The sequence below is a fragment of the Poecilia mexicana genome, unplaced genomic scaffold (genome assembly GCF_051168715.1).
Source record: "Poecilia mexicana isolate PSO_F unplaced genomic scaffold, ASM5116871v1 scaffold_8, whole genome shotgun sequence".
Taxonomy (NCBI): domain Eukaryota; kingdom Metazoa; phylum Chordata; class Actinopteri; order Cyprinodontiformes; family Poeciliidae; genus Poecilia; species Poecilia mexicana.
Window position 1 is genome coordinate 11,043,779 of NW_028263377.1, and position 63,299 is coordinate 11,107,077.

A 63,299-nucleotide genomic window follows, 5' to 3' on the forward strand; every position below is an offset into this window, starting at 1 on the left:
TGAGGAAGTTTATGTATTTCGAGTGTTGCAAGGTTGGTGAAACCTTAACAAGGTCTGTTGTAACCTTGCTTCCATGGAGTTTGCCTGACTACCCCTGACTAATGAGGCCACACACACAAACAAGCACAGGAGCTGATCTTTAAAAGTCTCAGAACAAGCATGGTGTATCACAGTTTCCTTCAAGCTGCCTCGGAACAACCTTGCTCATTAATACATTTCCTGAGATCAAGTATGTGGGGAAAAGTGCATGCGTGAGGCCAAAAGGGCCGTGCACCCGCAGTGTTTTTCCTCAGCAAATCCTCCCAGTTGCCTCATTCCCCCTCTTAAAATCACTTTTATTATAGATTTTAGGAAAGTAACCTATAAACATTAACCCAACATGTTGTTTTCCATTGGACAATTTCCATCCTTTGTAAATTGTTGGTGTGAATATGTGCTTCGGGGAGCGATTAAAACATACGTTTGTCCAAGATGTATTACAGTCACCCATGCATACTGTGATCCAATCTCAACACAGCCCTTGTAGCAACCTGCTGATTTAAATCTCTCTCTCACACACACACACACACACACACACACACACACACACACACATTCCTGATCTACAGATGTTGTGCGGTTGGAAGATGCAGAACAAGAAAACATTTGCATCAGTTGGCGATAATCACAGTTTCATCTTGGCAACCAATCAGAAAGCCGCTTACAGGAACTGATGACAGATGGACTCGTAAGCTGGCGGTACGTTTTTACCTCGGGGCATCGTCGTTCTGTCGTTCTTCAGGAAGATTTGTTAAAAACTATTAGCTCTTGACGTGACCTATAGCTGATCGTGTATGCAATCAAATCAGCTGTAATGACAATAGCAACGCCTTTTTTTTTTTCTCATGTTATTGCTTACTAAAGCCGATTTTTCTACGGCTGCTTCTGGTATCTCCACAGTTTTAGGCGTTTTCTTAGGCAAATTGCTCAGTAAAATTCTGTGGTTTGTAAAACTAAAAATGCAACAGTTAAAGTCTGCAGTGGTCAAAGATGGAGTCTGCTGGAAAAATAATAGCTATGGGGGCTTGCGTCATTATCTCAGCAAGTCAGTAAGATTTGCAAGTAAAACTAAATTGAGATTTGTGAATATAGACATTTTTTAAGTTGATTATGTAATTTAAGACTGTTTAGTTGACAGCAATAGCAGCGTTGAGGGAAAGTCGAGTAAAGTATGAGTGAGACTTTTTTTTTTCCACTTCTTCCATCCATGTAGTTCTTAATGAAATACACAACCATGACAGTAAAGGAAAACACCGTCAACTGACTGTCTGATGCGAAATGTTTCAAATAAAACGAGGATCTGTTATGAAATTGTAGACTGTGAATGTCCAAGTGTTGTATCCCATTCCGAATTGAATTAAACAGCAAGTCAGTTTAAGTAGCTGAGGTTAGCATGCGGCTGAGAAGATGGACCAAATACCTTGCAGATGACGGCTCCTCCATTTTAAAGATGACGGTTTTGTTTTTGAAAAGACAAAACCAAGAAAATCACCAAAACAACAAACCCATTTCCAAGTGCCTTATTGGTCAAGAAAAGAAAAAAAAACAGTGTGAAGGAACTAAAACTACAACACAAAAAAACTGTTAAATTAAGTGACATATTATTATTAAAAAAAGAAGAAACAGAGTTTGCTCAGTGTCTTTTTTTATAACTTTTTCTAGCTTTCTTCATTTTGCGTTGTACACAATTAACTTGTGATTGACCAACTGGCTGCTTCTGCTAAAGCCCAACACATTCCTTTCAACTACTTTGCCCAAGGTATGTGTGTGTGTGTGTATGGTATGAACATGCACACACATACCTCATGTGTGTGTGTGTGTGTGTGTGTTCGTATCATAAACTCTATGGTTTATTTAGGATGGTGTGGAAAACTACACATTGCAGCTGTCTCACCTCAGATCAAGAAAGAGTCCCAGACAGACTAAATAGAGACAAGAGGAATGGCATAGGACAAGAGACTGATGCATTGAGGAGGGTTATGTTATACTATGTTAACCCTTTCATGCATGAATTATGATCCTTTGTGTCAGGATTTAAAAAAATATATTTTCTTAAGGCATAAAAAGGTAGGGAAAAGAAAATTGCAAAAAAAAAGTATTTTTTTGGTGATAAATTGTGATTTTCTCCACATACAAAGTTGTTATTTGAAAAATAGATCAGTAGTGTTGTTCTTTAGTGGTTATCTGATGTCACAATATTTTTTATTTTTTTACCTGCAAGAGTCGTCTACAGTAGAAGGAGGGACCGGGTCGGTCGGCATGCTTTTTTGTCTGTCGGCCATATTGGATTTAACAAAAATAATTCCTTGCATTTGCAGCTGATGGCCAGTAGTTGATAGTGTATTTTATGATGCATTAGTGTCCACTTCAGTGGTCTGTGTGCATTTATAATATAAAAATCCACAAGAAGCACAAGAAAATGGCTTTTAGACAGCTGTCCACTGTAGTGAGCACTATGCATGAAAAAGGTTAATATTAAATAAATAAATAAATACATTGGATTATGTAAAACTGCGTTGACAAGGAAAAAGTTAGATTTTAGATCAGACATATTTGCAACCATTACTTCCTACAGCTCAAAATGAATCCAACACAAAAAGCATCGAGGGGCAAGAAATAAAACCATTTTGCCACTATTTTTCCCTCCAGAGGCATTAGTGCAGCTTTATAAGTTTGAGTTGTTGTCACTCTCAAGTCCTAATTGATCTACCTTATGTACATTTGTGACGAACCTAAAGAACGTACCTTTTTTCCAAGTTTGTGCATTGCATTTATTTTGTTGCTAAGATTGTAAGTGATTTCAAACTGTATGCATGCGTACAGCTCATTGCTTATTTAATACACACCACAGATAATTAAGAGGTAACACTGCCAGCATCTAAACCTCAAAGCTTATTGACTGTGGCGAAATATTGCTCGAGTTCATTCCAAAAATCTAACAGCTTTTGGTTTTCTTTCATGAACTTGTGTAAATAGCACTTGCTTTGTAGTATAAAGTTATTTTATTTCAGAATGTTACGATAACACGGTTTCTCTCCTACAGCTAGCAACTCATATATACTAGAATTTTTTTTTAAAGAAATTATCTTAAAACTGAGTTCTTAAAAGCTAAAAATGAAACATAAAAAAATCAAACGTGACGAAATGTTGGTGTGTCAGGAGAGTTCTTATTTTCACACCATATTCATCTTGTGAGCATGAGGAAGGAAAAGTTTGTTTTCTTCAAATAGTGTCATTACCTCCATAAAATCTCAATCAATTTGTTTTCTCGAGACACTGCAATGGTCATTTCTATTTTATGCTGCTGGATGAAATTTACTAAGGATGCAACAAATTCAGCATGGTTAAATGACATTTTATTTCCAGTTGTATTCACCATAAAGCGTAGCTTAAAGCTTTTAAAAAACTTATATGAGGTCTAGTTCATGTCGACCCCAACTGGTTACTGGCACTCACACAGGTGTTGTTTTTATGAGCCGTATTAAACCTCCGTTAAAATTAGGCACAGCAACGCCGAATGTTATGAGCTCAAAACCTACAAAAAAAAAAAAAAAAACTTTCTGTGGGTGAAGCTTTATGTGAAAAGCAGTTTTCATCCAGATCTACTTCACCCTATATTACAGAGGCTATTATGGTTTTTAGTGTTCCTAATAAATCTCAATCGGTGTCATTTTTTTTAAGCAACTTAAAGTCAACTAAAACTTGACTTGCAGTGGTGAGAGAGCATGATGGTTCAGGAAGTAGATCTTTGTCTTTCTTGCTGCAGGAATCTGGTTTATATTAATACAATTTAAAACAACGATTTTTGAATGATGTTTTTTTTTTTTTTTTTTTTTTTTTTTACATTCGAAAGATATGCCAGTGCCATAAAAAAGTTTAACCGGGTTATAAAGTAGCACAAAAGCACAGCTTAACTACTAATAATCCATATTCATAGCAAACAGGGAGAAATGAATAAAACAAGGTACAAAGAAAGAAAACATGGGCAGGGGGGCAAGCGTCAGGACAACTGTCAAGACAGATATGGGAGTGTGGAACAACTTGCAGTCAGTGAAAAGAAGATGAGTCAGATGAACGGGTTCCCGTTGGTTCAGTGGGCGCACAAAAACGGGGTTTACTGACAAGCCCGGGAGATAATGATGACAAAACGCTCATTAAATCAATTAGGATAAACTTACTGCTATTGCAACATTGATTCAATTAGAACGAAACTAGAGGCCGATACGAGACAGGAAACAAAATAGGGAAGCAGAGAATTGACAGAAAGAAAAATAGAAGGAAGACAACTGATGGTCAGGTCCAATTACCGAGAAAAATGTCCCCTTTGGCACATGACACGGTGTGCAAACACAGGCCTCTGACAGGTGTGTGTGTGTGTGTCTCTGTGTGTGTGTGCTGCTGTTCTGCAAGACAGAGAGCTAACTTGTGCATGCGGTGGTTAGTGCCAGCCGAAAACGTGCTGTCATCGTGTTTATCGCTTTCGGTTTTAACACATCGCCTTTGTTTCTTCAATCTGACACGAAACGCTTAGCATAATTTCCTCCGACATATTCAATGTACTCTGTTAAATGAGGGGTCTGTGATTCAGAGCACAGCGCGTTAAGTGTTTGACTCCAAGTGGAAGAAAAAGGAGCGCAGCTTCTGCCGAGTTACATCCATTTGTTCTTTTTTTCTCACGTGAACTGCCCGGGTTCAGATCAATTTATAATGCAGTAATGGATGTTTAAAGTGTTGCCTGAGGTTTCGTATGCTTTAACAGAAAGCAGCTTTCCAAGGGAAAAACATTGTTTGTTCTATTGCCAGTATTCTCTGGTTAATTGCCAGCCTGTTGATGCTTTATTTTGGAGAAGATTGTTGCCCCTTTCATGTATCAAAGGATGTAATAACCATGTTGTGCCAAAGCACAAAATTGCTTCCTACCACCAAAAACTTCTGATGAACAGATTTTTTTTTTTAGTGGAGAATTACATATGGTTTTTGCATACAGTCATGGAAAAAAAATAAAATAAAGCACACTTTGTCAATTCAGGGGGTTTTATACTTCAAAGTTCCGGCCCTTACCAGGAACTTTTCTAATCTCGACGCCACAAAAGTACAGTTTTGATTTCAAAATATCCACATACACTCACAAAACAACTTGATTGGATACACCCAGTCAACTGACTCTGAATCAGCCAATCACACGGCAGCAAACCAGAGTATTTAGGTGACTCAGTGTGGTGAAGGTGGGCTGCTGTTGTTCAAAGTGAGCACCAGAATTAGAAAGAATGTGCATCTAAGATATTATGATGTGAAATATTTCCTCGGTAATTTGCAGACTTTTCTTTTAGAGAACGTGATTAAGTAAAAAAAAATATATTAACCTTAACAGTAACCTTCTGCTTTGCCAAATTCTGCCTTTCCTCTTTGTGACTTTTCTGCTTCCGGAGACAGTCGCTCCGCAAGACTATAATCCTTGTGCACCTACACTCCCAGTTGAGTACACGAAAACAGACATCTAGGTTTGAAAGTGGATGGTGAGCCTTTTAGCATTACAGTCAGTTCTGATATTTGTCCAGTGCTTAAATGGCTGGTGAAAAAAGAAGATACAGTACAACCAATTCCGACAAAAGCCTCAAAACAAACATTAAAAATGTGCTCAAGAAACCGAGCCGGCCTTCAAGCTGTGTCGCGCAAAGAGTGAGCGCATTAGCGGCAGCTTTAGAATAAGAAGGATTTATCTATCCCCTGGAGAAGTCCTTGCTCTGCCGCAGCACAATACCACTGGAAATGCATATAAGGAACACCTGCACGCATGATGCAACGCTCACGTGTAACCGACTCATGCAGACGCATCCTCTGTCCGGGAATTCTTCCCTTCACCTAATGGAGCATTTGTGCATGTAGGTCATTATGCAGTCAAACTGTATTCAGTGTGAGCGCCCGCCTCATCGCTGTGTAAGCGACTGAGTAAAAAGCAACACATCAGTGCACAGGGCTGCAACTGGAAACAAAGCTCTGTCATTCACGCGGCCCGCTAGTGGTCCATCACTTGCCTTTTGACACGACGAGCCTCGCTGAGCAGAACTGACAAGGAGAAACGTGTAGCTCAGCGGGCTGAATGTCCAGCGAGCTCCAGAGGGCCGCCGGGAAGCAGCGAACGCGTCTATGCCTCCTGCACCGCTTTAAATCAAGCAGACTTCCGTCGTGAAAGCAAGTTACCCAAGTTTTACTGATGTTATTATTACAATGACATTTCAAAACCAGTTGCATTTTTATCACAATGGCAGTGTCGTTTTTTTTGTTTGTTTTTTTTTTACTCTTGTGTACTCGTTCTGCCTGTTTTTTAAGAAATAAAAGTGTCACAACCCGCCTTGTAAGCCTGCCGATGGAGCCAGAAACATCCAATACCATTTGTCGGGCAACTCTCCTCAGCCTTTCGGAGCCTGGCGAGATCAAATCAATCAAGTCTGTGATCTCGTAACAATCTTGCAGATTACAAAACTGGCCCAATTGTTGGATTTTCTGTGATTTTCGAAAGCTCTCTCCACTCTTACCCGTCTGTCTTCTGAGGCACAGCCTCGTCCTACACTCAGAGAGCAGCAATCCCTCTGAAGATGGAGCTTAAGATACTCTTCAAAAAATTTCTTTAGGGGCCCTGCAGGTTGCACAATTTTTCTGTGGTTAAAAGAAAAAAAAAATCTTCATACAGGAGAAATCTGCAATATCTGCCACGTGCTTCTGGAATATACAACTATAAAACTTAAGCATCATCTATTTGCTGTTGCACACATGATCTGAACTCCATCTATGCCATGGTGACACATTTTTTAATATATATTTAAAAATTCTTGAGCATAGCAGCACAATGATACTGTTTGCTGCATATACTGTATGCCACTGCAACAGGATCTGTGTAAATGTGACACAAAGATCATGTAATCGTTTGAAACACTATGCAGATGTTCTATCTGTGCTGATGAAGAATGACTCATGTCATAATGCCAGAGGCTTTCAGTGACTGATGCATGTAAAAAGTGCTTTCAGAAGTGAACACTGAAAATCCATGACTGTAGAGTCGTTGTCTCCTTTTTGTCTGGAAAACTTTATCTTAGTCTCAAAGTTTTCATTAGATAGTTTTTTTTTCCCTAACATACCTCCCATGAAAATTTATATTTTTGCAAGGAATTTTTATTTTTTGCTTTCATATCAAAAGTGGCAAGCTACAGGCACCACAATGACTCGTCTTTAGGCTTCTTTTAACATGCTGAGGTCTGTTTTCAGGGTGAACTCGGGTGGACGGCCAGACTTGTTGACAGTTGTTTTGAAAGTTCTGCGCTTGTTGGCTGCACTCCGCTAGGTGGAACGGTTGATTTCTTGCTGCAAAACTCCTCACCAGACAGTTGCTTCTAAAACCGTCTTACTGAGATGCTCGGACAGCTTCTCGCTTTATCCTCGCTGTGGTTTGCACTCTAACTTCCAACAGTCAGGAACAAACTAATCTCAAGTTTCGAGGGCGAGGTGACTTCTTAGTTGTCGTCTCACGGACCCGACGCGATACACCTGCTTGATTTTTAACCACGTGTCTGAATTGTCCAAATTTATTTTTGACAAGAAACTGTTTTGTTTTTTTGCATGACAGAAGTGTAAAAAAAGTATATTGTTTCGTTTTTATTGTTTATTTCAATAATGTTAAATTTTCGCTATTGTTTACATTTGTATGGATCTTTTGAAGTTTGCCATCTTAAGGCTGGAGAAATGAAGTGAGATGGTACACGCGTTCATAAAGGGAAGTTTGAAAACCCGGCTTGAGTCTCTGCGCTTCGGAGATTTAAAAGCTTGACAGTGAAGTCGCCAGAGTTAGGGAGACGTGGTCTGACAGCTCTCCCTGCCTCCAGTCGCTTTATTTATGTTCTTATACTCTGTGTCAAATAGAATCAATCACCCGCTTATTTGCTCTCTCCTCGTCCACACATATGCACCCATAAATGCAAAGTAATACTCGCCCATGAAGTTGAACACAGACACGCACACACACACAGAGTGCAAATTGAATCAGAAGAGATGGGTGTTATTGAACCTGTGGGCTCCTATTTACGGAAGAAGGAAAAAAAATATGATTATTCAGCTGTCAATAACTACTAAACTGTAAGTAATGGTGTGCAGAGACTTTATATTTTCTTAAACACACAACAGCGTATTGAATGTGTATTGAATGTGAAATGTTTATGAGCAGTGCAGCCTTGACGTAATTAACGCTAGAGGTATATGACTTTTGTGTAGAATAGCTCATAAGCACACAAATATCTCTATTTCAACCTCTCTCTCTCTCTCTCTCTCTCTCTCTCTCTGTGGGAACAAACAAGTAAGTCTCAAGCTATAAAACTATGTACACATTTTAACTGTTTTCAGTCTTAATTAAAAACTTGTATTTATTCAGACTTACCCAGATTTTCTGGTAAAGAAAAAAAAAATCCACATCATTTTATCAGATCATTTTATCTTAAAATGATAAAAATGTAAAACACTTTCACTTGACACTTAAGGTTTCACCTGACACACATTGAGCAACAATGCGCCTGCAGTTGCTGCTCGCGCCTCTGCCGCGTCGCAGTGCAACTTCTGCGCAGACAAGCTCACACTGCACATCAATCAGTTTGCATTTTGTCTTTCACAATTGTGGTTTACCTTGTGTACGGTCACATTGACTGACCGCTGGACAACTGTTAAATGAGCAGTCTTTTCCCTGATTGATTATTTAAGGCTCAAAAAATAAACACTGACATCAAATTTAGCTACATGCATAAAATAACATGAAATCACACAAGTCCAAGCAGGTCTTGCATGATTTCATGTCATTTCATGTGATATTTTTTAAACTGCATTTTGGAGTTTTTGCTAGGTGTAGGCCGTAATCGTCAAAAATAACAGAAAAACTGACATTTGCAGCATTTTTAGCAGCTGAAACAAAGGAACTTTTCCACTCAAATTTACGGTAGACATACAATAATGTTAGGGAAAAAATATTCCAGCACCAAGAAAAATTTTAATTAACCAACACATTTAAAATTCATGTCTAGACTTTTAATTCAGGCAAGCATTGATTTACAGCTAAGCCCTGCAAGATCATAGCCAGCAGGAGCAATAAAATGTGTGTTCATATAAAACAAGGTTTACGCAGAGCGAGTGTTTTAAAACAGCACACCTGATCCACGGAGAAACGTAATTCTACGTGGCGTTCAGATTTCTTCTGATTTCTCTGTATTCCAGTGGTTGATCTGTCATTATCGCATTAATCCTCCACATTTAACCATCATGAGCCAGATTAGGATCAAACAAAGGAGCCCAGGAAATCTGCTTTTTGTTCTTCCTGCTCTCTGTGACAGCGATTACATAAGCCTGCCCTTACTTACGTAAGCGTCGTTAGTCAGCAGTAAAATTCAACCTGTTAAAATGCATTAGAGAAATATTTGTTTGAACAAGATTTGAAATATTTCATTGGGTGACTTGGAATATGTGTGTAAAAATGCATGGGTGAGTAACAGGCAACAGTTACATTTTGATTTGGTTTTTGCTTCTGCCTAACACCCTTTCAAAGCTTCAATAAACCGTACCTTATTAGCAAAAAAAATAAATAAATAAATGTTTTTTTTTTCTGCTTCTGATTGATGTAAAACTATAATTTACAACCCTAGCAAAGCTCTTAGACGAAATGAAATTGTGTGTGTCATTGTGAGTCAGTCGCCACTACTAGGCAACCATGCCAAGGCTGCGAAACGACCAGCTGGTGCAAAGAACATTACATCCAAAAAATGTGTTGCCAAGGAATTTTTGCATTTACATGTGAAATTATTTAATTTTTCTCCCGAGTATGCACTCTGTTAGCCAGTATCAGTTGCAAACGGACAGAGATGCGACTCCGTGCCTGGCGGGTACTGCACGACGGACAGAATACATGAGAATTTCTCTCTGTAATTTCCTTTGCATATGAATTTTATTTATTTATTTTTTCAATGAGAAGGATTGCGGAGGCAAATAAAGGAAATAAATGTGCTTTTTTTTTTTTTATCAACCTCAGTTGATGTGTACCCAGTTCAAGGTGAAAACATCAAACCTTAACTCTGCAATAAATCCTTTTCCAAAACTGCTGGAACTGCTTTCAGTTTCTCAAAAGGAGGAAATGGCAAATATCTGCAGTGGAAGAAGACTTAGAAATCTTAGGACGACACTCATTTTGTTCAGGCTTCAGAGTCCTCATGCTACATATCAGTCTTCCATGAGATTTATTTCTTCTGTGGGTTTCGTAAAAGATAATAACCATTGCTTCATGTCAACATCTGCAAACCAACAAGCTGCCATCTTTGCCAGACGCTTCAGATGAAAGATACAGTGATGTGCAGTAATGGGCACATCACGTTTAATACACCTAAGCCCCAAATCATTTATACTCCTGGCAAATTTAGAATATTAAAATCAGATTCAAAGTGAAATGATACCAAAAAAACAACATTCTTCATTGAAGGCACTGTCTTGTTTTAAAGTGACGGTTTACAGAGTTCAAGTATGAGGATATTTTTCATTTGCCGTGTTACAGTGTTATTATGATTCACAGCAAGCAGAGATATTTCATTAATAACCTTTAAATGTGTGATAAACGGCAAATTAAGGAGTTGCATTGTTGAAATATGATCCTCCTTTGGAGTTTGACCTTCACCAAATCTTTAAAGTCGGTTTGTTGATCAAGGCCTACGTACTTAAAGAGGTCCCCGACTCTCTGGTCATCAGGTCTCACTGTTCTGCTGTTGCACACCTGGCTTAAATGAATGAGAGACTTCTGTAGTAAATGAAGGCATGTTATGAAGTAATGCAGTCATTTGAATCAAGTGTACTGAAGCAGCGACTCATCTAAAACATGCAGGACAGTGAGCCCTTAGGACCACAGTTGGGCACCAATTAATATTGTAAAATGTAATAATTTATGAATAACATAAGTGTATTTACACCTATGATCAATTTAATGAAAAAAAAAACAAAAACAAAACATTATTCATATGTATGTACTCTGGGGATTAAGAATTTTTTTTTTTTACTTTGTATTCTGGTGCTTTTCCAGGTGCAGCTCCTGTCTGCTGCTTGCCTCTTTCTGCACCTGTTCCCTCTTCTGCTTCCTGAACAGCCCATCTGCTTCCACTTATCAATTAACTCAGGTGTATTTATAAAGCCACGTTACCACTCATGTCACAGTCAGAACACATTCTCATAGGCTGATGCATAGTCTCACCATGCGGGGGCTTGAAAGAGCGCTTACGTTTGAAATTTGCCATTTTATTTGGTTCCCCTTTTCAGCCTGGGGTCTGGCAGACGTTTACGGGTGTTCACTTGGTACTATGTGCATTTTGAAAACTGAAATGATCTTCAGGTGACCAACTAAAAATACACCAACAGTCAACAAAAAAAGAATATATAAATAAAATAATCATACAAAAGTGGGGGGAAAAAAAGAAATCAATTTTAATACAAAGAATACACCCCAAACAATTTCACACACACACACACACACACGCACAGATGCAGATTTGAATTTTGAGGAAACAAAGGACTCAAGACACTTGGTGTGGTGAGGAAGTTGGACTTAAATTGACTTGGCAGATTGTGAAGGGTCGTCTCTGTAAGCTAAAATTCTGCTGTAATTTGAGTCCCGGTGGACTGCGACAGAGCCGACTCACTCACAAGAGTGGCCAGGAATCTTGCTATTTACCACACAGTAAAAGGCACAGGGAGTGACAAAGTGTAGGAGACGGAGAACCACTTTGAGATGAAAGGAAAAACAGAGATGGAGACAAAACAGCAGGACCGCACAACTCGCCCTGCCCTGCCTGATTCCCAATAGTGCTGTTTAGGTTTTTTCTTTTTTGAAACCACAGATGCTTAAACCTTTTTGACAGTTTACTTCATCAGATTTAAACAGATTCACCTTAATGTGGTTGTATGTCATCTTAGGGTGTTTGTTTGATTTGTAATTATGTTGTTAGGACATGGAACTACAATCAAATATCAGTGGAGCGCTTTATAACTATTGATTTTTGCTTCCCCGAAGGAGAAATCTTGCTTTGTTCTCCTGTATCTTAGAAAGATAGCTTCAGCATTTAAACCCTTCAGCATTTAAACCCTTTAAACCCACTTTCTAAACACACTTTTTGTGTTTAGAAAGTAATGGCAGTATAATAATAATAAAATGTAGAACATTTCTGAAGAAATTTAAGCGGGGCCTGCCAAAGTGTGCCCGTCAGATGGAACCCAGCGTTTTGATGCTAAGAATTAGCATCCATGCTAAAGTTAGCTAAAATGTACCCAATAGCATGTGCTAAATATACTATAAAACATACATTCAACACAAAAGTAAAACTCTGATTTATATTGCGTGACAGTTCGTTACCAGAAAAAAACAAAAACGCTGATCTAACACCAAATTAATAACAAGTAATATTGTTAATAAAACATAAGCTCCTTCGAAATACTGCTTATGTGCTTCACAAGGCATTTCATTGCTCTCCTATGCATTGCCATAGCAGGCCCCAATAGTACCTTTCAATCTATTAATTGTTTTTCATTGGATGTCTTTGAAAGTAAAACTCTTAAGGAGTAATGATTCATGAAAAGGCCAGAAAATGTGTTTTTACAGACACTCTTACTCCAGTCTGACTACAATTTCCATTTCTGGATGTGTAAAGATGGTGGAGACATACAATAAATTTGCAGCTGTATTTTCAGAAAAAACAAATTCTATAAAGTCATTTAAGAGCAGTGGATAAAAAATCAACAAAAAGAATGGCACATTTTTAATGGCCCGTCCAGAACACAAAACATTTGGCCATGTGTTGTGTTTGTTTATTAATAGTCCAAATAAAACACATTGAAATCATTGGTTTGGAACATTGCAAAATATTACGTTTGTGCATGACTTTCACTCTATGTGGATTGATTATTTTCCCAGGCAACACATTCTGGAACAATATAGTTTCTATTCAGGACCCAATAAAACACCCTTTTGTTCGGTTTCCAGGAGAGAATGGGCCTGGGATCATAATCATAACAAATGATTATTTTGTTACCTCATTTGAACAGCAGTATTTCTGGGCTCTTATCAAAGCACGTCGGCTTGGAGAACTTGTCTTTGTACAGGGGGAATGTCCCTGGCAGCATTAGCACCCCCACTTCCCCGCTCACCCCCCAGTCCCGCTTTGTTTTGCCTTCCTCTGGCAGGATTTAAGTTTTTTTTTCCGTTTTTTTTTTTTAAATTATTATTACTAATGTTTGGATTACTGGGTCATAACAACCTCTCTCAGCTGGCTGCGCGGCGAGATACCACATTACAGTCGCGTGTATCCAAATCCAATCGTCTCGCATTGTCAAAACGCACAAAACGCGGCTCGTACCCGGAAGCCGCCGACGCGGGGCGCTGCCTGCCTCACTCTGCTTACATTAAACCAGCGCGAGCAGCCAGACGCACGCGGTGACACATCTGCGAGCACAGAATTACAGCGCAGACGTGAGCCTAATCTGGAGCTAAAATGAAGGGGGTCCGGGGGAGAACGGGGTGATGTAGCTGTTTTTGAACTGTGTCATGATTACTGTTCAATATGGAGATGATGCCTGCAGGCTACTTGTGCAACGCGCACCAACAAATCAGCACGTCGTCTAACCTCTTCATGGCGACAAAGGCGAGAGTGCGACAATCGGGAGGTTGTCACAGCAGTCGAGTGGGTAATGAAATTCAGCTCCGCCGCGTCTGTTGGTACAGTGAATTATCCGGCGCACTTGTGCATCTGCAGCGGTAAATGAAGGAGTTATGCATATTTCCCTAACTAGGCCACAGGGGAAGAAGGGAGGGGGCACGATGCGGTTGAAGGAGGTAATGTGATTGTCAAGGCACGCAGAATTCCCACTTTAGCTGTGGCTGTGTGTATTGGAGAGACGGGAGGGAAAAGATGGATGAAAAAAAAAGAAACTGACACTAGAAGATGAAAAAGAAACCCAAATGATAAGAATACTTTAAAGCCTTGGCGGATTATTAGTGGGAAAGTGTTATTATTCAAATGTGTGATGAAGCTTAACTTATTTTTGTGTTTTTTTGTTTTTTTTCAAACTGCCCATACCACAGCAGAAACACAACTTCTTCCTCCTCTTTCCTTCCTTCCTTCCTTCCTTCCTTCCTTCCTTCCTTCCTTCCTTCCTTCCTTCCTGCGTACGGGCTTCTCGACTCTGAAACCGCACAAACACAACCGTGCGCATGCGCCATGTTGTTTCGCAAGCAAGGAAGGTGGCACACTCTGAGATGAGTGCGCAAAAGATGCATGGATGTTTTCAGGTTACGCTGCAGTTCAGACGCTCACACGGAGGAGAGGCGAAAGAAAAGGAAGAGGTGGGGGGGGAGGGGCAGACTGGAGGGATGGGGTACTTTTGTTGCTATGCGACCAAGCTGCGCTGTTTCAGAGCATAAGAATCCACTCAGATATGACTTACTGCATGTGTGCTCACACACACTCATGCACACGCAAACATGAATGCACCCACGCACATGCGGGAAATGCTTTAATCTGACAGACACAAACAGGGGTTCAGAGGTATCTTTGATTGCTTTTTAAAAATTCCTCTTAACTACTCAGATGTTAGTCTCGTTATTGGCAGTTTTTTTCTTTTTTTCAGTAGTTTTGAGAGGGGGAAAAAATCAGTTCTCTTTGTTATTTATATGCAAGAAAAATCTCGAAAATCAGAAACTCTTCCCAGGAAGTTATATTCTGACTGACCAGACAAGCCTGTCCAATGCATTAACCACTCTGTGGGTAAATCTATTGATCCTTTGCATGTGTTGTCACACTCTTCAGAAAGCAGCCCACTTTGCCATGACGAACATCAAAACAACCTGTGCTCATTCCTGTAAAACTTTTCAAAACAAACAGGTGCTAGCCTAATATCGCTTTTATTTAATAAAATTTCATAGTAAAAACGGTCGTAGGGTGCTACGCGGCTGGCTGGACAAGCAGACAGGGATGCAAACCAAACTTGTCATTTTATTGTAAACCAGTCGATGGTAAGGACCGGCAGCCCTTTTTACAAAGTAAAATCCATCCATGTACTTCATATACACGGTTAGTAAGATACAAGATACATTATGGAGAAAGTTTGCATCTAATCATTAGTAACCAGAGAAAAGACGCCCCATCATGTAGCCTCTTACAAAAGAAACAACTGGTAAACACCTAGACTTTTGTGTGCTTTTAAGTCTTCTCCAGGGTTAGAGAGAATTCTGCATTAGACATATTGGTATAAATCATGTGGCATGAATTAAGACAAAGTTGGTGATTTGTTCAAATTAAACATGTCCAGAGGGATGAGTTATGGATCGGTTTCTTAGCTATTTCCAACTCCTGTAAATACCCCTGTCTTTGAGCCCCAATTAGGTGTGCTCAACATGAACAATCGCCATCTCTCTAACACTCCTGTCCGTCACTTCCAACGTCTGTCAAATCGCCTCGCGATTATTAAGTGACATAGACGCAAAGGATCAATAGCTAACCTTTAGCAAACCTGCATTCCAAGTGCATCATTTGTCGTATTTGGTCTGAAGTACACGTACCTGGGGACCAAAACAAGCTTTTGATCGGATGAGAGTTTGACAGTTCAAGAAACGACATGTTGCAAAGTACAAAGACGGCATTGTTTCTTCTTTGTTTCTTAAGTTCAGGCTGAGAAGACAAGAGAAGAAAGTCCCTCAAGTGACTTGAATGCTGATATTGGCCTAACAATGTTATGATTCCACGACTGCCTATAAGGATCAGGTAGAGTCAACACTGGTTTCCAGACTGTCCATCAACGATACCAATACTTTGGCCAAGAGAGTGTTTACTTTAGATTCCTTACATCTGATCTTGACGCCAGGAGTGGAAATTGCTTTCCTGGTTGGCTCACTCCAGCATATTATTATTAGGGCAACTTGCCCGATGAATGAGACGCTAAGACAGAGCAGACAGAAGGTATAAATGTTGGACAACATTGTTGAGGTAATGCAGTGCCAAGTGGGCGGAGGAGGGCTTTCAGTAAAATGTCAATGTCTGCTAATTAATTAATTAATTTGCTGAACAGCACTGTCCGAGACCAGCCATCGTTTGGAGTGTGATTTTGTTTTGGGTTTTTTTTTTTTAAACATTGAATCTGGGATTGTTGTTTCGCCACAACTTAATGCATGATGATTAGTTCAGTTTCCTACTGTCTTTCCCTTCCTGCTCTGTTCGTTGCGGCGTTTCAGCAGTCCATCTCTCTTCCTGCAGTCGTTGGCCTCTATTTCTAACATCAGCTCTTTCACTCTCCAACACCACCACGCTAGCCCTTTCTAGTCTCCCCACCGCTCCCCCCACCCATCTTGGTCTTCAAAGCAGCAGGCAGAACTCTACAGAAGCTCTGCAGCTCTTGAAATATAGATTTTATCACCGGTGGGACGCTGCCTGCTGCACTGATACACTTCAAGACGAAAACACACTCGGCTTTACGTCTCTTGGCTTGTTGGCTTAGGAAAACGAGGCTAATTTGTCAACGAATGCAACTGCGAAACAAAGAAAAATATTATCCAGTGTTTTTTTTTGTTTGTTTTGTTTTTCTTAGTTTTATGATATCAGCTCATCAGTATGGACTGAACTGCAGCCTTTACTAGAAAGAGCATACGCACGACACAACTGACTAAAAACGGTATCTAGATCTTTCTTTTGTTGGTAAATATTTTTGTTGCAAGAAACACGGATGATCACTGGCTAAAAATGTAAGAACGGCCACTCAAAATCACTCAAACTCATGTGACACTAACATCTGATCGAGTAATCTTGGAATCATGCAATCTTGGACTATTTTCCCAGATGTTTGCGTTTCATTTTATTCTTATTGTGCTATTATCCCATTTAAGAATGCGCTTTCTTAGGGTCAATACACATAAAAGTTTGCTTTGTTGAGATACCTTCACTCCCTTTTCCTCCCTTTTCCATTAGTAGTGAGCAGGTTTACGGCAGAGTAATTGAAAGTTGCACGTCAGCTATCGAAAGCACTTGGATAACTGCCCTCGTATGAACCGATGGCTAACCATCAGTTCATAAGAGGGCAGTTATGAACCTCTTATGAAGGTTCATAACTGCTATCCATCGGTTCATAAGAACCGATGGATATCCATCGGTTCATAAGAGGGCAGATAAGTTTTCCTCTAAGATGCATTTTGGGAGAGTAGGCCTGTAAGGGTTTCACTGTAACAACGCTTCCTTGTAAATAACTCCCACGGGACGCCTCCTCCATTTCCACCATCTCTCTCGGTTTCATCGTTGCCATTTCCCTCCAGTGAATCTCGTCCGACCGCACGTTGGAGCGCTTGCTTGTTTTTGTTTCCTCTCCTCGCTTTGCTCGTTATTGATTCGGTTTAAAAAAAAAAAAAAACCCTCTCACATGCCACGGCGTCGCCCCGCTCGGGCACGCCGCGTTTGCGGCGCAGGACTTTGGCAGTAAATTTTCTTGATTGACAACAGCAGTTGCGGTGTGCGTCCACAACGACGGTGACCCTGTTGTCCGGGTGACGGCCATTATGTTGTCAAAGAAGCACTCAAGCTAATGGAGAAGTCGCCTTGATGATGATGATGATGATGATGGTGTGCCCCTTCCTCCCTCTTTGGTTGTTATTTTTTCCCCCTCTACACACATCCAGATATGCATGCATAGCATCAATGATCAATGACACCTTCGTTTCTCTGACTCCAATAAACTGACATTTGCTCTTGACCTCTGTTCTTTTACTCATTTGTCGATGCATGCATAGACACAATTGCACTGATGGGAACTCCAGGAGAGCCTTCTACCCTATTGATTAAAGTTTTATGGAGGACACATAGTTAATATGTGTAAGCAAAGAGAAACAGCAGACACCTGCCAGTTTGATGGGCATGACCTGCTTTTGTGTGTCTTGCGCACTCACTCCACACAAACGCAGACATAAATCGGTCGAATAATGAAAGGCGAATTTGTCAGATGAGGGTTAACACAGAGGCGTGTGGTGAAGGAAAAGCAGGAGGATAAGTATGTTTCCATGTCCAAAAAGCCTTTTAACTTTAGTGAAAGAGTTGCGTCTGAGTATTTCTGCCTCTCCGTATCAGATCTTACCAAAGCCCTGCCAGATTGATCTGTGCAATAAGTGACGTCAGAGATCAAATGCGCCGGTCTGAGGAAATATCACCGAGAGTCAGAAAGGAACGTGATAGATGGCTGATGAAGAGATGGATTTAGCTGGTAAGTAAAGAGTGCATGTATGTGTGTGCATTTTAATTCAGCTAAGACATTTCTCGAGATTTATGTCACATTTTTAAACATCCATCCCGGCTGAGGTTTTTTTTTTTTTTTTCCCCGCCTCCCCCTTCTGATTCAAACACATAAACACACAGAGAACCGTGTATAGTTATATTAAAATATACGCTACTATTGCAACGCCTCAAATCCATTTCACTGATTAATATCATTGCCATTCATGCCAACATATATTTTTTTTAAACCTCCAAACATCTGGTCCTATTCATGAAGGTATTTAGAAGGAAAACGACTGATATGTCACAGCCCAGAAAAAAAAGAGCTTTTAATGTTCCAGTTATTGCATACCAATGAGAGATTTAGAATATATTCAACGGTATGTATTGGTTTCATAAATATCATTCATGTATTTAAATTCAAAGATCGGTTTCAGGAATGTAGGAATTGGATGGAAAGCCTAAGTTTTACTTTGAACCCGTCACGTTTGTGGTTTAAAGGAGCCAAGTGCAAAGAGCAAAACTACAGTGAAGATGTACAACTGTCTTGGAGTAATGCACAAGTTGGAACAAAGAAGTGAAGAGACGCTGCAACAGAGGATCCTGGAGTTCAAATGCAGACAACGGAGCCAGACAAACCAATCAGAGGCGAAAAAGGAAACAGCTGAGGCCGAGGGCAGGCGAAGAAAAACCAGGAGACGGAGAACAGCTGTGCAAGGAAACAAACTGGCTGAGGGAATGTGACCAGACACCGGACGAGAACTGGGATGCAAGGGAACTTACAGATGAAGGAGAAAAGAGAAAACTCTAAGCAAAGAAAACAAAATCCAAAAGCAGTGTACATATACAGCAAGACATTTTCAGCAACACTAATGAAACTAAATATGGCAAAAAGAGCTTATACTGGACTTTCAAAGGTGAGCTCCACTCAGTACAGTCACTCACTATTAAAGGGACCATTCTGGAGAGAACAGGCGGCCGCAGGTCTGTGGATCTCAGACGATCTCAGACGGAAAGAGAACACCACGACATTCGTGACAAGAGCCCAGCAGAGACGCCACTTCATTAGAGTGCTGAAGGCATTTGGACTTGGACATCAGCCTTGCAGAAAGTCTCGTCGAAAGCTTCATCACAAACGGGCATCGCAGTATGATTGAAGAAGCAGAAATGATCACTGGGTCCAAGCCTCCCCTTCCTGAAAGAGAGCCACACAGAGCGAAAGCGTAGCGGGTTCTCAGGGGACAGACGCCACCCTGCTCACTCTGCCTTGTTCCAGTGGATTCTGGCCACAACTCCAGACATCGGAGGCCTGTGAGCGTGAGTGCACACCTGACTCACCTACACAGGAGTTATTTATTTATTTATTTATTTATTTATTCATTCATTCATTCATTCATTTATTCATTTATTTATTTTCCCTCCAGCCACTGGTAGTGGCACAGGACATTAAAGAGGGCAAGAAGTGACCATTGCTGCAACACAAAATGTGATCAGTGTGCAGTATTTGAACTGATCATTTCAAAGTGCAACATCAATGATTATTTATTCATACACAGAAGTTTTATGTATTTCTTTGAAGCATGTTTTAAGTGTCCTTTTTGCCTCATGTTGATTCTTTAGTTTATGTTTTTTTTTTAAACTTTTACTATTCTTGAGTTGTAGAAATGCACAAGAATTCCAATGTGCTTAAATGGATCTGTGCAAATGTTAAGTAAATCAGATTTTATCCTGTTCCACCACATGGAACAGGATAAAAGCAATGATTAGGAACACAAATAATGACTTCAGTGATTTGAAACCCAAACTTTAAATAGGGTTGCAGTAGAATCACAGTAGATGAAGCCTAACCTTGCCTTCATAAGGCAGTTCTGCTTGATTCTCATCTTCTTTCAGTGGGGAGTCTGAGATTTCTCCCATTGAGCTTGATTTCTCTGGTCGAACGTCATCCGGTTGCCCCTAAGAAGTTTGTGTGACATCGACTACATTAATTAAAAAAAACAAAAACAACAACAAACAAAAAACATGCAAAACCTGAACGTTGCTTTGATGATTCATGTAAATAACAAAAGCATTTAACAATAAAATCAAAATGTAAGATTGCAGCAAATTCCGAGGTTCAGATTTCTTGTGGACGGGACCCGGCGTTAAAGAGTAAGAATAATGAAAGGTGACCAACATGATTTTTGCGACTGCTCTGAAATCCCCTGCATCCACTTTATTTCATCTTGCGGGCACTCAGCCAACGCTTTTCATGCAGCCAGCTCTGAGAACAACAAATAAAAGGGATGAGCCTAATTCCAGTAATCCACATTACAAGAAATCAATAGCGCATCACGGAGCACTGAAAGCATGATGGATGCACAGAATAAACACTGAAACGAACGAGAAGCCGAGCCGGTCAACAAATCGCAGACGAGATCGAGTTAATGAGTGGCTGTACTGAAAACGTTTTTTGTACAAACCTTTTGACGCTCTGCCTGTTAAGAGTGAAAAGCACCACGGCTTTTTACTTCACCCACTGGGAGATCTGTAAACCAGGCTGACCGTAACAAATGATTCCAATTCCAATTATCCTACTTAACTGTTTTATTGTTTTTATTCCATCCTCTCTGTATGCTTCGTCATAAAGCTAGCATGCATCTGTCCCTTTCAGCCGGTACCTTTTTCAAAGTTGTCCCCTTATTTTTTACTCTCGTGTCACCTTGCTCTCTCCCTTCCCTGCTTTCATCTCTGGTTGTCTTTTTACTCTGTGAAGGACAGTAGAGGTTACAACATTCGGTGTCAGCCTGCAGGCGAAACCGGCTCTGAAAAATCGAGGACAAGGCTAATGCTTCTTTATGGGGGACCTCTCTCTCACCAGCCCTGCACCTTCAATAATTGACAGAGTTTTGGTTGATGCGGTGCAGGAGGGCAGTGCCAGAGAGACTGTGATTGAAATGCACAGAGTACCCCCAAAAAAAAAAAAATGTTTATGTGGGAACGGGTAATAAGTGGGCCAGTGTTCACGACGGGCTTCGTGCACGGAACCCAATTTTTCAGCCAAACCAGTTGGTCGCCTTCTTTGGGCCTTACTTAAGCCTCAAATTTGCATTGAAAGACAAGACAAGTATGGCTCCCATGTTTTATATTGATTGACGTTGCATGTGACCCATACAGGAAACTAATTTCAGACCATCACATAAGCTACAGACGGTCCCATTCGGGTCCCGACTCTCGTCCAATTCTCTGTCTACGTGAGCCTCCGATGTAAAACCCTTGCACAAACAAGCTAAGGAAGACTTTCTCAAGAAAAGAGAAAGTCTTTAACCATACAAGGTGAGATTTGGGAAAGGAGTCAGGACTAAAGAGGACATGGTTTAAACAGATCCAGTAATGTTCAGTAAACTGGCAAAGTAAAGCAAAGATGTGATGAGGTTCTGCCTGAGAGCAGAAATGAAAAAAAAAAAAAAAAAGGCGGTAACACTTTATTTGAAGGGGGGTGAATAAGACTGACATGACACTGTCATAAACATGACATAACACCTGTCATGAACATGAATAAGCCTTCATGAATATTTATGACTGTTGTCATAAAGAGTCATTCGGTAAATTATGACACTTTTAATACAAAGTTGACATTATTCAAAATGTCTTTGTTATGACAACTTGACATTAACCAAGAAATCATTACTGATATAAATTTGTTATAAAAGTATTACTGGTTGCACTTTAAAAATTAGGTAACTTTATGTTATTAAAGGTAAAGTTTAAACAGTAATGATTTCTTGGTTAATGTCAAGTTGTCATAACAAAGACATTTTGAATAATGTCAACTTTGTATTAAAAGTGTCATAATTTACCGAATGACTCTTTATGACAACAGTCATAAATATTCATGAAGGCTTATTCATGTTCATGACAGGTGTTATGTCATGTTTATGAAGCCCCTTCAAATAAAGTGTTACCAAAAAAGCTTTTTGAAATTTGGCTGTACTGATCATTTTAACTCTTCAGTCAAAGATTAACCAAAACATTTTGACGTTTTCCAGGCACATCAAGCTGACGGAGACATGGTGGTTGCATGTCAGCATCACTTTCTGGGAAATGATGCATTTCAGATAAAACTGGTGGATGAAATTTTCAGCAGTTCCAAATGACAATCACTCTTGCATTTGCTGTTGTTTCCAATGAAACCTCCAAGAGTTTCCACGTCGTAGCTGTTAAATGTAAGATGACATGTTAACCGTGCTGCGTACATGCATAAACAAAAAGTGACTTGAGTGAATCTGCTGATTTTTAGATAATGATGTAATATTTATCCCAGGGATCAACATTACACCCAAAAAGAATGTGTAGTGTCAAATAAATGCATTTCTACGCCAAAACAGTGCTGATTAGTGAATCTAGTCACAGCTATTGAAGTTTTTATGACATTATCCAGGATCTGAGAAAAAAAAAAAGGTCCAATTATGGACAGATAAGCCCTTGAGAGACTTCAAATCTGAACCGGAGACATTTGGATTTGGAGCGAGGCAAAGACAGTGAGGGCTGCAGGAGAGTGGGGGAGTAGTTTAAAAATACGAAGTGGAGTTTTGGTGCCTGTCCCAGAGGGAAAACAAGACTCAAACTGGGCCAAAGATGGACCACACACACACACACACACACACACACGCACACACACACACACACACACACACACACACACACACGCACCCTTACTCCAATCAACCCCATCCACTGGCAAGACACTGGGCACAGGAAAACTGTAAAAGTCACAAATGCTGGATGCCGTGCATTCCAGGTAAGGCGATGAAAAAGAAGAAGAAGCAAAAAAAGACTCAGACAACAAAAGTTGCATCGACAGTTTAACCAGAAACAAAGATGGAAGCAGCAACAGGAGTGAACTCGTTAATTTGGGTTTGAAGGTCGACGAGAAACAGCTAGGATTTCTGTTTTCTCAAAAACAGCTGCAGGTGTCTCGACTTCAGTGGTCGACTTTGAAAGTCACAAGGCGACGACGCAGAATCCCACAGATCTGCTCTGCACAGATACACCCTACCCATCTCTTAACTTTCTGCCTCTCGTGCAGCAAATCTGGTGACTACTTTCGCCACCTGCTCATGCCGTTTAAAATTTTACCCAACGGTCAAAAAATACAAAAGTTGTCCTGCACAACCTCGATTATTGCGCAGTCATCCTCCACCACAAAGGAGGAGGAGATGGTACAGATGTCGTTCGTGAGCAAATTGGTTTGTGTGAATGTCAGATCGAAGTGCCACGCTGGAAACTGCATGATATCGCCGAGGAGGACCGATTTGAAATGCGGTGGGCCTTTCGAGCAAAAGAACAACTTCAAATGCCACAAAGGCAAAGATCACATTTGCAAGTTAATGCGTGAGAACCACTTAAGTGATCATGTTTTCTGGGTTTGTAATAGCAGGTTGAAGCACAGGTATGACTCAGAATACGTGAGCTAACCCAGGAGCTGTACTTAGAGGTTCATCTAATATCCTGTCATCAGTATGAATGTGTGGCGTTTGGCTTTTTTCATCTGGGCAGGTCAGGTTTCTGTTGAGCTTAAAGATGTCAATTTATGACCGGCCGCTGCTTTCGTCAGTCCATTTTAATGGCAGTCGCTCATGTTCTGGCGTCTTCCAGGTTGGACTTGAGATTATGTTGTTCCAGGTCATTCTTGAGCAGTTTAATGTAACCTAAGTGTGAAAAATTTGGTCAAATTTGGTTATATATATATATATATATATATATATATATATATATATATATATATATATATATATATATATATATATAATAACTGATTAATGTTCCAGTTATGAATCAAAGACAACTCTAAGCTTACTTAAATACTTATTTCACTCAGTGAAATACATTTTTTATTAACCATTTGATCAGACTGTGCTTTTGTTTTTAAGTGAGTAAAACAACTGGAATTATCAGATGAAAAAAGAAGAAAAAAAATGAAATATTAATTAAATATTAAGCAGATTTTAATGAGGAAAATCAGTGGTGAGTGGCTTCAAATGTGGGAAAATTTTTGAATTTTTGTAGTGTGGTGAGGAGTAAAACGAACAGTTCAGATTTTTTTTTTTTTTTTTAAATGCTAATACCTAGCATTTTTATGTCAATATTTAAAAGATTATTGGAACGCGAAAAATACATCTGGAACACAAATTAATGGGCTCCTGGTCCTTGGGTTAGTCAAATCTTATACTGAGGATTGAATATGCAAACCTTATGAAGATGAATGAAGATTTAATGAACTATAAACTCTCATCTCACTCAAGCTCACTCCATTTCTCCCTAAGTTGGAAAATAAAGTTGTTTCAGTTCATTTAAAGAGCTACTGTAGCATAAAATGACCAAACTGTAAAAGAATTCAAGATTCAAAGATTTTGTGATAGTTTGATGCCACTTTTGAAAGCTTCTTCACAGAATACATCCTCCATGAAATCACTGAAAGCAGAGAACAAAATGTCACTTGGAATCACTATCAGCCAGCGAGACACACCAGCTAACACTGTAGGCTTTCATGTTCACTGCTCTAATGCGATGCTTTCGGCTTAAAAATGTCACTGACTTAGTGAAAAAGTCCAAAGAAGTCAAATCCCCGCTTTATCCAAAAGTGACACCAGAGCGACTTTTATTGGGCCGCTATCCATGAAGCTGTACGAATCTAAATCAGACGTTTGGCTGAAACAACTTCTGCTGCAGAGATAGAGAAAAGTAGGGGGGTGGGGTAAAATAAAAAGGGGGTCAGAGAGATGAAGGCAATGAAGAATGATGAGCGGAGAAAAGATGAGAGGAAACACAAACAGGCTAAACGGGTGAGGAAGAGATGGGCGCATGAGGCATCGAAGCGCTCAGGATGAAAGAGAAGACTCAAATGAAATTCAGCAAAGAAACAATAGGAAGGCGCCGGGAAAGTCACAAAAATTGATGGAGATGGCGTTGCAGGTCAGGGAGTAAGAGAATTGCATGCCAAATATGTACCGACACTAGAGGAGGAGTCAGAGGGGGGCAAACGAGTGCCCTCGGGGGAAGACGCATCGCAAACCGATGCCGGTGCACACAGAGCTGGAGGCGCAAAACTGATACAGCGTGGGTGAAAAGGGAGCGAACCTGAAGGTGGGTGAAAAGAGAGCTGCTGTTTGGGGAGCAGCAAAGGTCAGAGGCTCAGGGTGGGCCTCTGAGTCGGCTGGACTCCTACCAGACAGGCAGGAGAAAAAAGGACGACAGCACAGACACACTAGATGGGCGGGAGGGGCTACTGCTCTGTGTGAAACAGCTGAACTGGCCACGCCCGAGAAAAACAACAAATGATATGAAAAATACTCTGATGTTTGAATACGCTCGACTTAGACTAATTTATCTTAGATCTGGTTGTATCTTTACTGGTCTGCTGGAAGGTGACGTTTTGTTTGTAAACTCTGACAAATTTTCTCTAAGGACTGTGCTGCATTTTGGGTTTGGTTATCTTTCCTCCCTACTGAGGAAAAGCATCTATCAAATCGTTCAACTTGATACAAGAAAGACATGCGCGGAGGAGCTTCCGCAGCATTTGGGCGATCAATACCACATGTTTGAGCAGCTTATTATTTTTATTATTTCATTTTACATATATTTATTACAGGTCACTTGCAAGAGAGACCTGTTAGAGAGAGAGACACCTGTTAGGTGCGTTGCTGAAATTTAGGATTACATAGCTGGCCACATTCCTCTTGATTTAATTTATTGATTGAATTCAACTGAAGGTAATTTATCGAGTAGCCTTAGAAAAAATAAAATAAAAGAAGGCTGTATATTAGGTCATTAAACTAGACCAGGGCACCTGCTGCACACCTGTCAGTGCGGCGCAGAAAGTTGCGGCGATACCCGCTGTGTAGTCGAGCGCAACACTCTGTGGGAGTTTACATAGAAGCTTTTCGTGTCACTCATAACACACTTAAACACCTGTGTTTCCCGTGTGTCACAGAAAACACAGGCAGTGGGGCGGGGGGGGGGGGGTCATCAGGGTCACTATTAGTGTCACTATTCATCTTTCTAATGTCCTGTATGTTCTTCAGAAACAGTTTTAAACATTTCAAATGAACTGTGCTTCTGGTTTTTTTTTTTGTTTGTATGTTTTTCACTTTTACGTGGACAACCATCTTCCTCTTTTGCATAGTTCAGTTTTGTGCCAAACATATGCACAATATTAGCCCTATTTTTTTTTATTCATTAATTTTGAATTTTTGACAATAACTGCATCCTTTCAGCTCAGAACATCTTTGCACTTGCTTTGCAGACCTCGCATTCATTAACTATGCAAAGTCTGTGCAAGAGGTTTTTGGGTGGAGCTTTTATGGGCTTCTGGTTGTTTGTGTCTCTGTGGTCGGATGCAACCTAAATGAGAACCACCACTTACCAGAGTGGAGAATGAAGCTCAGAAAGAAGTGCATATATGAGATGAAACATGAGCTTTATCACTCTAACTGGGTTTATTAGCTGTATACATAAAAGTCTTGGAGTAAGATGTGCAATATTGAGTCTTTGGGGATTTTTTTCTCTGTCTCATTCTGATCCTGCTAATGTAATAGTTCTTTTTAGTGCTTTGAATGGGTTCTATATATTTTATGCTGTGTCTTGTGGTCTTGACTTGATTCGTTAATGCACGTTCATTCCTGCATTTCTGGCCGGCACTGCGTCCTCAAGAGCAAGTCGGGACACAAGCCAATTAGAGCAAGTGACAATAAAAAAAAAAATAAATAAATAAAAATGGCATTTTAAATATGGGATGACATGACACATGTCCAAGCTGGTTGACAAGCAAATGAAAAAAAATTGTTGGATGGTTTAAAAAGGAGGATTTGCACACTCCTACTTGTACTGCGCAAAAATATTTATAAATTATTCAAAGAGCTGAACTTTCAGAGCCTAAAGAGCAAGGGTATTCACGTAAGCCGTGCTGCCCTCAGAAGACTGCTTAAAAATTTAGGCTTCACACAAATGTAACCATACTAACGAGCAACTGAAAATATTAGCAAGCTTTGTTCAATCATGCTTTTATTATTAAAAAAAGCATGATTTTTTTTTCTATATTTATATTTGTCCTTTTCCACTATAGTACTGATATCCTCGCGTTTTAATTGCCGCAATGCACTTTTTTTCTGTTACTGATTTATGTTGGAAATACCGTCTTTAAGTTAAAACTGTCCCCAGGACGACTACTGTAGTTTTATTTGATTTATTTTTGGGACAACACCGCCCTCTTGTGGATAGTTTGATCATTTTAGTAAAAATCGTTGTGCCCTCGTTCAGTTTGCTCCAACCTTGTAGCCGTAGGGAAACACAAACGTTGCCTTAGCAACGAGCTAGGGCACGTCAGGAGCTATGGTTATCAACAGGTTTAATTTCAACATCAGTTAAAGAAAACTGAACTAAAATACACGATGGAAACAACAAGCAATTCTTCTGTGTTTCTTCTTACGGTGAACGGACAAATTGAGGGAGCGAACGTGAGTGGTTGTTTTATTGCTTTAGCTTAGCAGCTAGTATTAGCTTTAGCGTCACCAGTGTATTTAAGCGGTGATTCTTCGCTTTATTTCTCTTTCCGTCGTTCACCTTGAACGTTTTTCCTGTTCTTAAAATTAAGTTATTCTCCTTCCTTTTTATTCCAGTTTCCAGACTATGACCATTTATACTGTAAATATTGTTACGTCTACGGCCATGACTGGGCTCCCACCACAGTAAGTAGTCATTTGTAACATTTTAAGCATTTTCTTGTCTGATATCTTTTCAGTGTTGCTCATTAGAAAAAAACAGTCAAAAAAACACTAAAAACACTGCACATCGAATAGGACAGAGTAGTTTGTAAAAGTCTTGTGTTAACAAATGGGTTTTGTGCGTGTGTATGTGTGTGTTTTTTTCTTTTAAGGGTTTGGAGGAAGGCATCACTCAGATCACCTCTAAAAGCTCCCAGTCTCACAAGTTAATATGGAACTTCCCTTTGGAGACAACATTCAAGAGTACAAATCCTTCTGGATGTAAGTCTTTCACACTTTCTGATTTTTAGAAAGCATCCGCAACATTTCTGCACTATATTGTTAGGCCAGCTGGATTACAGATTATATATATATATATTTTTTTTAACAGTCATCTTACTGAATCCAAAACCCAAATAAACTATAAAGGTGTAGTTAAAACCATATAATTACATACACTGAGTAAAAATACATTTTAAGCCACTAATTTGCCAGCATGCTTAGGGCCTCTACGCCCTAAGGGTGTAAATGGGGGAAGTGGGTAGCCAGTAGTCTATTGACTGAAAAGGTCGCTGACAGGAACGTACCAGCTACTACAGGTGTACAACTTCCTGTAAATGTTCCAGGGCCTCAGCTTGTGGTGAGCGTGTACGGACCGGACGTTTTTGGCAACGATGTGGTCAGGGGTTATGGAGCAACGCACATTCCATTCACACCTGGACAGTGAGTACTGTCATCTACCCTACTGCTGCTTAAAGCATGGTGAACGTTGCCTCAGTGATTCTTGAGAATAGGGACAAAACAGGTCCTATGGATAAAGCATGAAATTTGAATAAAATATACACAAAATATATTTTTTTCAAATATCTAACTAAACTAACCTGGGTCATGTGAGCACAACAATGTATATTTTTCTTTTTTTTGCTGAATATTTTTTTATTTTAAACATTGTAGTCGGTGGATGATGCCTGTAAAAGCCCTTGTCCAGGAGCAGAACTCAATACATTCTTATAGTTTAAAACAATTAAAGAAATACTAAAATTATATATTATGACAATTAAGTATAAGTAGTCATATAAATAATTATAAAAGTATCGATAAATTGAATTAAAAATAATTTTTAGATATTTTCCAACTCCGTTGAAATTTGTCCTTAGTTTTTGTCAACACCGTCAGAAATGAAAAGAATGTAAAAAAATCAGGCATTATTGGGGGGCACCAGAACTTCTGAGGACCCCATGACGTTGTCTTTTCTCTTCCTTTGCTAGGAGGGCTAGTTAGCTCCGGTTAGCTTAAGTTATTCTTTAGTTTTTTCTTCTGTTTTATTCCTAAGTTGTTTGTCACAACCATGATGTGTCAACTCCATAACTGACAATTTACAAAACTTTGATGAAATGTTGCGAAATAAAAGCTTAATTTTGGTATAATGTAAAGATTTCATGGACCTGACGAGCTACAATATGGCCTCCTTCAGAGTAACATCATATAAATTGAGGTAGTTTGGCATTTCGTCAACTCCGTCAGATGTCAACTCCGTCAGAGTTTTTCTGACTCTTTCAGTGAAATTGTTGTCAAATCTCACTTAATTGTGCAACTAATTCATTTTAATGTATTTTACATGAATTGCATTACTTCACATGTACCAAGTTTTTCATTTTACTCACTAGTTTGTCACCACCTTCAGTTCTGTGTCAACTCCGTCATGCACTGTCAACTCCATCAGATGGACTTTTTCTTGTTTTTTGTTTTAAATATTTATTTTATTTCTTGAGAAGCATTTGTCTGTAAATTGAGTAAAAATATCACTAATGGGGTATTTTAAAAATCATTTTAGATTTATTTTTGTCAGATGGTGATGACAAAGTTTTGGGTCAGGTCGATTAAAAATGTAATTTTTTTTTAAAAATTCGCAACTGGGAGCCTGTACCTTAGCATCTTTATATTTTCTAAACATTATTTGTCATATTTGCATACATAAGGTTGAGAAATAATAAAAAAAAAATATGGGAAAATTAAAACCCATTTTGTCCCTATTCTCAAGAATCACTGGCCTATGTTATTTAAGGAATCTGAGATATAAACTTTGTAGTTGCTTATTTGAAATAAAATATAATAATCAGTTCTGTTTCTTCAGACACATAAGAACCATCCCGATGTTTGTTCCCGAGCCCACATGGAGACTTCAGAAGTTCACAGGGTGAGTTGTGAGTTAGGTGGGGGGTGGAGGGGATTATTTCCCTCGCATTAACAAAATGTGAAAAAGTTCAAAGGGTTTAAATGGTTTTGGAGAATACTTTGATAAACTACATGAAAGCATCACAGCTGTTACGTTTGTGGTACTACAAGCCAAGTTTCTTTTTCCTGAAACTTAAGCACTTCTTTTTTCCCCTCCCCTGCTCAGCTGGTTGCTAGGACGACGACCCGAATACACCGACCCCAAAGTGGTGGCACATGGGGAAGGCCGAGAAGGTCCGTCACGCTTACTGTTCTTTAATGAGCCGAACTGCTGTAGTTTCCACAGCTTCAGCTGAGTAGTGAAAACGAGAGGAAGCATTAGTATCCGCCTGACGTTTGAATCTTCTTTTCTGTTTTAGTGACGAGGGTTCGATCTCAGGGCTTCGTCACCATCTCCTTCCACATAATGACCAAAGACATGAAGAGGATGGGCTACGACACGGGACCGACGAACTCGTCAACCGTCCAGTCCGCCACTTCCAGTCAGTCAAGAGATGCGCAGTGATACGCGAAGTAACATGAAAGCTAACTGGAGTCGCTACATATCAGTTGTCAATGTGTCTGAACTCCAGCTCAGATTGGACTGCAAACACTGGAAACTCGGGGAGTCTGGTTTTGAGACCCCAGCTCAAAACCAGAGCAGTGCATTCTGATTGCTTCTCAAAGTTGCCTACAGAGTGATACCTGTGGAGTGGAGGGGCTTGGTAAAAAGCCTCAGACTCTGCTGATGTTGCATCCAACGCCGCAGGAGGCCGTGATGGTAAGGAAGAGCTCTGTTGCCACGTTGGGTCTACACAAAATGTGAATATTGGTTATAAAACGTCAAAGCCCGACGCAGAACGTTTGTATTTTCAGCTTAACATGTAGTTTTACTTCTCGAGACATGGACAAGTTCGCTTGCAACCCATGGCGTCGTCGTGTGGAAAGGCTTCAGATGAATTTGACGACTGAAAATGTTAAGTCCATTTATTCACTGGATATTCTAAATGCCTTGTTATCACGAATAGGAAAGTTTCAAATTTTGTCATCTTTAAAAAGTGTTAAATACTTCCATATTTTTGATACTCCTTAATTTAAAGCTGTAAATTTGTTCATTGAATCCATCTTTTAGTGGGAGTTCTCTGCCTACTTTCAGTCGTCAGATTTAAAACACTGGCTGACGAAATTGAGCTATTAGATCCGTTATTTACTAATAGCTCCCTTGTCATAGAGCAGAGTGTGTTTAATTAGATTTGGCTCAACATTGGACACATTTCATAGAATGTGCAACTACGTAATGGTTTGAAATAGCCATGGTGTAAAAGCATCTTCTGGCATCAAGTACGTTAAATGAATGTCTCACTTCCCTTAATTGACTTAGGTCTTGCATGTAGCATATAAAAGGTCCTAAACTGATGTTGAAACGTTTGACATTTAACAAAAACCTTTAAGAAACATTTTATAAAAAGGTTTGGGAGCATTTATGCACCCTCCTTTGTCAATAGGACAATACTTTATCATCTTGCTGGATGATACCAACCCCACACCAAGTTTTCTGGCAGAGGCCACCAGATTTTCATGAAAAACATCCAGTGGTTTCAAACAGTTTGTGATGCAACGAACAAGCCCACAATATCACAAATCACCATACTTGACAATGGACTTTTTCATTCTGTTTTACTCATCAGTGTGCGGTGGCGCAATAAATGAATCCTTAATGATATGCGTCATATCTATACTCCAAACCTCTAAGGAGTTCTTAGAGGTTTGGAGAAACTGATCAGTACAAATTCAGAAATTAATTTTAGCTGAAGTTTTAGAAATACCTGCAGTTTTGTCAGTCATTTCTCAAGATTATCCTATTGTGAATTTATTGTCAAGCTTTGTATCCGAGATGCCAACAGTTTTTGCATCAACACTCACTTTACACTCTTACAGCTGACTGGTGTTAAAACCAAGCAACGCAGTCCAGAAATACAAACGGCTTGATGCTTGGTACTTCTAGATATATCCTGTATTGTATAGTTGCACCTTTTTTAAGCATTTTCTTAATAAATTCTAATCCAACCATTGGTGTCGTTTAGTCCATACCAAGACCCGATTGATTTCGATGTACTTTTCGATCGTCAAAAATCAAGAAAAGACAACGAAGGCTACGGAGCTGAAGTGAAATACATTTTATTTTTGAACCAATGCAACTACAGTTGTCCTCATCCAAACAGGGTTCGGTCAGCTGCGCTTGCTCGTTTAGAGGCCGTTAAAATACCACAACTGTTTTTTTTCCCTACAAAAACCCATTACACAGAATAATAAGGTATACAGAAGAACAGTATGTTACAATAGTACAAATGATAAATTATATTATACAGTTATAATGCCAAAAGGTAGAGCACAAATCCAAAAAAAAAAAACAACAAAAAAGAAATAAACGCAATCTGCTCCCAGTACTAAGAAAAGGGTAACTAGTCAGACAGGAGAAGGGAATAAAAGGAGTCAGTTTATGCATATAAAGACAAGACAGCTCATGAAGTCAGTTAGTTCTCTGGAGAGGAACAAAAAAATAAAACGTATTTAGTACATGACTCGCAGGCGCTCGCTGCATGGGCCACGTTTTCACTGAACCACAGTGACGAAATCTGGTTATTAATATTTCAATATGTCAGTATAGACTTTATTAGCAACCCAAACCCTCTTCTCTACCTACCCTCACCAAGCTTGCATAATGTTTCCTAGAGATTAAAACACATTTGCTGGTTTGCAAGTACGCTTCACAATCGTTCGTTCGAGCGCAAAAACCATCATAGCCATGTCAAGAATGTCCCATATCATACACACTTGGAGCAGCTCCACCTCTTCTTCTTCTTTTTTTTTTTTTTTTCCATTTTTTGTTTCGCCTGAGAAAAATGGGGATGTCTGCGTTCAGTGGAAGCATCCAAAAGATCTGCAGTGAAGCCACGTCATACCACAAGGAGGCGACAACCCAATCCAAATGGAAGCAACAAGCAACAAAAAAAAAAAAAAAAAATTGAACACCCCACATACTTAAAGGGAATATCTGAACATTCTGAAGTGGAGTGTGAAGTCGTCAGTAATAGATCCATGACCTGTAGCAGATTGATGGAAATGTCCACAGTGGGTTTATAGAAAAGAAATCCTCAAACTGGACAGCAGGGAGAGACAAACTTAAAATAAGTTAAACTTTAAGCTCATGGAGTCCTATTAATATTTTGTTTGAAAATTCCCAGGGTCAAATCTTTTTTGGATTTCCCTGGACAACTGAATGCAAAACATTCACCACAAATTGTGCAAATCGTGAAACAACCGAATGGGGAACTTTTGCGTTTAAGAGCTAGTTCATGTCATTAAAATAAGGAACGAAGTCGGGGAACGCAAATATTTTTTCCCAAACTTATTTCTGTTCCACCCTGATATGAATACTTGGCAAATGCTTAAAATTAAATCCGTTACCTTTCCAGATTACATAGTACTCCAGTAACACTATATTCAATGCAACATGTGTCTATGTTGAGGTTAAAATGGCTGCTGGCTGTATCCCTCCGCTTGTACTCGTCAGGCAAGGAGGGCACACATTTTTGGATTTTGTTACATTTTTCAGAGGTGCAGACCCCGGGATCAGGTGGACTGATACAGCAGCTGGAACTCTAGCATGGATACATGCTCAGTTAACACAGAACTGTACCGTCTGGATATGAATATTTGCTTGAAATGACTAAAATCGGAGTAGGTTTCCTTTGACTAGCTGCCAGGGTTTCTTCCTTTTTGTACAAGCTCACTGTGAAACGGCATCTGTCCATTACAGGATAGGAAGTTATTGCCATAAATTACTACACAGAACTTCATAGAAAAAGGAACTGTCCCTTTAAAAAAAAAAAAAAAGAAGAAAAAGGAATGGGGAAAGTCTACAAAACCTGTGCATTTTATTTTAAGCCACAATTCATCAACCCACTTTTCTTAACCAGCAGAAGAGACAGGGAAGCTCAGATTTGCTTTCTGCTCATCTATATATAATCAGCCAAAAGTAACACTATGTAATCACATAAACACTTGACAAAGCCGTAAATTAGCACAGAGTTATGAACCTGTCTCGTCAAAGAGCCTCTTAAATCATAACCTTTAATGAACAACAATAACTAAAAAGAAAAAAAAATGTAATGCTAACTAAGTGTGACGTTACGGTTCCACTTACCGTCACAAGAAACCAACAAAAAAAAAAAAACAAATCAATCGCTGACTTCGGTAACAGTTGTGCTTCGAGGAGTAACATGACCAACCCATAGGGCGGCACGAAAACAAAACCAGAATGAAAATGGAGAAACTACTAAAACACGGCTTTTTTCAGTAACAAAAAAAAAGTAACAACTAACTGTTTACATTGTTGTTTGCTGTGGGATTCCACTGTGCCTAATAGTCCTGTGCGAGTGTGTGTGTGTGTCTGTGTGAGAGACAGCACTGGGTGATTATCTAAGAGATTACCTATGAAACAGAAAAGTCCTGTTGGATGGGAAGGTTCTTCTCAAGGCTGAGACCTCTTCACCACAAACCAAGTTAGTTAGTTAATAAGTTCACTAAACTGCCCTTTGTTTTAGGTTGCAAAATCTAACAGAAGGTGGAAATAGAAAAAAAAAAAACTTGAGTAAAGTACACTTGGAAGCTAAATGTGCGTGTACACACACACACACCGTCTCTCATCCCTTTAACCCTAGAAAAAAAAAAAAAAAAAGTTCCACAATGCTCACCTGCATCCACTTGTTCGACTCGGAAAATACTGACACAGTTCGTCTTTCTCTTCTAAAAAAAAAAAAAAAAAGATAAATCGCTGACCGGGGTGGAGACGAAGCAGAAAAACGCTCCGACGTGTGGCTGTCAGCATCTGAGCGGTAACAGCACGACTGCGTACGAGCACATACACACGTAGAAAACATCTTTCCTGGCCTCTCTGCAGTCTTTTAGGACTGAAAAGAGCAGTTCCATTTCCTCTAAGGGAGTGTTCATTTTATTTTTTATTTCGTCAAAGTTCAGGTCAGGAAAAAAAAAAGAAGATCCGAAGTGAAGATGAAGGGTTCGGACTGAGTTAGTACCAAGAGCCGAGGCAGTGTACGGGTGTGCCTTGTCGTTTGTTTTGATCAGACTTACTCTGTGAGCTAAGGTGTAACGGTGAGTCCAACAGTCGCTGAAAATAAAAAACAAAAACAAAAAAAAAAAAGCAAAAATTGTGCAAAATTCCTGCTTTGTAATACACACAACATACACGCAGGGAGTATAAACACATCTCTCATCCTTAATCCAGTGTGTTGGAGGAAAACTCACTGGGATATACACAGTGTAAAAGCACTGAGACGTGCACTCGCTCACACACGCATACACACAGACACGCTAGAGCGGATAGGGCTTATAAAAGATTAGTTCTAGAGAAAAGATAAGATGCTGGAATTAGTACAGGCTGACTCTCCGGTCACCCCATCACGAAAAAGAAGAGGAAAAGAGCATTCCGAAAGGGTGAACAAGAGGAAGAACGGAAGGAGAAACTGGGTCCAGTCCCACCCTGGTGGAAACTCTGAAGTCCGTAGACGGGTGCAAAAGATCTGTGTGGTCGCCAGCATCATGTTAGGATCAGCCTGGAACTCACGAGACGAGGCAGCTTGTAGCTGAGCAGGACAGGAGCAGAAACAGAGTCTGGAAGTATTTTAGTCGGGCACCTGGCTGGGAGTGGCTTATAGATGGATACACGGGATAAAATATCTCCTTGTTAGTGTCGAGGAGCGAGTGAAGGAGAAAGCGGGTCCTCCTTTCACAAGAGGAAGGGGTTGGTGGTTCCGGCGGGTTGCGACCCGGCCTGGGGGGGCATGCTCATCAACGGCTGAGGCATCGACATGGAGGGCGGGATCCCGGCGCCCACGCCGCCGCCCGTGCCGGGCATCCCGTGGCCCATGGGGGCCATCCCTGCCAGGGGGACCATGGTGACGGGCTGAGCGGGCACGGAGGCCAGCGGCATGGGCTCGGCGATGCTGCCGAAGCCGGAGGGCATCGGGCTGACCCGCATCTGGTTGAGGGTGGGGGGAACCGGCTGGGTCATTTGGAACGGGTTGGCGACGGGAGCAGGAGCCGAGCCGCCTGGATGGAGCAAACAGTCGGTCAGTTCAGCAGAAATATCAGTTTTTTTTGTTCTTAGGTGTGCAATTAAAGTCAAGATAATAGCAGAAATATTCAATTATTCAACTACTTTTATGTGTTTCCATTTATGATTCACAACTGTTACCCGCCTTATGTCGCTTTTACTTCAAGTTCATTGGCGTAACGAGACAAAATTATAAAATATTCAATCGGTATGAATGGCTTAGCAACTTTATGTTTCCAGAAAAAAAAAGAAAAGAAAAAAGAATCATCTGAACTCCTACCTGTAGCAGCCAAGAACGGGTTAACGACGGGCGCGGGCTGAGCCGGTTTGGTCACCAGAGAGTCCAGATTGACCAGCGCCGCGTTGGGTCCCAGGAAGGACTCCGGAGTCTTTCTGGTCGGGTTTGTGGAGATCGAAGCGGAAGTGGGCAGCGGGTCGAAGAGGTCCAGGCTGCCGCTACTGGCCAGACTGACTTGGGAGGGGAGAGAGGACGTTATGCCCACGTCGGCTGAAAACGGAGAGAGGAAGGAGGACGTTAAATCCACTGATGAGAGGGTTTTGTATTGAGCGAGCAAAACACTGGACTGGCATCTCTCAAGCGTAAATATTTCTTGCACATTAATCCTCTGTCCGCTACACACAAACAAGTGTCTCTCCATCTGCACTTAAGAACTTCTGTTTACGATGGCGTATATAAAAGACGATGCTATTATGAGGGATGTCAGAGGCAGACAGACTGGCTGTCATTGGTGGCAACAGTCAGACGGCAGTGGAGACGCTCGTTAGTGCATCAATCCAACCTCAACATGCCTGCGGACACAAGGAAATGTCAGAGACAAAGACCGCCGTCGCGCAGCAGGACGTTTGACACCGTCTCCGACAATTCAAATAAGGAGATCGAACTGATTTAGAGTGTTGGTGTGCGAACTGCTAATACACTTTGATGTTTATTTCAGTCGGAACTGAAAAATATCTATCGATGAAAGGCGTTTTCCTCTCTTCGGGTTCTTTTTTTTTTTTTTCTCGGTGTTTATTTGAGCTAAAGCTTAGATCCAGCCACCTAAATCCCTTTACACCTTCAAAAACTAAGAAAAAACACTTAGATGGAAATCCATTCAGAATCTGGTTTGAGTTTAAATTTGTTCGTTTTGATTCCAATTGAAATTAAATATCACAGATCTGAGCGGGTTTCCATAGTTTAGCCTGACAGAGGGGCCAACAGTGAACACAAATAGATAAAAACATCACAGTGATATGAAGAAAAAAAAACTCAAAAAAAAACAAAAAAAAAAAACAAACGGACTTGAGCCAGGCAGTTTATTTCCGCGGAGAAAGAATGTCTTTTGCCACGTAAAGTCAATTTCAAACGCTGCCTTCGCTCAAGTCCGTCGGTACATTTATAGAAAGACGAGACAGTGTGTCTGTGCCCTGACCCCCCCCCTGCAGAGGGGCTACGTCTGCTGAGGGGCATTTTCGGAGACACCGAGGGAAAGAAAAAAAAAAAAAAAAAAAACACACACTCCGTGTCATTAGATGGACGAAGACAGGGTGAGTACCAGTGGGGACAGAGGAGGAAGAGCGCAGGCTGTCAAACTCTGAGAAGTCTTCCTTGGATGTACCATTGGATGTACTGAACAGGTCAAAGTTACCTGGAGGGAGACAAACCCATTCACACAAACACGTGCGACACACACAAAAGACGACAGTAACTCACCAGGTGAACACAAATTACAGCAGCAACAGAACACAGACGAATGGAGACGTTACGAGTACAAAAGTGTGCGGAGATAAGCAAATAATATGTTAACCCGTAAAGCATGCAGGTGGATGCAATCCTGTTCGGATTTCGTGAGGTCAGAGGTCACCTGTGTACTGGGAGATTCTCTAATATTCACAGATGGTTGATGATTAACTAAATACCCAAATTAAAAGCTTCTTTTTTGATTATTAGGTGAATGAAATGTGTGTGCTTACAAGTGGAAATAATAATTATAAAAAAAACAAAAGCGTTTACCTGTGTTGGAGGTTTTAGGGCGGCCAGCTCCAGACCCCCAGGGGTCGGACGCCGGAGCGGAGTCTGCCCAGGGGTCGCTGGCCTTCATGGCAGGCAGAGTTGCAGGAGCAGCCCAGGGGTCGGGTGGCACCGACGGCCGAGGAGCAGAGCCTGGGAAGAGAGGCGAGTAAAAATAAAAATGTTTATGCAGAAACAAGCTCTGGTAGGGAGGTGGAATATTTTTTAAGTTGGCTAAAATCTAAAGGCATAAATGCATAAAAAAAAAAGTCATAATATTAGAAAAAAGACAAAACTATCAGATGAAACCTTCAATGAGCAAAATATATATATATATATTTATCAGGATCTGGTGTGATCAGCTCAGTTCATGTGGTTCTGTCATCAAAATAGACTTGGTTGTTTGTACAACTGTTTCAAAGTGCTATTACTGATAATGCAATGTTGATGTGTTAAAAGATGTTTCTATTAAGTATTATTTGTAAAAAACCTATATGAAATAACTTCACAAGATGCTCAACATTCCTCATTTTATTTTAGTTTTTTATTTTCCATGTTGGAGTTCTAATATTACAACCTTATTCTGGTGATTAAAACAAATCTGAGCCTGACTCTAATATTCCATCACAGAGTTTAACTTAATTTAAAGTTAACATAAACAGGAACTTTAAAACACACTTGTCAAACAAGAAGTTCTGTCTTAGGCATGCTGACATCACTCTGAACTGTAGAAACCCAAGGAGAGCACACAAAAAATAAAGTAAAATAAAAAAATCATGTATTCCAAAAATGACATTTTTAAAAACGAAAGATTTGATGAATTGATAAAAACTGATTCATTGCTCAGCCGTACTGTCTGTCTTCTTACAGTGGTAAGTGGCTACCATTCTGTAAATGCAGCCAAAGATGAGGACAGTTTTTAAAAAGGAAACGTTCTCCGGCTCCTCAAGAGCAGCAACATACCTGCTGTCAGCAGAAAAGTACCAGAACCCAAAGATGTGATGTGCAAAACAAACAAAAAAATAAAAAAAGCACATCTGACTGTAACAGGGTGTGCAGCATAACGAGACAGGGGGAGCCAACATGGCCTATTAGTGTGAGCTTAATGGACACATCCTGCTCCCTGTTGCTTGACTGAAAGTAGTGTTGCACTTTTATCTCCCCAAGAATCCCTTCCTGCATCACAAACGCCCTGCACTCCCTTTCTTCACAATCTCTTCCTCTAACTCGCTCCCTGCTCCCAGAGCAGCAATGCTGCCGAGCCAGCCGAGCCGCATTCCGATTAAACAAAGACTCACAGTCCAGAGAGCTGCAGGTGGAGAGCAGCGATGCCTTTCACACACACACATAGACACACACACACAGCCACTTTACTCTGTTCCTCTCCAGAATGACAGTAAGGATGTGGACCTTTCCCAGTAAGAATGTGTGTGTGTGTGTTTACCATAAGGCTGCCACGGGTCTCCTGATGCAGCTGCAGCTCTGGCTCCGGCCCCGCCCCCCATCCCCCAGGGGTCAGACTTGGGACCTGGCTCAGGGACATTCATTAGATCCATCAAAGATGACTGTGGCTACGAAGAAGAAGAAAGAAGAGTTTAGGAGGCTGGGGAAAAAAACGAAGGAAAAAAAAACAACTAATTCACTGAAATGATAATTGGGTTCTGTTCGGCATGTTGTACAGCACAGATCACCAGCCGGACATCAGCAAAGTAAAGAAAACGGAGACAGATGAAGCTGTTTCAAGCGCATATCTGAGTGAATGTAATGACTGAGTCGCCATAGCTGTCAGATTCCACGCGCGTCTCTACCTCCTTCTTCTTCTTGGGGAGCTTTGCTGAGCCTGGATCTTCTTTCTTACTCTCCTCCAAGGCCATCTGTAGTCTCAGGTCGTCACCTCTGCGTAGGCGCTCCTCCTAAACACACACCGAGTCTGAATTAGCAGCCGGCGTACGTCTTGAGCCAGAGGTGTCCAAACTGTGGCCGGGGGGCCATTTGTGGACTCCGAATGACACAAATTTGTCCCAGCGGTGCAGGTGGTTGACTTTCTTTTTTTTTTGCCCTAATTAGGAACAGATCTATGCCACACGAATTAAAATCTTCTCACGGCAATGTCAGATTTAACACAAAGTATTCATCTATTAATAACCAAGTTTCCCGTTTACTCTTTAACTTCACAGGAAACGCAAACATATCTTTCCATTGAGTTCATCTCTGAAGTAGATCTTGGCACACCTAAACCTGCTTTTAATTACATTATGTAAAACTTTACAGAGTGTAAAAAAAAAAGAAAAAAAAAAAAAAGAGTGACCTAAGTTATGTTTTTATTACTGAGAATAGCTCCTGTGGGAGCTACCATTTTTCAGTTTTCTTCAATAAAGTCGAAAATAAAGTAGTAAAGTAATATGGAAAACATGCTAAATCTTTTGGATTTATAAAGACTGACACATCTCTTCCCGTCCGAAGGATCCATTTCATTTACTCAACTAAAACCCTTCATACCATGTTTACTGTTAAGCAGGTTAAATTAAATAAAACTTAATAATTTTAGTTTTTAAAATAACATTTTTATTTTTTTTTTGGCTCGAATGTACGCCTGCTGAGGATTTTGGCCCACGTTACAGAAGTTTACACTCTTCTATCTTATACCATGCACAAGCCACAGCATGTACATATGTATCCGTTTTAACTAATATCTGTTAGTGATTAAAGCTGAGATTTGACACACAATAAGGGAGGAACGGACGCATGTCGGAGCATGCGTCTGGGACGATGTGTGCATACCTGCTCGGCTGCTTCTCTGCTCATGGCCAAGGCGAGCTGCAGCTGGAGCTCCTCTTCTCCACTGGTCTGAGGTCTGGCCTGCTCCAGCTCTGAGCCCGCATTGGGAGATGTGGCTAAAACACAAATTCAGAGCGCGCGTTAATGTCACGGTCGCCGTCTGCCACGCGTTCAGCATGGAGAATAACTATTAAGTACCTTAATGTGCCAAAAGGTAGCTCCATCTTTTCTGTTAACCTGGACGTAATGCTGATAGGGCTGCAAGTAATGCTTTTTTTTTTTTTTTTTTGTAATTGATTATTTATTCTATCGATTACTCTGATGATTAATCAGATAAAAAAAAATGGCATGTTTTGCAGATTTTTCATTCAATAATTTCAGGATTTTTATTCCATATTACAAATACATTAAAAGATGCAAATAAACATTTTTTTTATGGTCTAAAATGTAAAAACAAGGCATTCCTTTTGTGTACGTTTGATTATAATACTGTGGGTACAACGTATTTACATAGAAACCTTTTATTTATTTTTTTACAGTTCTGACTTAAATATTGCTCTGTGTGTGATGTCCTTTCAGCAAACGGCCTTTTTTTTTTGAGTCTGCATACTAAAGTTAACAAGCGTTTACTAAATTAGTTGATGATTTCAACTATCAAATCGTTTCAGCCCAACATGCAGAATAAGAATAGAAAAACAAACTGGTTTTAGACATAATTTATGTAAACAAAATAAACTTAATTGCAGCATTTGATTTCAAGTGTTAAAAAAAAAAAAAAAGGTGTGACTGGATGATGCGTGACAGCACATCTATAAAACCCTTAAAAGACGACAGGTTCTCTCATATACTTGGATTAAAACAGTCCATAGTGGCAGCCAAGCGCTGCACGTGGCACACTCTCCACCGGGCCAGAAAAATGCCACCGGCACACGCTCGTTAAGGTAGCTTACACCATTTACTCCAAGCCCACTTTTGACTCGCTGCAGTTGGAAGCCACAAATTTCAAAATAAGGGCCCTCTATGACTCGTGTGAAAGATGTGGGTTTGTTGGCGTTTTCAAAATGTAAAACGTTCAAATGTTTTCTTCCCCAGTTCTTCTTTCCACCGTGGCCAGAACCGTGTTTGGTGCGTAGGCTGCGCCCATAAACGTCGAGTCGAACAAAGGAACACCGACACAAATATGCTGTGACGGTTTCCCGGTGCGTCGAGGCAAACTTCACACCCAACACTCCAAATATGACTGACATCCACCTGCCTGTGACGACGCCTCAGACACGTCAGTCTGATCTCTGCACACGCACAAAACGCCTGACGTCAAATCTTTCCGTTATTTAGGGAAGTGGAGACGCCGACCTCAATAATTAAATCGACCTGGCAGTCAGAGAATGCAGCTGACAACAGGTTTTAAAAATCACACAAACCACCCAGGGAACAACTCAAAATAATACTTGCGGTCATGAATCGAAACAATTATGACGTACCGACATCATTGAGTGGTCTGCCGACTCATACTGAATCGGCTCTGATCTGATCTTTGATCTCTGCATCTATCAATATTGGAAATATTTAAAATTAAATAACATAACTGCATTCAAGTTTTTTTATATATATATTTACATCACATTTTATCCTTCAGGCAAAAACATACGAAAAAAATGTAATAGTGTTTAGCGACCCTCGGAGCATCATGTTGCCACCACCGTGTCTCACTGTGGCGACTGTGTGACATTATCGTTTTTCACTATGGCGATGGTGTTTTCAGTATTTTGAGAAAAGTGTTAGTTTTCCTCCACACAGTTTTTCAAGGTTTCGGCAGGTCTCAGCAACTCAAATTTAAAACTGAAGACATTTTTAAGACGCTTATGAGTGAAATTTAATAACTATACCTCCACAGAAACGTACGAACTTCGTCTAGTCAACTGGCGATAAGTTTGAACTTATCCGTGATAAATGCAAAAAATGCTACCTAGCTAGCAAGGGTATGTTAGCACAGTGGGTTACCGGTAGTCTGAGTCTCAAATATTAGATCCATGAATTTAAGGCCTTTTAAGGATGCGAGGACACCCTGGTTTTACATGAAGGCCAAATGGTTTTTGGGCTCATCTGGTTGGACCAGGGTCAGAAAACTCTGCATGTTTTAAGCGTTTCCCTGCTTCGGCACACCTGATTTAATCAGATGGCTGACTGACAGGCTTTTGCTGAACTGCAGATGCTTAAAACAGGTGGGAAGCATTTAAAACATGCAGGGCAGTGTGCCTTGAGGAGTAAGAGATGGAAAACACTGGGTTAGAGCTTCTTCTGCACTTTAACTTATAAAAAAATAAATAAATAAAAAATTCAAATCTGGTGTTTTATCTTTAAAACAGCCAGTTCAAATCGTGACACCGGATTAACTAGCAAGAAATCTTAATAAACGTGAAGTCGACACTGTGATTGATAAGAACTTTTCCCTATTCAACCTCAATAAGTCGCATTCAGTTCGCATCTTTAGATTCACACACTCTGCCTCATTCTGGCCGTCTGTCGACAAAACTACACGTGCCAAGGGAAAGTGACCGGGGTGGACTTTCATTTGTATTTAACAGAGATGTACTTCCTTAGCAGATTAAAGCAGAGTCAGAGTCAAAAGCAGCTGCATGTCTTCCTTAAATAAACTCCCAACAATAACACATTTGGGACACACAACTGTCAGATACATGAGAATAAAGACATAAAGATTTGGTTCTATCAAAAGAAATGTTTGAGCTCATGGGTTTAATAAAATGAAAAGCAAAAAAGAAGGAACATGGTGGCATTACTTCAACATGCAACACTTCTAAGGCTTATAAAACACTATGCCAACTAAAACACACCGCTGTGGGAATAGACCATATACGGCATACTGCTTAAACGCAGCTGCGCCTACATGAGGAGGGGGGGGCAAGAATGTCTGAAACTTTGATTCTCATCTACTCTTCTGCCATTTCCTGCCAACTTCAGACTCCCTGAGGACTACGCAACTCTAACTAAGAATAGAAGGCTGCATTTTCAGAAAGTAGAACACCCTGGTGTCACCTCTGGTGGATTTACGGACTGCTAATGGTATACAGCATTTTAAAATCAAAGGGAAGAGTCAGGAAATCCCATCACATTCGCAGACACGTCGTCTCTTGCGTCGGGAGATGAGGAATTTAGTAGCTGTTGTGGGAGGCAGAGTCCAAATGTGAACGCAAACTAAAACCCGCCAAACACAGAAATCAAACGTTCATGCGTTACGTGAAGCTTTACTCCTAAACTTTGAATGTCTGCCGTCGCAGCTGCAGTCGTTCGCTCATTCACTCGCGCCACGTCTGGACAACAATACTCGGAAGGTTTGACTGGAATCCCAAAAATCCCACGTCACCTCCCACGACGGCGGCCCGACTCGACTCCGACTGGGTCTCTGCTGACGAGTCAGCTGCTGAGGTTTTAATCATAACGGGCAGAAGAAGAAGAAGAAGAAGAAGAGGAGCTTCGAGCATATACACGCTACAATCCAACAAACTAACTTATTGTAAATTGTATTCAATATTATCAAGTGGTACATTTATTAAATTAATATTTAAAGATCAAAGTCAAATTAAAATCATGTAAAGTAAGGTATTTAATCTTTTTTTTTTTGCACAAAAAAGTGCAAGCCATTAAAAGAGATCAAATAGACCTTCTGATTGGTTAACATGCAGAGCAGATAAACTGCAGACCAATCACTTTGTCTGTAGCAGGGCTCACCCTGCCCAGCGACTTTTATGAGTAACGTAGATGAAATTGACCATCTATGCTCTGATGTATAATGAATAATTATTTCAATATCTATTTACCAAATTAATTAAACATACACTTGTTTGCAAATGCAGTTATTCAATTTCCACTTTTATACAAATTACATGTAGACATTTACTAAGGCAGTTACTGATGTGCTGAACGGCGGCACTTCTGACCCTCCATACGGCTGCATCGCATCTAAACCACGCAGGTTGAAACGCCGTGTGAGGCCACAGACAGACGAGACCCAACAGGCATCCCTGCAGACACAGTCGTCCTGCTGGGTGCAAAGGAATGGAGGTCAGAGTGTGAAAGGAAAAGAGGCCAGGGTTCACTCTTTCATTTCATCTCCACTGTGGTAACCTACTTTGCAAATGCGACTCATCTTTTCTTTCTTCTCTTTTTTTTTTTTTTATATATATTTGTGACCTCTTCCTTGCGATCATTTTCTAACTAATTACAATTCCCCACGGACTATATTCGACTCATTATAGAGTAATGTGCATGACCTTTTTGTTTTGTTTTTTTAAACTAGAACAGTTCCTCTAAAATGATAAGTCATCAGTGACGCCTGCTGCACTGTCACTGTTTCGGGAGAAATGAGCCCATCGGTTGACAACGCGAGCAGATTCCTCTGTCATGTGTATAAAAGATGATTTTAGGGACGGGGAGAACGGGGGTGGGGGGGGGGGGAATTTGGTGTGGGTGGTGATCTTCTTCCTCTTCTGTTTGTGTGTGGGGGAGTGGAAAAGAGCTGAGGAATGCAGCCCTGGTGCAGAACGGCCAGGCAGGGATGGAGCGGGGGGAGGGGAAGGTGACGGCCTCAGGGTTTTAGGCAGAAGTGGCGCTTCCTGATATACGGTGACAACAGCTGATTTAGTCCTCCTTTATCTGGCGTTTAAACATGGGGGGACCGAACCCTGTGGGGCCTCCGTAACGTCTGACATACTTACAGCCGTGGTAGGAGGCGGGGGAGCCCTCCGACCTGCCGTACTCTTCGCTGTAGGATGTGGAGAGGTTGGGCTGGGACGAGCCTCGGCCGAAGCCCATCTGAGTGCTCCCTGTGGACACCTGGGCCATGCGCTCCTTAGTCTTCAAAGCCTGAGACCTAGCATGACAAAAAAAAATAAAAAATAGGAAGCGGTCATATCGTTTTGACCTCTGCCGGTTCAAATCTGAGCAGGAGGAAGTAAGGAAACAGGAAATAACATGGCAGCCAGTCAAGATTTTTGGTCCGCCTTCAAAAGTGTAAATTCAGTGATTCATGATTAGTACAGGTAGTTTTACTGTACAGAAGAAGAAGAAGAAAAAAGGACAAGCAAATAATAATAAAAAAAAATGAACAGACTGGTGGATTAATGGAAAAGTTTGCAAAAAAAAAAAAAAAAAAAAAAGGAAGACACGGGGATTCACTGGATCCAAATGATTTTAAACATATCTAAACAGACCACTTGGATGGACAAAAATGGAAGAATGACATTTTACAAAATATTTTTTTTTCTTTTAAATCAATATGTGTATTAATGGATGGAATAAAAAGAGAAATTGACGAATGGAAATAAAAAGATGGAAAGAGAAAGACAGAGAAAGCAATATTTTTGCTTTCTTTCTTTTTTTAATAGTTAAACAAACTCGGAAAAAAGTTAAATCAAATTTGACGTTTCCAGACTGCGTAGGAAACCTGTGTCTTTGGAGATCAGAGTCAAACTGTACTAGGAGGAAATCTGCAAACAAAATCCAGAATCACAGAAAACCAGAAGATCATCTCAACACAGCGACATCTCGCCAAAGCGGTTTTCTCAAACGCAAAAGCAAATTGTGTCTTTTTTTTTTTTTTTTTGCCATTCCACAGCTATAAAATTTTCATTCTTAAAATATTTACCACCAACACAAAGTCCAACAATTTAGTTTCATTAAACCCGTAGCTTTGGTGTTTGGTAATTTGCTGGATTATGTAAGCAGTGTTTTCTGCAAGACATCCTGCCATTTCATTTTCTCAGTTTAAACACGACAGAAGAAAAAAAAAACCAAAAGAATGTTTGCTGCATAAATACTGAAAAGTAAAAGACTTTTCACTAAGTTTTGTTTATGCAGCAGACCGCTTCAGATTGGAGAGGAACATTCTGATGTATTTACATCAGAATGTAAATACTATGGTAAATAGTTTGTATTTACCGTAATACAAACTATTTCTTAAAGGAGCAGTATTACTTGTTTTCCAGCCACATCATTTCATCTTATACCACAATTAAGTAACTGTGTCACTTTCAGTCGTTAAAAAAAATGATGAAATTATCAAACATGGCTTCACAGAAGTTTGACTTTGCAATTTAACACCTTGAAATTCGGCCTCTGTCTCTTTAAGAAGCTCCTGCTATTTCCCACACTCTACATTCAGAGCGTTTCTTCATTAAGCTAAAAAGTCGATTTTACATAAATTTGTGATTGACCTCACCTCTCTCCTTTAAGGCGCTCCTCGTCCTTCAGCAGCACCACCAGCTGCTTGCTCTTCTCTCTGACGTTGATGCCCTGGTCTTTGCCGTCTTTGTCGATGTACTGGAAGTCCTTGAGGGTCTGGATGGCGAAGATGTTCTCCTTGCACTGCAGCGCCACCCTCTCCGAGCCCGTCTTTATCAGGTAGTCGAGCAGCGTGAGCGCCTTGTAGACGTGGCGCCAGTTCTTCCCGTGGTCGTTGAGCCGCTTCCAGATCATGTTCATGATCTCGCTGAAGGCCACCACGTTGTAGGTGAGGTCGGCCACCTCGGACATGAGCGAGGACGAGGGGCCCCACGGGTCGTTGGACGTGGCCTCTCTGACCTTCTTCTCGGCGTCAGAGTAATTGTTGACCATGTTTTTCATCTGCCGGCGGATGGTGCTTGGCATGGTGGCGGTGAGGTTGCGACAAAGAGGAAGAATTAATATAAAAACAAAACGAAAACGGAGAGGAGCTTGGGCTCTGGTAGTGTTGGGAATGAAGGAGAAGTTTGTAAAGTCCACGTGTCTGTGTGTCCTCGATAGACGTTTATCCTTTTGTGTAAAGTGTCACGTATGCTTAAGAGGTTTCTTCAGGCCAGCGAAGTGTTCCTGAGTCCTCCAGAAGAGCATCGGTTAAAACCATCTCCACACACGCAGTGCAGGCAGTACACAAGACCACGCCATCACCTAAACAACACACACAGCAGATGAGTGTAAGGACATGGGGGAAAAAAAGCAAAAAGAAAAAAAAAGTATAAACGATTACTGTGGGATAATATGTGCTCATCTCTCCAGACGTTCTCGCCGCGATCCTGATTTACACACCTCAACAATAACATGGTGTTGAATTGCATTTATAGAGGCAGCTGTAGTGGCTTCCGTTTTGAAACCAGACAAACATGTTTCATACTTTCAGATAAGCACTTTCCATGCCTGCCCACTTCAGATGACACGGGGCCCCGCGGGTTGTGAAAAGAATGGCGTTTCAGCTTTCACAAGATCATCTGCGTTTACAGTAACTCGACACAATGGCAAATTAGAAGGTAGGCAGCTGAACATGAGTAATGTCTGGAGCGCTAGCTCCGCGTGTTCAAACCTCTTGGAGAAAACGAGGTGGTGATGGTGCACTCTGGGTGGACTAGGAGGGAAGTTGACTGACTAAAGTATGGAACAAAGTATATTTACAACCCTCTGGGTTACAAACTCTGGTACGAGAACCACTGGAGATACCTCGGCTGCCTTTAGCACAGTTTTACTGAAATTCTTTCAAGGAAATTACGAACAAATTAACTGTGCGCAGAGCACTGTGTGCACTACCTGGTCATTTTCGGTCAATTATCCATAAAAGTCTCAAAAAGGAAGTGAACAACAGAGACCCGGAAACGAGAACATGAATATGTTGCGTTCATTTCACCTCAGAGTCAAAACTCCTAGGAATACCATCCAAACTCAACCTGCCTGTAGTCCTGTTGCAACTGCAACAAGCAGTGAGCTTTGCTAATTGATGTGCACAGGGCCCAGGCTAACCACTACTAGCAATTTAAGCTAATTATGGATTTTTCTGGATTTTGAACTTGCTCACTTAAGGAGATTTTATAATAGTGCATGAAAAGTTAACAAGGTAAAAAAAAATTAAATAAAAATAGGACACATGCCAAAACAAAACAACAAAACATAGTGCAGATATGCCTAGCTTTAATGCATTTTAGGCTTTTGCACCAATGTATCCTCTGGTTTCATTTTAAACATGCCATTAGCAATTAAAATACCCAAACTGAAGTCTTGCGACAGAATCCATAATATAGCATTGTTGAGAGAGCAGCATTAGGTGACTATAACTTCATTTGAACATAATGTGGGGAACTTATGCAATGTTCTGCAGAAACTCAGTACTTTGTTATATTTGTGAAACTTGAATAACAGTAAATGTTGACCTCTTTGGAAGATTGGCATTAACAGCAGTGACTGTAAGGAAATATTTACAAAAAATGTATTTAAAAAAAACTGAAAGGAAATATAAAGTTTTCCCAAACTAGTAACAATTACATAAGTCACTGTTATTCAAGTTTACTACTAAGAAATCTAAGCAAAGTAGACATGGCAACTTAATCTTGATTTGACAAAGTGCAATCTGGTAATAAATAAAACACAAAATACAGAAGAAAATCCATTTACCTGCCAGAACACTGAGAGCAAAGAAGTAGCCAGAGGCTGGAATTAAGTTTATTTTCCACTGATTGGTTTTGATTATTGACTGGTAGATCAAATACAGAAAAATCTAAGTAGTAATAACTCTTAATTTATCAATCTAATAGAATGTACTAAATATTTTTACACATTTAAATTTTACTTGATAGCAATTCTGCAAATTCTCTTGCAAAAAAAAAAAAATATCCAGGAGAATTTTCAGATCTTCTCTTTCCCTTTTGATTCTCAAATATACAAATGTAAACAAAAGTACAGATGTTCTTTGATCCTGCAAAGCCCGACTGTATGACAAAATGTGTTTCCACCACATGGTGGGTGGCAGACAAAAAAGAATAAAAAAAAATAGAGATGAGGTCTTATAAATAGCACTTCCTGACAAATATAGAAAGTGAGAGTAAACTGTGCTACACCTCCATGTTCCACATAAAACCTCTAGACCATGAGAACCTCAGTGTTGTAGTGCAATGAGTCTACGTTTTAACAAGTGCTGCAGTCAGGTGGAAAGAATAGAAAAACAATTCTCTGAAATACGGCGCTCATTTGGAAACTGCATAATGCTTACTGACTCAGCTGATCTCGCTCAAGTCGATGTAAAAGTTTTCTGCGTCCTCTCCATCTGCCATGTAGGTAGACCAGTGATGACTTATGCAACTCTGTAATCTGATCTCTGCATTGAGCAAACAAGCCACACCCACACCAAGTGCTTTCACAATAAATTTTGATTTCTGTGCAAATTGAGCGTTTAGACTTAATAACGTAATTTGCTCTTTCTGAAAAACCATCGAGCGGCTATTTGCGCTGGCCCTCGTGCTCATTTCGCAGACTTCCTGCCAAGCAATGCCACAGACGAACAGCTGAAGCCGACACAGGAAAGGAAACAAAGAGTGTATGTTTTTTTATGGGATAATAAAACAAGTTGGCACATCCCATAAATTCACTTAACGCCAGGCGAAACGTGATCCCTGCGGAGCACTCCCTCCCTCCAAAATCCAAATCCCTCATCACCCGCCACTCCCTCCCCCCCCAAACTCTGCATCCGCATGAATGCAGCTCAGACCTAATGACACATCTGCTGCTATAATCACCTATTCACCCGAAGCTGACAGGAGGAAGAGAGGAGAGTCTGTCTCGTCCATCCCACCCCCCCGTTTCGTCCCGGAACAACGCCCCCCCAATACGAGCAGACTCGGCTTTGGAGTCACAGAAGGTCTACAAGATGTGCGTGTCGAAATGCATATTCATGAGTCAGAGCAGGTCAGCTATATCGCTACGTGACTGACTCTGTCATCAATTTTTGTCATTTTTGTACGCCGTCGAAAGTCAAAGGGTAAATTAACATCGAAATCTGAGATTGTATGCTGCCAAACATCCCCACTTCCTGTTCGCTCATTCTGGATTCATCCGACAACCAAGCCAAGGCAAAGAACACAATCACTCAAACCGCGTTGCCTCTGTGGAAACGTCACCATCATCATCTACACATCAAGCTGGGTTTTTCATTCTACATCACTGTCCACGTCATGTGCTGCCTCTTTTCCACCTAAATGCGAATGATAATGCATTAGAAATGCGTGTGGTGATAAATGGATCTCTCACATCCTGTGGTTCATAGATATTTCTGAAGACTGAAAGATTTTAGGAGAATTTCTTATGAGTAATACGCCCAAAATATGGTTAATTATATACACACACATATATATATATACATATATAATACTCACCGTGTGTATTATTCCTGATTTTTTCCTACCTAAATCTAGGTAGATTCGTAAAAATGGCCCAAAATTCAGAAAACTCAATAAGGTGTCATGACGAGCAAGTATGGAACTATTCTGGCTACAGAAAGAAAATCATTTGCAGATTTAATGAGATCATCAGTTTAATTGCAGCTTAAATGTTATTCATACACATTTCTAGTAGAAAAGTTTTCATCAAAACATCTCTCTATTGGACACCTTTATGTTAGGGTTGTCTTGATACAACATTTTCACTTCCAGTAAGATACCAATACTGCAGCTTTGAGAACTGGCCAACACCAATACTAACCTGATATATAACCAACACAAACCATTCATACTTGCATCATTTATTTTGTAGTGGAGAATGTTAGAAAAAGCTTGAATGTTAGAAAAAGCTTTATCAAGTCATATTCCTCAAAAAAAAACAAAAAACAAAAAAACAGTCGACAATAGGTATGAAACAGTGTTGTGGTACTCGAGATCGGTCTTGGTCTCGAGTCCGGTCTTAAGACCGTTTTCTGATAGTCTCGGTCTCGTCTCGGACTCGACCGCATTTGGTCTCGGTCTTGTCTCGGTCTCGGGCTCTGAGGACTCGGCATTTTATTTCAAGACCAGTCGAGACCGCAACTGTGAAAATATCACTAAACGTGCAGCATACTGTCCAGTTTATTTGTTAACATCTTTGTTTTCAGTGGATGCAAAACGCACCAATTAAAATCCAAGCAACTACGTGTTTCTCTCCCTCCCCTTCCCCTCCCCACCTTTCACTCGCACGCGGCGCTCCAGGACATGCGCAGTGGTTTTCTCTCAGCGGCAGAAAATGTTTGTCTAATCGTCAGTAATATAATAGCGCTGCATAAATAGTAAGAAATCCGATGGCCAGAGCTAACTCAGCAGCGCTTCCTTTCAGAGACGATGGGGACAACGTCTAACTATTTTCGTCACTTAGAAAAGTAGCTCAAAGAAGGTAAGCTCCGTTAACGTGATGTTAGCAAAGCTAGCTGTACAGAGACACATAAGAATTTGTGATGAAAAAAGTCACTCACTGCCTGAATTATTGTGCGGAGATGTTGACTGACTTGTCGCATATATAGGACAACGCTATGTCCAAAAGTCTGCAATATAGTGATGTGACATTCAGAAACAGTCGATTCTTCTCCACGGCTCTTTATTTATTAGATAGGACTGGAGTGTCACTCACTGAGAGCCGTTGTTCTATCAGATTACCATACGCTGTCAGAATAGCATACGTGCAGAGTACCATGCCTGCGCATGCGCATTAAGAAGTCCGACCGTCAGAGGAGTTGTCAGTTCACCATATGCAGCAAGTTATGACGAAAATAAGTCATTAAATTGTTTTCAATGATAACTATATAGATATACATGTGTTGTCATGGTTGCAAAGTGTATTTAAAGCAGGTCTGGCTGCAGCTGGAGTCAGCTACAACACACGCCCGTGTAAAACTCACTTAACCGCTAAGTCAGGATGCCATACAACTGTTAATAACAGATCTACGTCATGATTCTATGTTCCTAGCATACATGCAGTGAGTACCGTGCTAGCGCATGCGCCTTAAGAAGTCCGACCGTCAGTGGAGTTGTCAGTTCAGCATATGCAACAAGTTATGACGAAAATAAGTCATTAAATTGTTTATAATATGACATAATATGATAACTAGATAGATATACATGCCTTGTCGTGGTTTCAAAGTGTATTTAAAGTAGGTCTGGCTGCAGCTGGATGCCATACAACTGTTAATAACCAAGTGTATGATGATCTACGTCATGATTCTATGTTGCTGATTAAATAAAATCATATGGTAATGACAGCTTATGCATGTCTGAGCTATCTGACAACGTATGCTGATCTGACAGAACACCGTGAGTTCGTGCTAAGCATGACGATCTGACCTGACAGAACACCCGTTCTTTGTTCTAGTAATGCTCTGTGTACACTGCATCATTATTTAATTATGTACGTTGATATTTAAATGAACAAATAACTAAAACACAAGAACGAAAGAGCACACAGAGCATGCACATTGCTCTTTGTTTTTGTTCAAAGTGGCAGCTGTAATGTCTGCCATGGTGTCAGACTACCTGGCTTCATGTACTGGGATAGAGAGTGAAAACAGTCACGATGAGCGCCTTCTGTTTGGTTACTTCTTGCTTGTTGCTCCTTGGTCAGTGTTCATAGTTGAGCGTTATTTACCGTCAGGGCATTGCCTCAATTGCTATGTTTAATGGTGCAGACAGTGGTGGTTTCTTATATGAGCAATATGGGCAAATTCCCAGGGTGTTATGTTTTTAGGGATGGCACGAGACCATCACACATTGTAACACAGAAATGGAATATTTAATATTGGTAAAATGTATTAAGTATTTAATATCTAGGTGTTTTTATGGGAATATGGATCTTTCAGATTATTCTGAGAAGCAATTTCGATCATATTTTACATTTTATTGTGTCATGTAGCACGGCCGCTGGTCTTGGTCTTGACTCGGTCTCGACTTTCCTCGGTCTTGGTCTTGACTTGGTCTCGGACCCTAAAAGTCTTGGTCTTGTCTCGGTCTCGATACACTCTGGTCTTGGTCTTGTCTTGGTCTCGGGTTAGGTGGTCTTGAACACAACACTGGTATGAAAACAACTGACCCGTTTATTATTAACCAATGGGTTTGTGTGTGGGATGCAGAAACGCTGGGTTGGACTAAATGCTGGAGCGAAGTGATTCTAACAGCGTGTTTCTATTGGAGATTTTAGATTCAGAGTGACACAATCTGATGCTCGTCCAAACTGTAGCTACACTAAACATTTGTGCTACGGTGGATGAAATATCCCCATTTTCCAGTTATTTGCTTTATAGATGTTTTAATCAGACGATGCTTGAATGTCAGTATTACAGATTCGAATAAAAATGCAAGCTTAAATATCAATGCCGTAGTTTTAAAAAGTTTATCATGAAAACCGCTTGAGCCAAGCTATATTAAAGCTAGAGTACGAACCTCACCAAAAAGGTGGACAAACAAAACTTTGAAGCCCACAACTGCTACACCGGGAGAATTTACGGCGAATATATAATTGCAAAGAGAAGAATCACTAGGTCAAAATCTGTGCCGTATACAGGTTGTACGATACTGAAAAAATATATATTTTCAGACACATGAAACAAGGGGAACTATATTAAATGTTTCAGCCCAGACGTGGAAATAAAATAGTTGACCTTTGCTGCTACTATAAACCAGAAGTCCAGAAAGCTAGTGATACTAAAGATCCACCCTAATACTACGAAGTAGACATTTAGGGATGCACAATATATTGGTATAAATAAATAAAACTGGGCCAACATTAACAACCAATATTTATTCCCATCTTCTTGCCATTTGTTTCTTGAGGGAAAGTGAAAGAGGTTGGTCATGTGGTCGGGGTGGGACGAGTTTCATGAAGATGTTTTCTGTTAACATTGTGATGACGAGAAAAGTGATAAAAACTATTCATTACTTCTTTTTTAGGTAACTGTATGACTGTGACTGCATAGCCCAGCAATCGTAGCCCCACAAACACAAACACTGCTCTTGAAAAACCGATCCATTTGTAATAAATGCTAACCCCCATCATGTGGTATGTTTTTGGTTGTGTGACAGTGATAGTGTGACGCAGTGCCAGACTGTGGGAGCGATAAAGTCAGCGGCACAGTTGTTTTTTCTCCAAGGTGTTGAAAGGGTAGTAAGATAAATATAATATCGATAAATATCAGAAACAGGGTAACTGGATCACAAGCAGCTAAAATATCCCCAACACGATGCCTGGAAAGCAGGTTTCAAGGAATATCAGGCTGAGCATTGATGATGCAAAGTAGCTAGCATGTTGCATATTCCAACGTATTTGACGTACTTGTCTAACAGAAGAACGGCAGACGGGTAGGGAGGATTTAGTTTAGAAAAGTCAGATCTGTACTTATGAATGCGTGGCAAGTCAATTTAATGTCATCAATTAATTTATAATTTTCCTACTTGGTTTTCTAAACCATAATGAGTTGATTTGCGAAGTGCCTAAAGATTCTTTAAAAGAATCATTCTTGTATACAAAAACATTGTTAAAATCCGGTTTATGTTTGTACGATGCCTGTATTGTCACATTCCTAGTAACTTCACACTAAAGTAAAACTCTTATCATATTAACAGTTATGACCGCTTTATGCAAATGTTGCCCTATTGTCTGTATCTTGTTCATCCAAATTAGGGAACTGGCCAACAGCCTGACACGTTATCGTGGCATCCGTTTCAGGCTGAACGGTTTTGATACAAAACAAAATTCTCTTCAAAAGATGTGTTGTGTTCCGGAAAGGCAAATTCCAAATAACATTCACAGTGACTGACACCTTGATTTTTTAAGTAAAATGAGAAAGAAGTTTACATCTTTGTTCAAAGAAACGAAAATGCTCTCCGGTACAGTTGACCTTATTAGCAAGTTAAATGCCTGTGCCAACTTAAAATTCACAACAAAGGCATCTTCACCTTAGGAGGTCACAGCTCAATATGTCAGATTCCTGGTGCATTGCATCAACGTTAAAAAAAAAAAAAAGGTATCTTCCCAGCTCTACAATGTTTACTTCAAAACCAGCCGCTGATTAAAGTTTTTCACAGATCGAAACACAACTTCACCAATCCTTTAAGTGAACTAGAAAGCACAGAATCTATTTAATTTTGTTACTCCAGAATCACAAACTCTGGGAAGCTAACGCAGGCTGGGCCAAATGTGAGAATGCTGGCCAAACTCCCCTCGTTTTTACATTTTCGGACATACACTGCAATCACAAGTAAGGGAGTGAGTTTGTTTGTGTGTGTGTGTGTGTGTATGTGTGCCACTTGGCAAAAACCCAGGTAACCTTTGATGAGCATTAAGGATTGAGAAGGCAGCACTCAGAACAGGTCCACCTTGTCACACAGGGACTAAAGCTGATCTGGTGAAAGAAAATCTTGCGCAACCAGGCACCTGTGTCTTAGTGTGACAGTGCAGAGCGTGCTACATCAAGTTATCTAGCCTGTTTCTGAACCACACGGTCACTTCCTTTTAGTGACTTAGCACTTACCACAAACTAATAATTCATCTCCTACATGCAGCTCTGTGACCCTGTAAAGACTGATTGAAAACTGCAGACTCAAATGGAATGATTTCTTCAAGGTATAATAAAGATCAACCTTAAAACACCAGGGGAGAAACATAAGGAGGAGCCACTTTGTGATGGCCCTTTGTCCTCTCTAGCTGTCCCATAGAGACAGGGACGGAAGGAGGACGGCGGTGATGCATTTGTCAACCAGTGTGACTGATTATTTCTGACAATAGACAAAAGCCGTGTTCCTTTCTCAGACTAGTGTTAATGATTTCAGCAAAACAATGTTAAAGAGCTTAAATCCCAACGTATATAAAAACTGTTAAATCAGTCGCCATTCACCATCTTCAATAAGACAAACCAAGTAAGACGGCTGGAGGCAGACAGCGCCCAATCTGAGAAGAATATCCCCTTTTGCATTTATTCCAAAGATCGCTTTCGGGATAGATTCTTTTAATCCGAGATAAGTAAACAAGTCAAATGGAACAAAGATATACTTTTAACAAATACAAAAGTGAATCACTGTGCCGCCTTTATGTGATGTGATTGATAGCTGACGCCACTTTAGCTTTTGTGCTAAGATTCGTCAATAACATTTTATCGACTTCTGACTCACGGTTCAATGATGGGTGTAGCACATTTCTAACTTTAAGCAACGTCAACTTTAAACATCTACCTGAACAAATACCCCCCGCTCGCTGCCTAGTAGTGTTCACAACTTGAGTGAAAACCTGCGATAAACACTTTTCTTTAGACATCGGCACAAGCTAGCGAACGACGTTAACTTGTGGCTTTAATTGGGATTTTGGTTTTCGCTAACTAGTTTCCCTCAGCAGTAGACACCCCTAACATGTCCTCGAAAGTCGGTTTTATTAATATCACATACTTTATACAACTCAATAATGCAAATGAGCTGTTTGCGCTTGAATAAATATTCAGTGACAGTTGTACGTTAATTTTGGAAGTTAAAACATTGCTTTGAAAAAGTTGGATAAAAGCTAACCAAGCTGATGTCAGCTAGCTTTTATTTTTTTTTTCAAACACTTTATTATTAAAAGACTATTGTTCACCTATGGTGAGTATGTAAAAACAACAGTGTTATTTTCGAAATCCGCTGCCTCTACTGTACCAAAATGCACATCTACCACAGGGAGCTCTCCAACGTATTTTCATTAGCATGCTAGGCTAGTTAGCAGTACTTCGAGCTAACAGCCAAGACGGGTGCTCGGTGGAGACATCACCAGAGCAAACTGGATTACAGGACACCCTGGAAAAAACAAAACAACTTGACTCTAAATGAAAGCAAGTGGTCACTCACCATAGTTTTTCACGCTATGTCAGGTTATGGCGCTATTCCAGAAATATAAACATTAAAAAAAAAACCAATCAGGCTAATTCCAAGTGGGGAGAAAAATCTCGTCAGAGAACTTATTTCGGCGTTCAAGGAGCTTGTTGCGCCTCCGCCTAGCTGCGTGCTGCTAATGCTAATCCGGCTACAGCCAGGACTACACGTATCTCCTCCTTTTCTCCTCCTACTCCAGAACATGGCGGGCAGGGTAAGAAAGGTTGGGGGAAGTAGCCGGGAAGGGTGTGACCGAGACGGCTTGATGTGTCAGGAGGGAATGACATGGACGTAATGCAAAAAAGGGACTGACCGACCGTCCGTCCACCCTGCTTTATTCACGTAGCTTTTAACATAATTTCACCACTTTTTAAAATAAGTTTCCGTGCCCTTTCTTATTTCTTTTTGAATCAATGTTTTTGTTGTTGTTGTTTTTTACAATGCAGTTTGTTGATTTTGTTTTTGTGAATTTTTGTCTCCTTACAATTATTTTAATGTCTTATTAGGTCAATTTTCTTATTTTCACTGCTTCACCAGTAGCAGAGGTCATGCACGTTTCTGTCTCCCCGTCCCGGCAAAATGGGATGACTTTATATATATAAAGTAATTTTAACCCTTCACTATTTCTTATCTTTGTGGTTTTGGCAGTTTTGGATACAATGTTTTTTGTTGTTTTAGAATTAATGTGGTTTTACCTTAAAAAATAAATAAATAAATAAATAAATAAATAAAATAATAATAATATCAAGTCCTGCAACAATAATTAATTTCCATTCTAATTCATAATTTGTATGACTATCTCCATAATTAGTGAAAATACTTAACTACAAAGAAAAACCAATGGCTATCCAGTGATTTAAGTATGTCACCCAGTTGCTCCCAGCAGCATGTTTGATATTCGACAGCAGCCAGAAGGATCATGCTTTGTCAATATTGCATAGGCATCATCCTACATTAAAAATATAACAAGTTTAAGGTAAACGGAAGCATGCAAATTCACAGAAAGGCAAAAAAAAAAAAAAAAAAAATTAAAGAAGCCCAAAAGACTGACAGCTTTTCCTAAAAATAACAAAAACATATTCTTCATCTATGGGGGAAACTTATCCAACGACAAGTGGCTCATTACACAAGCAGGTGCCTGTCATGAATTTTTGAAGCAAGGGATTGCCTGGTGTGTTGCTGCAGGTGTGTCAGGGCAAACTATGCGGAGCAGCATTCCACCTAGCAGACTTTTTCCACTGTCTCCCCACTAACCGTCTCATTAGTGGGCTTCAAATGGAGAGCTGGACAAAGCGTTCACGTGTTTTGGACACATGTGACAAGCATGCTTTTGTTTCGTCAAATTAGGTTCTATGAATAGGGATGAAAGTTTCCCTGAAAAGCGTAGAGTGCGCTGAGAATAGAGCGAGTAGCTAAAAGGTAGGGGTGGGAATAAAAAAAACGTCACAGACCTGGATGTCTGCCAGCACAAATCGGCAAAGTTGACAAGAGCCAACGCAGACCAATAAGATATCTCCTCTAGGTTTCTCCTGCAGTGTCGGTCTAACTTGGCTAGCACATACATTTTATTTTGGTATATCACTCTCTTTCTTTTTATAGAGATCTCATTCAGGCTCCTCTCACATGGCTCAGAGTACAGGATAAGCCAAGGGAAGGCTAATCCCATCTGATTTAACTGTGTTTGTGAACAGAGATTGACTTGGGATTCAAACGTGAGCAAGCTTTTAAAACAGTATTTATTCAAGAAGCCTTTTCTTTATTAAAACCTAATGGAACAAGAAACTTTACGCTTGTCTTGAGGAGAAGATTGTTGTAATCATTGGAGTTCACTGAATTATCTTGCATACCTCACAAAGTTTCAAAGTTGTCTTAAGGACATCTTAGGCAGTGGCCTATCACCAGATTTTAAACATACTGCTAAATCCACATACTGCTTGAATTTTATATTGACACACGATTAGAGCCTTGGGAAAGTATTCATACCCTCTGAACTCTCCCACATGTCGTTGACATCAAAACCACCAAATTCAGCAGATTTTATGTGACACACCAACACAAAGTATCCCATAATCACAAATTGGATGGAAAACATGCATTTTTATTTAGCAAGTGAATACTCTTCAGAGCCCCTTTTTACTGCAGTTTCACCTTCTGGTCTTTCAGGGTATGTCTCTGCCAGCTGTGGACATTTAGCGGGTGTCGTTGTCTTGCAGGAAGCTAAACATCCACATGGTCTAGAGTTTATTGGGGTTTTTTTTTTGCAGCCTCTAACTTATTTTCTTCCAAGACTGTCCAGTGTGTACCTCCAGCCATCTTCCCATCAACTTTGACCAGCTTCCTTCTGGAGAAAGAAGCTGACTCACAACATGCTAATGTCACCCCCACGTTTAATGTAGGATGATTCCTTCGCGGTGTTGACCTATAGTACGTAGCATGTTGGACGTAGGCCAAAAAGCTGAAAGTTTGATCTCAAAACACCTTCTTCGACGTGTGTGCCGTGTCCACTAAGTGGCTCGCAATAGACTCTAAGTTGTGGATCTTTCCTTGAGTGTGTGACAAAGTGGTTCAGTTTATGTTCACCACTTGTCCCTTATATTTTCTCATTCACTTATTTTTATAGCTGGTTAGAATAATTAATGTAAACATTGCAATTTTGCTTTACTTACTATCCCGGGTTTGTTTGTGTTAGCATTATGTTGCAGGATCTATCTATGTTTAGGTTGGTTATTATTTCTGGATTGTGGGTTGAATTTGTTTCAAGGTGTATTTATTTTTTCTTTGAACTCACCATCATTTGTCCTTGTAGATCTGCAGGAGTGTGGGAGGGGCCGACCCAGTACTTCCTGATTAAGTGGCTGGATGATGTCAGTGATTACCTTATTGGGTTCTACCAATTAGAGGGTTTTTCTTTTGTGTATTGCTTTGTTTGTTTTTCTTTAAAAATAATCTTTTGAGTTATTTTGGATTATGTAATTTATTTTGCAGATAATTTCATTATGTAGGAGTTTATAAATTGATTTGTAGTTTTGGTGTTTCTTTATTTAGATTTTGTTTGTTTGACCTGTTCCTTGGTGGCTGTGTCCAATCAAGCACAGGTGTGGTGCCGAGTTTGTATAAAAACAGTGAGTTTTTGAATGCTGGGGGAGAAGTCTGAGAAATGACTGAAAAAAAAATATCACTGGAAGAAACTGAAGCAAGTGGCTGGTCCTGATCTTCTGCTCACCTCTGATCCTTGAGCCTAACCTACTTTACAGAGTGCTACATAAATAAATAAATATGAAATACCTTGAGGTTGTTCTCTGTGTGAAATAGTGCAGGTTTGTGGTTAGCAGAGGACATTTCAGTGTGACGCCATGTGGATATTTTCCCAAAATTAAAAACCTAAAATACATGCCTGCCTATCAGGTCAACAAGACCTGATCGTTGAGTGAATGCATTAAAGATGAAGAACAAATAAAACGGGTGAACGTCCTGCCAGTTTTATGTAATTTGGAAGCAGATCTTCTTTCAGCCACTAGAGGTCAGGAGAGCTCTCTTTTCCAATTACCCTGGGGTTTTATTTTATTGTGAAGGATCTTTACGAGGTCTGTCCCACAAAAGGCCCACAGCAATGAATGTTCTTCATAATGTGATTAGCACTGCTGGCCTCTGATTTAGAAGGACATTAAAGCGTATTAACATTAACCACCACAGCAAGCTTACTTTGACGTAATCACCCAGTTAGGGACATTTTTTTTTGCCCCCCTTAGGTCAAATGTAACAACCAGAGTAATTTATTTATATTTTTTTGTCATCCAGAGGTACAGTGTATTACTAATAGATTTACTGGCACTGGGTGAGCAGAATAAAACACAACCGAGAGCTACAATCCATCATCAGGACAATCAAATAAAAATGGTTCTGTTGCCAGTGACAAGTGTGTCTTCATTTCCCCCGCTCTTTTTTTAAATTATTTTTATTTTTTTTACAAAATGCAAGAAAATAGATCAGCCCCTTGAATGAAGATAAACTGACAGTGTTCACTTGCTGTCAAATTGTCCACATACCTCTCTCACACATTATATAACTGAGCAGTGCTTGTCACACACACACACACACACACACAAGGCACGGCAAAGCTAAATCTGTTACAAAGGCAGCGATGAATGTGAGTCATGAAAAATTAGCATTTTTTTTTCCTCTCTTTTTTTTGCAGAACATAGGAGCTCCACAGAAATGTATGTGACGTTTTCACAGGAACGAAACCGACGCGATGAAGGAAAGTTCAAAGGCCGACAGGATTCCGCTTTTTGGTCTGCAGAGGTGCGCAGTGATTTTCCAGGTGGAGCAGGAGAGAAAAGGAGAAGACAGAGTGTGAAACAGGATAATGTATAACACCCACCCGTACTATGGGGATATTAGAGTTATCTTTTTCATATGCAAATAGGATCAAGCTCATGAGGGCTTTGAATTTCAACTAAGAAATGGCAAGAAGAGAAATAAGAGACTAGCAACTTCTGGATTAAATTATGTTTTTAACACATTTTCCACACATATCGCCGGCCTAATGCGCTCAGTTTATTGTTTTGGCTTAAACCAGGGGTGTCCAAAGTGTTGTGTGATCCGAGGGCCAATTGAGGCCCCTAGTCTGATTGTGTGTGGCCCCAGACATCAGTTCAAGAAGGATGCAAATTTGCCCCTCACCCAGTACAGGGCTTTGATATAGACAGATACTTTCTATCTTTAAAATTATCATAAAACAAGTAAAATCTTACAATAGAAAATGATGGCTATAACACAAAGGATTCACTTTTTGCATTCTCTTGAAGAACCAGAGGCTTTTACTCAAAAGCAAACTTTGCTTAACTCTAGTCTGCTTTTCATTACTTTAATAAAGTTGGCTAAACTTTATTTTCAAAGAAAAAGTGACCTAAATCCAGACTTTATTCATCAGAATTGATTAAATTGTGTTTTTTTTTCCAATTGATACCTAGAAAACGAGCAATATTATTCTTAATAAGGCAAATCTACAGAAAACTTTTAAAATTTTAGATATAGAATAATTTATATCTTTTTTCCCAGCAAGAAATCTTAGTTCTTTATTTGTTTAATTTAAATATTGTATGTGTAGTTTATTGTTGAGTGGGTAAAACTCCATGGGCCCACATGACAAAAAAGGTTAGACACCCCTTGCTTAAACCTTTTTTTCTGTTTTTTTTTGTAAATACTTGTTGAATGAAGTAAATGAAAAAACAAAAAAACAAAATGAACAGTCAAAAAGATAGGGACAGAAGCAACAGAACAAATCTGAGTTTTTAACAGCAAGAAACAATCGTTTGACAAAGAGCTGTGGTGTGTTAGTAATTTTAGACTAGCTTTTTTTAAAAAGTCAACAGACTACATAAGCAACAAAACCTCTGAGTTAACTTAAAAATAATATTT

At 40.1% G+C, this 63,299-nt stretch overlaps 2 protein-coding genes across 5 annotated transcripts; one reads left to right on the forward strand and one right to left on the reverse strand.

The window, feature by feature from the left end:
* Positions 1-27,641: 27,641 nt before the first annotated feature.
* On the forward strand, positions 27,642-32,366 carry b9d1 (B9 domain containing 1). Its single transcript, XM_014981393.2, has 7 exons — positions 27,642-27,838; positions 28,001-28,069; positions 28,258-28,366; positions 28,711-28,807; positions 30,219-30,281; positions 30,486-30,553; positions 30,679-32,366. The coding sequence occupies exons 1-7, from the start codon at positions 27,773-27,775 to the stop codon at positions 30,822-30,824; spliced, it is 618 nt and encodes a 205-aa protein (XP_014836879.1). The 5' UTR covers positions 27,642-27,772; the 3' UTR covers positions 30,825-32,366.
* A 1,842-nt stretch (positions 32,367-34,208) lies between these two features.
* On the reverse strand, positions 34,209-59,242 carry epn2 (epsin 2). Of its 4 annotated transcripts, none has more exons than XM_088008242.1 (10): positions 57,855-59,242; positions 47,459-48,165; positions 45,957-46,111; positions 41,227-41,339; positions 40,254-40,358; positions 39,890-40,016; positions 38,449-38,598; positions 37,955-38,083; positions 36,715-36,942; positions 34,209-36,430 (listed from the first exon to the last, which is right to left on the reverse strand). In XM_088008242.1, exons 2-10 carry the CDS (start codon positions 47,884-47,886, stop codon positions 36,108-36,110), a joined length of 1,758 nt encoding a protein of 585 aa, XP_087864368.1. In that variant the 5' UTR covers positions 47,887-48,165; positions 57,855-59,242; the 3' UTR covers positions 34,209-36,107. The 4 variants fall into 4 exon arrangements, with proteins under 4 accessions (XP_087864368.1, XP_014836877.1, XP_014836878.1 ...); XM_014981391.2 differs by having other exon boundaries at positions 37,991-38,083; positions 57,855-59,241; XM_014981392.2 differs by lacking the exon at positions 37,955-38,083 and having other exon boundaries at positions 57,855-59,238.
* Between the last annotated feature and the right edge of the window lie 4,057 nt (positions 59,243-63,299).

What these genes read in the sequence shown, in the direction of transcription:
- b9d1 (XM_014981393.2), top strand. Translation starts at nt 27,773, where the DNA reads ATGGAAACAACAAGCAATTCTTCTGTGTTTCTTCTTACGGTGAACGGA. An exon ending in GAGTACAAATCCTTCTGGAT is followed by an intron (nt 28,367 to 28,710) that starts GTAAGTCTTTCA and finishes TAAATGTTCCAG; the next exon opens with GGCCTCAGCTTGTGGTGAGC. An exon ending in AGACTTCAGAAGTTCACAGG is followed by an intron (nt 30,282 to 30,485) that starts GTGAGTTGTGAG and finishes TCCCCTGCTCAG; the next exon opens with CTGGTTGCTAGGACGACGAC.
- epn2 (XM_088008242.1), bottom strand. Translation starts at nt 47,886, where the DNA reads ATGCCAAGCACCATCCGCCGGCAGATGAAAAACATGGTCAACAATTAC. An exon ending in TCCCCAAGAAGAAGAAGGAG is followed by an intron (nt 40,017 to 40,253) that starts GTAGAGACGCGC and finishes TCTTCTTCGTAG; the next exon opens with CCACAGTCATCTTTGATGGA. An exon ending in CCCTAAAACCTCCAACACAG is followed by an intron (nt 38,084 to 38,448) that starts GTAAACGCTTTT and finishes GTCTCCCTCCAG; the next exon opens with GTAACTTTGACCTGTTCAGT.